Source organism: Chelonoidis abingdonii, chromosome 14, assembly GCF_003597395.2.
Source record: "Chelonoidis abingdonii isolate Lonesome George chromosome 14, CheloAbing_2.0, whole genome shotgun sequence".
Taxonomy (NCBI): domain Eukaryota; kingdom Metazoa; phylum Chordata; order Testudines; family Testudinidae; genus Chelonoidis; species Chelonoidis abingdonii.
Genome location: NC_133782.1, coordinates 21,036,957 through 21,103,980, shown reverse-complemented (window position 1 = coordinate 21,103,980; position 67,024 = coordinate 21,036,957). Strand labels below are relative to the sequence as shown.

Genomic DNA, 67,024 nt, shown 5'->3' with positions numbered 1-67,024 from the left:
AAGTGGATGGGTAGGGTTCTGTGGCCTGCTTTGTGCAGGAGGTCAGACTAGATGATCATGTTTGTCCCTTCTGACCTATGAGTCTATGAGTCTATGAGTAAGCTGCACCTGCAGTCCTGCTGGCAGAGGTGGATGGTCTATCAGATGCACTAAACCCAGTGCATTACATGGGCACCTGGACCAGGCCCTTTTCCTGGCAAGGAATGCCCATTTGAGAGGCTCTGATGGCAATCTTTGTGCATCTTAGCAGAGTAGAGTTTGCAGGTGCTTTGTGCCACTGCAAACTCCCTGAAGGCGGACTTTCCACTAGTGGGATATCCATGCCAGTAGCTGAATCAAGACATACCACATGTCTATGTTGTATTTGTCATGCAATGACAGTATCTGTGGCCATGGCTGTGCAAATACAGAATGGGCTATACCATGTAAAAGCAGGCACCACCAAGGCATGCAAGGGATATGCAAGAACCATGAACTGGATTGGGTTGCCCTAGAGTTCCAGCCAGGAAAAAATGCATTGGGGGCTGAATACAGCTGCTGTGGCTGGAAACCTTCCTGATCACTAGGGTGGGAGTCTCTGTCCTCCTTCAGCAAAGCATCTTTTGTTTCTAATCCTGGGGCTGCCTCATGGGGGCTGCCTCATGGGGGGAGCACTGGCAGAGAGAGCACAGACCGCCGAAGCTCGTGCAGATCGAGTTTATTTTTTCAATCTCCTCACATTTATTGATTTTATTTTATTTTAATTATTTTTCATAGTTTCTCTAAGTGCTCCCTAGGGACCTTTCCCTTGCTTATGGACTTCAGCAAAGCCTGAGCAGAAGGGAAATATTACAAGCCAGGCAGGGATTTTTACCCCTGCAACAGTTTTATGTTGGGTTCCCCCCGATACGCGCTCAAACCCCTCTATCCTCACTCACCATTGTTATTAATGTTTTCCCCTGTCAGTTTCCATTTCCTTGGGGATAGTGTGCGGGGCCCTGGGTGAGGTTGGGAACCAGGAAGAGACTTCTTAGGAAATAGTCATTGGGTAGGAGCACTATAGATCTTAAGAGCGATGCATTGGCCTGCTAAACCCAGGGTTGTGAGTTCAGTCCTTGAGGGGGCTACCTAGGGATCTGGGGCAAAATCAGTATTTGGTCCTACTAGTGAAGGCAGAGGGCTGGACTCAATGATCCTTCAGGGTCCCTTCCAGTTCTATGAGACAGGTATATCGACAGTTTGGTGGACCACTGCACTAGGCACTGAATTAGGACCCATCAACTCACTGCACAGAGGCCACCACAAGCTGTGAGATGGTGTGATGGGATGCATCAGCCCTTCATGGCCCCCTGCTGGAGGCCTTGCAGTCCTGCTACACCCTGCCCCAGAAAAGGAGCAGTGAAGGTGGGGCTTCCCATGGAAGCAGCCAATCAGAGCACAGCAGGCTCAGATAAAAGGAGCTGCAGGTCCTGATTAGGGAAGTCACTGGGTAAGGAAGGGTGTTCTTTGCTGGTAGCAGGAGCTCAAAGGACAGCATATGTTGATCCTGGGAGAGACTAACCCTAAGGTAAAGGGACAGGGTGAGAAGAGGCCTAGGGAAGCAGCAGCAATTAATTAAAGGCAGCAACACCAGGCTGCTTTTTATAGGGTCCCTGGGTGGGACCTAGAGTGGTTGGGGGTGCTGGTGAAGTGGGCCTAACCCCAAGAAGGGGACAAGTGGAGGGCTTGATTTAAAGGGCCCAGAGACCAGGGTCTTCAGCCCCCTGAAGGCAGAGAGTTTACTGAAAGGGTCTATTTTGTTTTGACTGTGTGACTTGGCCAGATGGCAGAGTCACAGGGGTGGTGAAAGGCCTCACATCCTATTTCCAGCTCCCTGATGCAGTTCCTCATTATGCCGTCTGTTTAGGTGAATGTTGGGAATGTTCTTATAAGCAATCAGATTTATGAGCTGGTCCAGTGGTCTTGCAGTGCCCCTTGGTGCTACCATTTGAGAAACCAAATTTGGCTCCTGAATTGTGTGAGGCTCCTGCTTCCTGGGCCTTGGAGAGCTCCATAAGGGACCCACTCAACCTTGGGGGGATATTTGCTCAGTGACACCCCATGCTTGCACAGGACCAACTACTCTGTAAATAAACTTGTGAGAGGCAGTGTGGTGTAGTGGCTAGAGAGAAGATGTGGGAGTCAGCAGACATGTTTTATCCCTGGCTTGGCTTCCACCTCACTGTGCAACCTTGGGCAAGCCACTTAATCTTTGCCTCAGTTTACCTGTCTGCACAATGGTGATAATTGTTTGAGGTTTCATGAATCAATGGGTAAATGCCTTGACATCTTTGGATGAGCCTATCAAAAATCTATCCTTTCAGCTAAAATGTCTGTCCATGTTGTGGCTATCTCCTCCCTTGGCTACTGCAACATCCTCCTTGTTTCCCATCTCACTCACGCTCCACAAAGTAGCGGCCAGAATCACCTGCATTCCCTGCTATTTGGACCAGACCACACCATTCCCTGTGCAAATCCCTTACTCCCAGTGCCCCTTTGCCTAGTGAACCACACATAGGACTCTTGGCTTTGAACAGCTCTGCCCCTTCCTATATCTCTGGTCCTGTTCTTGCTCACCCCCTTCACTCACCAATGGATGCCTCTCTGCTCTAGTCTCTGGATCTCATTTTAGCAGCTTCCATGCTTGCAACCTCCTCCCTCTGCCTCTTTGCCACCCTCCCACCTTCTTCACTCAGATCCTTCTTGAATGCACTTTGTCCACAAGGCCTACAAATGGGACCACCTAGCAATACAGAACCGCCACTTCCTCAGTCTGTGGAACAGCATTGTTCTAAGTTAACACCATCCGCTGGCTCTTGCAGTGCATCTCATCTGATCTTTGAGTCACTCCTGGGGTGCTGGAGGTGCAGGGAGTATTTAACAACAGCCCTTGTCTTGGGCAACAAAGTACAGAACTGTTACTCACCCAAGCCAAGAAAAGGCTCTGTTCCATATTACCCACAATCCCTAGCAGGGCAAAGTTGTAAGTACTTTCTCAGGCAGCTGCACTAAGATGTTTGGGAGTCCCAGGCCATTGGGGCTAGAGGATTTCAGCCACTGTTGGTTACTGAGTTTTAGTGGATCTAACACTAATCCCCAACTCATTCCTTTCTTGGTTTTCTGGCTCTAAATCCCTTGGATTTCCAGCTCGTCTGTTTAGCATTTTGTTGGCGTCTGGGGCAGCTCTTGAAAGCATTCATGAGCCTGCCTGAACTAGCTGCTGCTGATGCCACTTGGAATTTTAATATTCGGGGAGGAGGATGTCAGCAAACAGGCCACATGACTTGGCCATGTGGTAAAGGTGGAGGCCCAGTGGGGAATAGGGTCATTGCTAAGAGCAGATGGCCTCCAAGTGAGGATGTGCTTCACTCTCTTCTACTAGACACCAGGGAATCCTAACTCTTCCAATGTCTGGGCCCCTGGCACCCCCCCCCCCAACTTCTGCGTGCGTGCACACACCGGAGCAACCTTTCCCTTGGGGGGACGGGAGACATGAATCAGTGTTCATGTCACACTCCCCTCAGTAGTTAGTCTGAGCCATGGAAGCTAATGACCCAACCAGCGGACCAAATTTGGTGATTAATCCTGGTCACCAACCACCTGAGGCACATTGTACATATGCTAAGAGAACCTTTTCCCAACCACCAGTCCCCAAACCATTCCATTTATTCTTCTCCTAGCCCATATCCCAGAATCCTTTGTGTTTCATTCCAGAATGGGGCTTTACACACTTTCTGCCAATCCAAAGTGGTGTAATTCAGATTTTTTTAAAAATTAATTTTACCAAAAGATACCTTCTGGGCCTGATCCAAAGTCAGTTGGCTGGAGTTTGTGGATACATAAATGCACATCTGCTTTGTGCATGATCAACTATGTGGGCATGTACCAACTGGGGATTTGTGCACCAGATGCATGTGCAGATTAGGGATTTGTGCCTGCATATGCACTAGTGTATGTGCAAAGTAGGATGGTACCTGAACATTTTCAAATGCACATACACCACTGTTTGAAAAACAGGATCTTGATGCATTTAAGAATGTATATGTTCCTACAGGAATTGCACATTTCCCCTTTGCTATGTATTCAATTTATCTAATTACTGCAGTTGTTTACATAACATTTTCTTTTCAGCCTCAAGGGAAAGTCTACAGGAGATACTTACTCCTCAGTAATTTGCTTTGCTGAAGATATTGTTTGACTGGATTCTTACTCTTGGGCCTCTGAATGGGTCTGAATTCCTTGTACCCAGAAAGGCCACAAATCTGAGATCTAGAGGCATTCCAGCCTGTCTCCTGCTAAGCAGCTGAGACCAACAGTCAGAGTGCAGGGCTGTGGCACCCTCAGAGAATCCTTTCTATAAACTCTGCAGAGAACTTCTCAGCCTCTGGAATCTGGCTTCATGTTATGCATCAGAGTGGTGATTCCTCAGCTGAGAACCAGTGCACTCGAGAACTATGGAGATCTGTAGTGCTCTCTCCCTGTCGCACAGAACCAAACAGGTAGGAGTGAGTTCTGAGGCACACACTCTCTTCTGGTTAGCCCTTGTCTGCTCCTCACAGAAGGCAGTGCCATTGCCCTGCCCTTCTTGTAACAGACTGAGCAGGCTGTTGGGACACTGTCGATGATCATCTTTGGCTAGAACAGGAGGAAGTGAGTCCCCAGAACCACAATCTGCCACTTCCTTTGCTGGGCTCTGGTTAGATTTAAAAAAAAAAAAAAAAAGGCAAGTTTTCAACAGCTGCTTCTGTCCTGGGCAAGTTGCGCTCAGACAGACATAATAGAAACAAGTTTCATCTTGTATGAGGCCAGAAGGGAGCTTAAGGTTGGGTCCTATGAGTCCTAATGATCATTCTACATATCCATACCTCCCTGGGGCAATACCTTTGCCCCAGACACCACAGATGTGGCCCAGCACAATCCAATATACAGGGCTGATTCTCATTTGCACTAGTGGGACGTGGCCCTCTGTGTGAGTGGTGAACAGAGATGCCCCTCTGACACTGCACACTGGCATAGTGGAAATGAGAATAACAAGGCCCCCCTACTTTACAGTACACGAGCAAAACCCCTGTGCACCCACAGACACTGTACATGGACACACATACCCATGGCACATGTGAGCTCTCCCCTGTTTCATGGTGCTATTCTCATAGCCAGCCAGGCTCTGTGGAGCTGATGCCTCCAGATAAAAAACCCATCTCCCACTGGCCTGCACTATGCACACTAAAAAGAAGGGATGCTGGGCAAAGGCTGCAAAAGCTGGTTTCAGTTTCACCACTCCTGCAGAGCCGCCAGCTGATCTCTGATGAATGGGGCAGAGCAAGAATTCCTTTCTGATGGAAAAGAAGTCATCCCTGTCACAGGCTGGGTTTGAGAATCAGCAGGAAGCAGGGCAATGTCCCGCCGACCTCCGTGTTCCATGGTCAGAATGCATGCCACAGATGAGGCACACAGGGATGCGCAAAGCCAGGATCACACCCTCCCAGTCAAATTCCCCTTGCCTGCCTATAGTAATAACAGAAACGCAATGCCACTTTGCAAACCCAAAGCCCCTTCAGGCCGAGGCTCTTGAAGCATTTGCAAATGTCTGTGAACTGAGGCTCACAGCAACCTGATGAGTGTTATTACCCCCTAGAAATGGGAAACTAAGGGTCTGTGTGGTTCAGGGCCAGCAGGGGCGGCTCTAGGTATTTTGCTGCCCCAAGCACGGCAGTCAGGCTGCCTTCGGCGGCTTGCCTCCAGGAGGTCCCCAGTCCCACGGATTCGGCAGCACGCCTGCGGGAGGTCCACAGGACCAGCAGACCCTCTGCAGGCATGCCGCTGAAGGCAACCTGCCTGTTGCCCTCGCGGTGACCGGCAGAGCGCCCCCGCCCCGTGGCTTGCCGCCCCAAGCACGCGCTTGGCATGCTGGTACCTGGAGCCACCCCTTAGGGCCTGATCTCCTCAACTGTGCTTGCATACTTATGTGCCTGATTTGCATACTTAGTTACCCTGATTTGGGTAGCTGGTCACAAGTGTGGAAAGGAGGCCCATGTGCACATAGGATGGATACAGGTTGAGTGCTCACCCTTGTGCAAATGAAATTGGTGGGTGTGCAAACCTGAAGGCCAGGACTGAAAGGTTGGTTTGTGGGGTCTAATGTCAGAAGAGCAACTCCCTGCTGGTTTGCGTTTTAGTCTTCACATGTTTTTCCTTGTATTTGCACAATGGCTCTTTTCAAGATGCCACGAGAGCCTTTAACATCTCTGCCTGCACTCTTCAGCTCCTTCACGAGCCTGCAAGCTGAGCAAAAGCTGGTGCAAGCCTGGGTCTCAAATTGCCAGCATGGATGGACAATGGGAGGAGATGACTTCCTAGAGCCCTTGAGGGCCATATAGAACTCCTAGGTCGTTACACACTGAGCTAGGGTGGGAGGATATTCAGAACCATACAGACTCTGGTGCTCTCAACCTGCCATGCCTCAGATCTGGGAGGATGGAGAGCTAGAGAGAGGGCTATGAAGAAAATTAAGGAGGCAGGAAGCTGAAAAAGATCTGGGGGGAGATTTTTCAAGAGAGGCAACATTTTCTATTACTTCAGTTTCCTGAATCAGTGATTCTGATAGGAGATTATTGATGCAAAGAGAAGCTAGATAAGTGCAAGGTGTGAGACACCCTTCAAGATGTGGCATACTCTGAGAGAAGAGGTGGTTCAGCCAAGCAGAATGTCTGCAGATGACTGAATCCTGAAATGATGATGGAAAATCCATCCTGAATACGGGAGTTCAATTTGTTCAGCAGCCCCATCCGTTAAACAAAGGTTTGTCAGTGTAATTGGCTCATATATCAGTCTCCAGCCTCAACACATGCATGGGAAGGTCAAAAGCCACAGTCTTCTCCTAACTCATGTTACTGGGCACTGGCACGAGACCTTGTAAATCACAACTGGAATCTGAGAGGAGGCTGGGTGGCCTGCTGAATAAATAAACACAGCCCTGCCAGCTGTGCTAGCATTGAAACAATCTGCCTGAGGTCTGAGCTGCAGTGAGTGTGATGTTCTCAGCTCCAGTGGACAGGAGTCTTCACATTGCTTAATCACCTCACTTAGAGCAACCTGGTTCTCCACCTGCTCTGGACTGTTATGTAATGAGCAAACACACAGTCAATATACCAGTGTAATGTCTGTCTCTCTCTTCCCCTCCCCCCATGCCCTGCTGCAATGGGTATTGATGCCTTTAATGTGTGCAGATACAGGGCCTGCACGCACTAAAGAAGTGTACATCCACTTGGGAAGGTGTCCCGTTTAGGTGGGCGAAAAGGGGATGTTCAAAATCCGGGACCAACCCAAAATTTGGCCTCATGGAGCCAGGCCATGATGGCTGGAGGCAGGATCTCAGCAAAAGAACCGCTTGTAGTGTGCATGCAGGAAAGCATCTGATTCCACCACCAAGTTCCTTTCTCCAATACCCACCCTCTCCAGAATTCCTCCAGATGGGAATGGAGTTGTTTTCCCTTTGATCACTCCAAACCTTTATTTATTTTTCAATCCTCCGCGCCTCTGTCAGATTCTTTCACAAGCGTCCAGGAGGGGAGGCTGCCAAAGCACATCCGACTTGGCATTCTGGCTAAAAACAGGAGCCTCTTGCCTAGCAGCTCCAGCCAAAGGCCGTCTACCTGTCTACATGGCCCCACTCCTCTCAGGAGGTGAGCTGGGAGCACCAAGAACAGGCTGCCACACAAAGCGCCTGGCAAAGGCAATGGGCCTGTAGCAAGGTCTGAACATCAGACTCGTGTGATGTTTTCATGCAGCGGGTAAAAGGGTGGGGGAAACAAACAAAATCCCCTGTTCCCTCTCTGGTGTGCCACATTTAATTAGTCAGTGGTGCAGCTGTGCAGCAGATGTTAGCAGGTTATCTGGAAGACAGCACGGATGTGCAATGCTCTGGGCAATGGTTACTAGCGGGGAGGCTGATGTCTTTGAACAAAGGGGAAAGCTTCAGAAGAGGGGACTGAAGAACAGAGCCTTGACTGTTGGCCTGTGTGTGGTGTACTCAAAGCAGGGAATTCACCCAGAAACGTGCAGCCAGTCAACCAGGGCCCTGATTGCACAAGACTTGCTTGCGTTGTTGAGCACTGACTTCTATGAGCAGTCCCTGTAAAGTCAGCATCGTCAACAGAAATACAGGCTACATACTCAGCCACTTCGGGCCATATTTGCTTGCAGTTACTTTGGTGCAAATTGTTACCTTTCATGGGGCTGCCTAAATGCAATTGAGGTCTAACAAGGTTACACTTGCGTAACTGAGGTCAGGATGTGACCCTCTGAATGGGAACCTTCTTTGAGGTGCCTCCTAGGGGACTACCTGTCTCTTCCGTCCCCCACCCCCACCCCACTCTCATTTCTTGCAGTGAACAGGGCTGGGCAAACACTTACAATGGAAAAAGATGTTGGTGGCTCTGGGCTAATTTCAGCCATGGGCCAAGTTCAAGGTGTTTCATCCCACTCCTTTGAGGGAGGCTCCCAGTGTGTGGGGTGGGGGCACCTTAGAGGCAGTGTGATGTAGTGGGTAGCACACTGGACTTGAGACTCGAGATCTGGCTTCTCTTCTTGGATCTGCCGCTAGACTGCTGAGTGACCTTGGACAAGTCACTTCACTTCTCTGTGCCTCAATTTCCCTATCAGTTTAAAAAAAAAAAAGCATAATGCTACTGACCTCCTTTGTGAAGTGCTTTGCAATCTACTGCTCTTTAAGAGCTAGGTATATTTCCCTCACACACACACCTCAAAACCAGCCTACAGAATAGGGGGATAAAAGTACTTGTAATTCAGGGGTCCATGTCAGGACATCTGGTTAAGAGGTGCATTGTAGTCAGGACCTAACCATGTCCCCAAAACTAAACTAAAACCTTGGTCAGTCCTGGGACTTTGCCTGTCATTTGAGTTGTCTGACACTTTAACTCATTCTCAGTTGGTCCCATCTACAGTATGTTTTTAACTGGGTCACAGAACACCCGTGCTACAACCAGGCCCCCTGACTTGGGTACAGTTGCCCCGTGGACAGGGTTTTAGTGTCAGCTGGTAGAAGCTATTTTTGGGTAGCTACAGTGGCAAGTGACACTGCTTTTCAGCAAGGCGGCAAGGTCTTAACCCCCGTTGCATTCCACTTGGTACTTTATAGCTACTAACTTTTTATTAAAGATTGTCACAGGGCATGGTGACCTTCTAACTAGGTTCCACGTCTAGCTTTGCTAGGCTGCTGGCTTCTACCAAGAACTGCAAGCTTATATGACCTCATAGTCCAGAGGGATTGTGGGAGTCGGAGGCTGGCAAGGAATGCTGGGAAGAGGGTCTGTTGTATGTCAGATCCTTTTCCTCAGTATAGAGGGACCTTGGGAGAGTAGAGGTTGTGGGACTTTCCTGTCCCTGGGTAGCTGGTGAAGGAGATGCCTTAAGAGCTGGATGGATGGAGAAGGGAAAGTTTCTGGATTGTGAAACTGCTGATGCGTGGATGGTAGAAAGGGTGGCACTCTGAGACCAAGTGGAGGAACAGCGGCAAATAGAAAAGGAGGGACTTGGAGAACAAGACCAGATGTTTCTTTGCTGGGGGCCAGAGCTGGTATCACAGGGTGAGAGGATACTCCCCTACCCTGCCCTGCCCTGGGTGGAGAGGTAAAAGTGCCTGGGCCCTTGGGAGACATCTGGTGGCCAGCGCAGGATGGACTTTCATTCCCGCTTTATGCCATTGGTCTGTGTTTGAAGTTCTCTTCCTAAAAGAAGAGGCGGCTTAGCAAGAGAGCTGCACTACCTGATGAGCCAGAGGAAACTGAGGCAGCAGCTGAATTCGCACAGGAGAAGGTAAGGTCCCCATTACAGAGAGAAACAGAACTGTTGACAGTTCTCTGCATGTAGCTTCCTCTGCCCTAATGAGGGTCCCGTTTTAATTTACTCTATATGCTATTGTCCTATCCCTTAATCACCCTGCCCCCACCATAAAATAAAACCTCCGCAATGGGGAAAATTTTCAGACCCCTGCAGAACTCCTGCCTAAATCTATGGAGCATGGGCTGGTGCACACCGGCTGGTGATGCATAGAGGCCGTTGGTATTGCCTTCAGCTTTCCTCAACGTACGACTGAGCCAGATCCTTCTCCGCTACTGTACATCAGCTCAGCTCCCTTGAAACCACAGGGCTATGCTGATTTACACCAGCTGAGGATGTAGTCTGCTGCTCTGAGTTTTATCCCAGTGCTCCCTGTTCTAGGCCTCTCTGTGAGAGGCTCGTGCCTCCAAACAGGTTACAGGACACGGAAACAATGAATCCTTTCTTCCCATTATCCGATCAGAAAGCCATTCCGACCGTCTGCATTGCTGGGATTCCAGCCCCTCTCACCCCAGTGACCTCCTCAGCAGCATTGCCCCCGAAGAGAAGTGGATCCTGTCACAGAGGAATCACAAGGGCCCTGGTGCTTTCTGATCTCATTCCACCCTCCAGGACCCCGCTTGGAAAGACAAGCAACAGGCACCTGAGCTGGAGACGCAGCTCCCTTTTATGATGGTGGCCGGCAGGCCTGCATCTGGGAGGGAGGAACGGCTCACTCGGTGGCTAAAGTAAATTTTTGCATTGAGCATGGGTAGCAGCTTCTGCTTGACACTGGGTGCAGAGTGGGTGCTTTGGAGTATCATCTACTTGGTAACGAAAACAGGGTGGTTGCACTGGCTTCTGCCTGGCTCTTACTGCATGGGAGCTGTGTTGGCAGCTGTTTCTGCCAGACATGTGATGGCACATCATCTTGGCTCCAGCTGGACCATGGCTGCAGAGGCATTAGTTTCCATTTGGCTCTGAATGTAAAGGGGCTCTGGCACTGGCTACTCCCAGGAATTGGCTGCTTAATGGCCCAAGTCTTTGTCTGGCATGGATTGCACACTGGTTGTGTTGACACAGGCTTCTCTCTGGCACTGGGCTTAATGCACCAACTTCAACAACCAGCTCTGGGTAAATGCAAGTACAAAATGCACTTGTGACCACACAGATCTGATTTCCTTAACCCCTCATAAGGTTGAAAGGTTCCCATCAGGGCTAATAGGAAGTGATAGCAACCTTGCTATAGTTCTGGAGTAAGTAGAACAGCAGCCATCTTGGGCAGCAATTTTGCCACTTACGGAGAGAGCTAATTCTAACTGTGGAAGTGTCGTGGCCAGGAAAATAGCTTAACACTTAATCAGTAGGCGGTGAGTCATCAGGAGCCACTCATGCACAAGTTCTAAATGGCAGGCTGGAAAGCCCTCGATGATTATTAAACCCACCACCTTGGCACTACCACCACCTTGCCAGCCCTTGCAGTGAATGGAGGTGCCAGCTGGCATGATCCTGCACTGGGAAATAATAGCAATACCAGGCCAAGCTGACACAGCTCACAAGACCAGCAATTGGGTGCCAGAAAAAGAATGAGACCAGGTTAATTCATTAGTAGAAGAGAGAGGGAGGGAAGGAGCCCTCAAAGTTGTATCCAGTGTGAATCTGATTCTCTTTCCATCCTTATCCTCCTCCCTGCACTTTCCCTCTGTACCCTCCATCAGAAAAAAGAATCAAATCAGTGAAGCACTTTGAGTCAGTGTCCCACATCTGACATCAGCCTGAGAGGCGAGTTTCAACATGTGCAATGGGAACAGAGCAAACACATCCCATCTGTTCGCGTCTCTGAATGACTTCCTGTCCCCGCTTCCAACTCCTCATTTATCATCCTGAACGCAGGGAAGGGTTGGATAAGATCACAGCTCGTTTCCCATAGCCTGCTGTAGTGATCTTTCCGGGAAACGCAAAGAGCTCCGGCTGGGTGGGATCAGACCAAGAACTCATTAAATCACTCAAGCTAATGGGTTGAGAGCACTCGCTGCAGGGAGCTCACAGCTAATCTGGTCCCAATGTGTCTCACTGGGATGCCCATAGAAGCACTAGCTGGCTGTGGGGGAGGGGAAGATGTATGCTGGAAGCACTAAGTAGCAAAGGGTTTCAGATCTTGTCCAGTTCCAGCTTCTCCCAGCAGGAGTCACTTTAAGGAGGGTTCTAGGAGCGGGGTGCTGGATTGACTAGAGCAACTCACAGCTGCTCAGCATGGGTCATTGTGCAAAAATGCTGGAGGAGCACTTGTTCTGAAAGGCCTTGCTGCTACGTCTCTCCCACTAGGGGTCACTGTAGCACATGGCATTGGCTCCTCCACCTCTGAGCATCCTTGCATGTGTGATGCTCACACAAGGCACTTGGTTTCCAGCATGAGTAAGGGAATCAGTGGTGGAGGCAGCGGGTGCAGGGATCCGATTCTCCCTATACGCTCCAGGGGGCCAAACAGAATTTTTTTAAAAAAAATTCAATTTAAAAAAAAAAATCCCCAGCTGGGATTTGTCATGGAGAGCTTTCCCAGTGTCATAATAAGGAAAGCAGATTCAGGCTAGTGCAATAAAACCTTGTTGGACTAGAAAAAGGACACTCCCCAGGAAAATAGGTTTAGTAACATGAACTGTATCGGCTGAGTGTGAGGGCTGCGTTGGAACAAAAGGTGTCTTTCATAACCCTTTACATTACAAAGGAGAAAAAAAACATTTTTTTTCTCTTTTCCCCCCACCCCTTTAGGGCAACTGCTTCTGGTACTGAAAACCCACTGAGGAAGGCCAGTCCAGAATCAGTCCAGTGAACTCCACAGGCAATAGTGCCCTGGAAAATGGAGGTGTCTTGAAAATCCATTTGCCGGCAGGCTGAGAAGGTACTTTAGCATTTAAAGGAGCCTGTCCTGTGGAAGCTTATTTGTCTCAGCAATGTCAGCTGCATGCTCTTTGTGCTGTCATAGCTCCTTTAATGCTGGAAGGGGCGGAAGGGGCGCTGGGTGAGGGGGGCAGGGGAAGCAGGCTGACATTCCTTCATGGGACTTGAATTATTGAGCCTAAAAGGGGAATTGTTAGTGGCTTTTACCAAACAAGGACTGCTTGCTGCCTGACCCACTGCCAGAAGAAGGGGAGAGGGGCTATAAAATAACACATTCCAAAAGATTTGGGGCCCAGTCCTGTAATCATTACTCAGATGAAGCTGCCAGTGAAGTCAGTGGGGCAGATTCGTCCCTAAACTGGTGCTAGGGCCAGTGAAGGGACCAAAGGCTTGCACCTCCCCTGTTCAGAGGCTGCTGGGGGCAAGGTCAGCCTTTGTCATGCATTTGAAGAGTCCAGAGTGCTGCTCTAACTTGAGCCCTGGGGGTCAATGGCTTCTAAGGTTCAATATAGCCGTGCAGAATTGCCAGGGGATGGGACTACCCTAGCTAGGCCCATGTTTGCACTAGAACATCCGCTTAGATGGGGCCCTCTGAGGAAGATGGGCTATAGACCCTTTGTGTCCAAGGTGCCCACAGAGGATCTCCTGCATCAGAGGTATTCCGCAGGGGTCTGACATGCGGGTTTAGTTAGCACAATGGGGCTATGGCATGAGGCTGGATTCCCTTAAAAGGGAGCCCTGTCTTGTGACACTTCTGCATGCAGAACTCCCTTTGCCTTCCAGGGGCCTTCCGTGTGTGAAGGGCAACCATTCTCCCACCCACCCCCAAAACAGGTACGTCCTACTGACTTCAGTGAGGTTACCTGTATCTCGGGAAAGAATGGGGCCCCAGGAGAATTGCCTAAAGAAGGTCTGGGAAGGGACTGCAGGATAAGGTCTGTATAGTTTGCTGCAGTGACCCAGACTCATTTCACTTCCCTTCGTTCCTCAGTCATTCTCACCTAGTGCTGGACACCCAAAAATCTCAACATTCAAGAAAGAGCACTAGAATTCAGGCAAAATGTGTGTAACCGTGGCCAGTAAATCAGGGTGGGCAAGTCACGACTAAATTCAAACAGAAATGGCAAATCCTTCGCTCTGAGCTGTGGGCTTTGTCTGTCCTGCTGAAGATAGTGTACAGAGGCCACAAGGCAAGGAGCATTTGGGGACAAGTTTAACTTGGGAAACCTACTTCCATCAGAAATGGGCTGGAGCCTGGGTTTGGAAAATGCCCAAAACTCAGAGGGTTTGAGTTTGGAGGGTTGGTTCAGGCTTATCGTAATTCATCCCCGGGAACAACAAACAGCCTTTATTTCCCTAGATCCCAGCTCGATGAGGGCCAAACTCAGAGCCACTTGCAAACATTCCTTGGCTCTTCCCACTGACATTGGGATCTGGTAAAAGGGAGTCAGAGCCAAACCACCCCTGGGTCTGGGTCGAGTGTTGCAAAACAAATTCCAACCAACCAAGTTTTGTAAAACCAGTTAAACCCTTGGTCTTTGCTCATCCCCAATCCCAAGCTACCGGCATCTTAAATGCTGTTTATGAAGAGTGCAGTGGGCACCAAGTCACCATGCAGGGAGATACTGAAGAGGAGCACTCTCCTACTGGCCCCTTCTCCACTGTGCTCTGTCCACAGCTTCCTCTGCTCCTATCTCTTTGTTGGCGTGGCTCATCTCCTTCTTTGCATCATCCTTCTATCTCCTCTCTGCCACCCTATGTTCTTCATAAAAGCATCTTCTCGTGGATTCTGCTACTAGTGAAGAGCTTTTCCACATAGACCCTGCCAACAGGACTGAGGCGCTCATCCAATCTTGTCTGTCTCACTGTAACAGGGTAGCTGGCCCATTCAGTGAAACTGGGCTTGGTGCACCTGTTCCAGTCCAGGAGCTCCCAGCTGGGCCAATTGAAGGGAACCAGCACCTGGGGAGCTATAAGGGCCCTGGCAAGAGTCAGGGTGTCAGAGCAGACAGACTCTCAGGAGACAGAGCAGGAGATGGGAGCTGCCAGAGTGATAAGGTGGTTCCTGGAAGAGGACTGAAGGCAGGAAAGCAGCAAGGGGTTTCCTGGCTGATGTCCCCAAGCCAGAGAACGGGGACAGAAGAGGGTTGAAGACAGGAGGAGCAGCAGAAAGAGATGCCTTCTGATTCAAAGAGGGAGAGCCAAAGCCAAGGGCCAGAGAGGGCTGACAGAAAGCGGAGCAGTGGAGGGTGGCATCTCCTTGCAAGAGGGCTGGGCCCAGAGGAACCATGAGAGGCTCCCAGCAGAGAGGCTCTGGGAGTTCCCACTGGGAAGAGGCAGATTGCACTCCAGAAGGAAGGGTTTGGGTGGCTGTCCTGATAGAGGGACAAAGAAGGACTGACCAAGAGTCTGGATGTGGTGGAAAATGCCGAAAAGTGGTAGGTGTTATGTAAGTAGCCAAGTTGATATGTAATTTTTTTTTTTTAAGGACTACTTGCACAGGGGTGTTATGAACTATGCTTTAGGACTTTTGCACTATGTTTGGTTAATAAATTATGTTAATGATGATTACATGCATCCATAGAGTCATGGGGGACACAAAAGGAAAATTGAGGTGAGGGTGCCACTTGTAGGGATGCCCTGAGGCTACAAGGGGGCACCTGGGAGGAGGCCACTTGGTTACACTTGCCTTCTCTTCATTTGAGTTCTGGAGACCATCTCTTAAAAAATCATCCTGGCTACATTACAAACATCACCAACTGGACCCAAGGAGATGGGAAGCTTTACAAATCTGTTGTGACAGATGGAAAGTGGAGATGTCACTTAAAGAAGGTGGCTGTGGCCAGAATGTTGCCAAAAAGTGGCATCATTCATAAAACAAGAGGAATGGCCCAGATAGTTCTACAGTGCAGGCTGTAGCCATCGTCCACTTTATCGCCAAGCTGTGACCCACTGAGACTGCAAGCCCTGCCCAGCATGCAGTGTGTGGATCGAAAATGGTGCCTTCTATGCTGGGATCTGTCCTCTCTGCAGCCTGGATCCATAGGTGCCGACTCCATGGGTGCTCTGAGGCTGGAGCATCCACAGAGAAAAATTAGTAGGTGCTGAGCACCCACCGGCAGCTCCCCGTGGCCCGGCCTCACCCCCTGCTCTAGCTCACTTCCACCTCCACCTCCTCTGCGAGCGCACTGCCACATCCTGCTTCTCTCCCCTCCCTCCCTCCAGGGGCGGCTCTAGGGATTTTGTGCCCCAAGCACGGCAGGCAGGCTGCCTCCGGTGGTTTGTCTGCGGAGGGTCCGCTGATCTCATGGCTTCGGAGGACCTCCCGCAGGCGCCTGTGGGAGGTCCTCTGAAGCCATGGGACCAGCGGACCCTCCACAGGCAAACCACTGAAGGCAGCCTGCCTGCCGCCCTTGCAGCGCCGGCAGAGCTCCCCCCGCAGCTTGCCATCCCAAGCACTCGCTTGTCATGCAGGGGCCTGGAGCCGCCCCTGCCTCCCTCCCAGTGCTTGTGCTGTGAAACAGCTGTTTTGTGGGGGAGGAGGGGGAACGTGGCGTGCTGGGGGAAGAGGTGGGGCTGAGTGCAACCCTGCTCAGGACCCTGGATTCATACTCTGGTGGCTAGCCATGCTGATTCTGTGCTGTTCGGGCTTCACAGATATTTTTAGTGAGCCAGCTAGATCAAAGCTAGCTCAGGTATGCCCACATGTGACTTGCCCTTGACCCAAAGAGTCAGCATGAAAGACGATGCAGAGCCCAGGAGTTCCAGGCTCCTAGTCAGACCCAAGACTACACCTGCAGCAATGTGCTGGCTATCAAACTTAGATATAAATTTGTAGTTGTTGCTACCTACCCAAGCCATCTGAAAGAAGAAGACCTTGGGTTATGGCATAAAGCATGAGGCAGAATGACTTTCACTACCCAAACAGAACAATAATGCCTTCCACGTGCACCATGCAGGGAGTTTCTGCTATTACACAGTGGAATTTATACACACTGAGACCTAGTGCGCTTACTGGGCATTAGTGACATGGGTATGACTTCATCAAGGACCAATCAGAAAGCTCCATTTGTGTGCAGGGCTCTGCAGCTATTCTATAATGAGGTTTAGCGGCTCTGTAATAGGATACAGATCAAGTGCACAGTTATTAAAACTTAGTAAATAAGTTTTAACAATCATCTGGCACTTATTTTATATGCAATAGCCATCCTATTAAATAGAAATAAAAGTTGCATTTAAGGCACTTAATTGCACAAGTGTCCTTTGGTTTTTTCTCTCTCATCACATAAAAGGCTCCTTTCGATTGGTGCCGGGTGGAAGAACTCAACTGTGGAATTTTTTTATCCCCTCACATGCATGGGCCATAAGCACATTTGGCATTTTTACCCAGAGAAGAGACATTGCTGGACTGCAAGAATAGGAAGTGGGTTTCGAGGAGACATTGATGTCTTCCTCCTGGCGCTACTACTGGTTTCAAAGCTCAAGTCTCATCAAAACCAGAGGCCTGGCTGAGGATAGGTTGTGAATGTTGCAGCCTGGAGCTTTCAAATGACCTCAGAAGCTTTGGGGAAATGTTGAATGAATTTCCATGCACACGATAGCATGGGATACCATTGGGCATGGTGCAAAGTGGCACTCTGAAGCTTCACACAGGCGCTCTCTGCCAATGCACCTCAGCCTTTACCTGTGATATTCTGGGCTCATTGCAAAATCCTACCAATGCACCTCCATGTCCCCTGCAACTTGCGGCATTTCTGCTGGTTCAGATGTGGGCTCAAAGAAAGAAGAGGCTGCCATTCATTATGAATTTTTATGGCAGTTTTGTGATTTGGACAAAGAGCTATAATTAGACTCCAAGCTCTTTGCACGTCTGCTTAGAGCTATGGGGAGAATGGAAGTTCCATTTCACAAAGGTTTTTAAGATTTCAAAATTTGGTTTTGATGCAATTCGGAATGAAACCTGAACATTTCTAAATTCTCCATAAAAAAATGTTTTTAAATGAAATTTGTTTTGGATAGATCAGAACATTAGTTTTGACAAAATCACAATAGTTCACTGGAGTTTTTAAAATTATAATATAAATACAAAATTCAAAAACTTCAGGACGAAAAGTCATTTCTAAGTGAGAAATCACAGTGTTTTGTTCTGACAAAGTTGGACATTTCCACATTGTAGGAACTTTTTTTTTCCTGTTTTTTTTTTCCCTCTGAAACAAAATTTTGGCAAAATTGACCCAATTTCTCTCAGCGTTTTGATTTCAATGGAGCTGCATTTTCTGACAGAAAATAGTTCCATCTAAGTTTTTCCAACCACCTGGGACTGAGCTCTGGCAAACTACGTGGAGGTTATTCATATTTTTAATAAATGTGTGTGAGTAAGTGTAGTTGGTGAAACATGCTGGAGTAACAGCCCTGTAAACTAAAGTTCTGTGTGCAGCCACAAAGGAGGCAGACACACTGCAAATGTACCTCTTCTGCCCCCTGCTAATGGGTCTCAACCCTCATCTGGAGCAACCAACTCCCAGTGCGAGAAGGTAGATCTGTCTGCATGGCCATCTAGTCTGACCAGCAAGGCTGTTGTTCAGTGAGTAGATTTTGTGATTGTGGATATCTATCACTAAAAATGGAGCTGAAACAGCCACCTCATTTCACACAGTCTGGTGAGCAACCAGTGAATGCTAAATCTGGATATCTGCTGACTTTGTGTGTGGTTGAACCAGCGACGTGGAGATAAAATGTTTTATATCCCATTCCTAATCAAGCTATCAAGTTGCCATAATGGGCTTTATTAAAAATGACTCCATCTCAAAGTTGAGATTTTGCACCTTCTCAGCTGTGCCTAACTGCAGAGTTGTCTTTATTACCGTCAGTGCTTAGATAGCACCATGACAGGCACTTTGAAAAGGCATAAAACTGATTCAGCAAAAGTGGAAGGAACACAGCTTACTTCTCAGATCCTAGAAATGTCGGATGCTGGAAACGCTCAACTTGTATTGGGAAAATTTGTGTGCAGGCAGCCAAGAGGGAATAAATATGCAACTTGACAATGTCCCTTTTTCTAAGTATAACCCCCTGCAATGGGGTTTACAAGCCCCATACTGGGCAAGGTCAGAAGGGAGCAGAGAGTCTTCCCTGCTTACAGGCAATCAGGCTGACCACCCTGCACTACCACCCCGTCGCAGCTGCCAGAACTGCCAACCCTGGAGACATGCACCCACAGCTGGGATCAATAAGGAAAACAAGCCCAGCTATAAAGAGAGGGAGAACAGAGAGGGAAAAGGGAGGCAGAAAGGCTTAGTGTGATAGAGGGGCAACAGGCAGGAGACCCTGAGACATTAACATGGAGACAAAAGGAGATTAAAAGCCCAGGAGCTTAAGGACTGTCGGACTCAATTTAAGTTAAGAGGTTATAGCCTGGTCTAATGGTAGATGAATTGAAGGGGACCAGTTAGTAGAGAGTTGCACCAAGAACAGCTGACACCCCCGGATTGTGTCAGCTCCCCAGGAACTTTGGGCCTGATTTGGTGAGAGAGGAAACATGTCAGTTCTTCCATTGACATCGTAATTATACTGCATATTCTTAACACATAAAAGTCAAGCAAAGGGCATTACATCCCAGTGGCTGGTGAGAACCCATCAGGAAGCTAGTCTCTCTACTCAGTCCAATAGTGTGAACAATATGTGAGGCAGAAGAAAAGTAGATCAGACTAAAGTTATGAAAAGAAGGGCACTGCCTTCCCAGTGGCTGTTTTTCACGCTTGAATAACTTCAGGGCTGTTGTTTTCTGAAATCATCATCCACAGTGGAAAGAGTAAGAGCCTCTGGAACCTGATTGTTTAAATGTAGGTGCTTTTGAAGCTGAAGGAACATGTGAAACTGGATTTTGAACAGTAGTTCTAGGAATAGCTTGGGAAACAACAAAAGATAAGATTCCAGCACCCTCTGCAGGGCAGATGAAGAATCAAACTTTCTTTCTTTGTCAGCCAAACAAAGACTTTTAAGTGTGGCATTAGTTGGCTTGACAGCCCCAAAAGCCTCCTGTTTTTATTGGCAGAAAAATGTGCTAGAGCAGCACCACGGCAGCAGTGCAGCTGCCCCCCACTGTCCCAGCAATGAGCCTCTATCATAACCAGGAGCGACAACTCCTATAGGTGAAGGGAACACACAGGGACATACTGTACAGGATCAGACCAGTGGTCCATCTTGTCCAGGATCATGTCACCAGCAATGGCCAGGGCCAGTTGTGTCAGAGGAAGGGGTGAGAAATTCTGCAGTAAGCATCTATGGGCTAACCCTACCTCCAGAGGAAGTTTCCTTCTAGCTCTCCACAATTAGAGGCGGGCTTATGCCTAAAGTATGGGGATTATATCCCTTCCCAAACTACCCTGGTTTTAATCATTGTTATTCTAACTCTGAATATTCCTTTTATCCATATAAATGGCTGGTCCCTCTTTGATTCATACTAAGCTCTTGTCCTCAATCATATCTTGTGGCAGTGAGTTCCACAAACTAGTCATGTAAACAGGGGCACTAGAACAGTTTTTATAGTGCGGGTGCTGAGAGCCATTGAACAAAACTCTAATCCCTATTTATGATGGAAACCACTTCAATCAGGGGGTGCAGCTGTACACCCAGCACCCCTAGTTCCAGCACCCTTGCATGCAAAAGTATTTTCTTTCATCGGCTTTAGATTTGTCTGTCTCCTTTCAATTTCATTCAATGTCCCCTTGTTCTTGTACTATGAAAGAAGTTGAAGAGATATCTCCCTTCTCTATACCATTCATTATTTCACCGATGTACGATGCTCAGGGCCGCCCCTAGATGGGTGCGGGGCCCGGGGCAGAAGTGACAGATTCATCTTCTAAGACTGACCAATCGCACTGGTCATTGGGCCCCCTGAAGCATGGGCCCCAGAGTGGTCATCCCAATTTGCCTAACCCAAGGGACAGCTCTGACGATGCTGATCCATGCAGTGGTCCCTGCAGTTGTCCTCATCCCAACAATCTCTGCATTCCATCACTACCTTTTGGTGGTTCTTGCCCTTTTTCTATCCACACCCAGCACCTGTGCCCATTTCAGTGCGGCCAGACCTATGATGCTGTAGGCCCTGCCAAGAAACTTCATCTCCCTTCAGCAATTCTCAGCTCTTTCCAATGCTATAGTCCCTGAACCCCCTCTCTCTGCTGCAACCGTCTCTGAATCTACCCCTCCGCGTCCCCTGTATGCTGGGGCAGTCTTCACCCCGTCCTGCAACTTTATGATGAGTCTCATGCTATTTGAGGACCTTTTAAAGCCCTTGTTGCTGGAATCAAGAGAATGCATGAAAATAACAGCTTTGCCTTTTTTTTTTTTTAAAGAAAGTTTCTAATGTGCAATGCTGCAGAAAAAGGCCAGAAGATGTGAAGCAAGTGCACCCGGAGTGCTCAGAAACCAGAAGGCAAATAGAAAGAACCTGTCATTTATTATTTTTATAAAACTTGTGATTTCTCAGCAAAATCCACAACATGGGGAGGGGGACTGGCTCATGATTTTTGAGCACTTAAGGCTTGTGATTCCTAACCCCCAGGGTTATCCGGGGGGAGCACCAGTGAGAGCCGCAGCAGCCTGTTGAGGGTGAGGTTTGGCTTTAGCTCCAATTGTTAACACTGGGTAGTTTGAACTTTTAGCCCGGGTCTGGCTGCGGTATCAAGAGCAGCCCCTGCCGGCTCAGTTTCACCCAGGACTCAACAGGCACCTGGCTCCACCATAGCTCAGTGGGGCACCCCTGCCTGGGGCAAAGAGCCCCGCGCTGCCATGGGCAGCACCGGCGTGGGGACGTGGCTAGATCCTCCTTGGACAGGAATCCCCAGCAGGCCTGGTCCTGGAGGCAGCAGGGAAAGCTCCGGCCATTGCTCCCCACGAGTTTAACTTTTTCCTGTTACTACCCCTTTAAACCGGTCTCCCTTCATTGGAGTGGCTGGGCATCCAACCAATCAGCGAAATACACATCCCCGCCAGGGTCCCGCCCCTCTCCCGAAGTGACCCTGTTGGTGTGAACCACGCTGCCTCACCAGGGAGGGGGAATACGCCTCAGCGCTGCTCCTGCTCCCACCCACCTCCCAGGGCGCGTTGTGCTTGTTCCCCGTTCGGAAGGGACGAGACGGGTCAATTCACCAGCGCCCGTTGCTGTTTGACTCCCTCCGCGTCCCTTCCACGCCCCCCTCCCTGCGGAGCCAGGTGGTACGGGCCGGCGCCCTGGGCGGAAGCAGACACGTTTCTGCTTCCCTTGGTGAGGCGGCCAGGGGCAGAATGGCGGCCCCGGGTAAGGAGCAGCCCCCCCCCTTCCTGGGGTAGCGGCGGGGGCGCACTGCCCTTCTCCCCCTGTAGGGCGAGATGGTTCCGCCTGTCGGGGGCGCTCCCCTCCCACCCAGGTGGGACCCGGGCCGCACAGTCTGGGGAGGAGCGTTCCCGGGCCGGTACGCGGCAGCCCCGCCCGGGGGGCGCCAAGGGCTGTGCGGCCGCCTCCCCGCCCAGTTCCGTGTGCCCCGTCCCTAGCGGGCGTGTACGATCCCCAGCCCTAGGGGGGCTGGTCTGCCCGGTGCACGGGGCGTGTACGATCCCCAGCCCTAGGGGGGCTGGTCTGCCCGGTGCACGGGGCGTGTACGATCCCCAGCCCTAGGGGGGCTGGTCTGCCCGGTGCACGGGGCGTGTACGATCCCCAGCCCTAGGGGGGCTGGTCTGCACGGGGCGCGTGTCCCTAGCGGGCGTGTACGATCCCCAGCCCTAGGGGGCCGGTGTGGGGGGGGTGCTTCTGGGATCCGTTGATTCCTAGCCCGGGGAGTTTTTGTGGCCTTCCTTCACGTTGCCGGGGACTGCCTGACCCAGACACGAAGGATTCCGGGTGTAGGTTGTGTCATTGTGTTGGAAGAGGGAGGCTGGCTTCGCAGGTTCCCTACAGATGGTCTGGCTCGGGCCTTGCCACTTCTCCTCTGGAAGTGCATTTCATGGCCGGATCCCTTCTTTAATCCCTCCCTGCTTTAATTCCTACGCTTCCCCTGCACTTTGTGACCTGCGCTGTCTCGGAGGAGCACGGCAGTCACACTGGCTCGTAGATTGAAATGGGGCTTTAAGGTATTTGGGGCTTGATCCATTGATGGTTTTGAAAATTAGGTCAAAAGCCCGTTAGCCTGACCTGGCTCTCTTTCTCTGTGCTTATGTTCTCTATTTTCATGCAGTTGTCCCACCCCTTGTCATTCTTTTTTCCCTTGCCTTTTCGCATAGGGCTGCCAGAATTTAACAATTACGTTAGCACTGTCTGTCTCTAGTAGTGCTATTGATGATTTTCCCATCTGGTAGTGGAAAATAAAGGTCAGCAGAGCACAATTGTGCAATTGAGATGCAATCCCACACTGAAATCTTTCCTGCACTTAGTTTCCCCAGCTGCTCTCTGACCAGCTTTCCACCCGACCCCCCTTGGGAGCCCTTTCAGTTATGTAGGAACCAAGTCAAATCTTTCGCTCCGTAAACTGCTCGCAAGGGACTCCTGAGCAGTCCTGCAGCTTAAATAATATCTTTCACTTGTCTATAATATTCTTGCAAAGCTTTATGTCACCACTTCTGACTTGAACAGTTTTACTGGTCACTATTCAGAACTGTCAGAATTATTCAGGGACTTCTGTCAGTTGCCTCTTGCGATCTGAGAGCATCGCCTCTGCAGTGCTCTCAGCCTGTGCTATCCAGAAGAATGAGAGACCAAAAGTGGCCTTCAGACTAAGTTCTGCTCAGTTCTGTGGAGTTGATGCGCCAGAATAGGTATTCCCATTTGAAGTGTTTTCAAATTGGGTGGACCACAGTAACTGCTAGTCCAGCAATGCTAACTATTCACTAAAGCCAAACATAACTTCTGTTAATGAAACAAAATGCACTCTGTTCAATGGCATCTTTCTTTTTTCAGGTTCATTCTTCATCTTGGCTTTATCGTTTGTGGCCAGCATCCAAGCTCTGACACCTACCCATTATCTCACAAGGCGTGATGTGGAGAGACTGAAAGCTTCCTTGGACCGCCCATTCAATGATTTAGAAGCTGCTTTTTACTCCATCGTAGGACTCAGCAAGCTGGGAGTGCAAGTGTCTGATGAACAAGTGAGGAGATGCTGCAATAAATTGTATAGTCATAAAAAAGTCACCTCTCACCCTTTTTTATCTTGAGATCTTTTTCATATGTTGCTAAATCCTAGGTTTTGAGACCGGGTGGAAGCATTTCTGCATATCAGTAACTTGGTTAGGTACCTCCTGCTGCACTAAGTATTTCCAAAAGCAGTAACATTAGAATGGTGCCTGAAATAACTTACTAATATTGATTATTGGTCGTCTTTCAAGCTAAGGATCTGAGTTTTCTTGGCATTTCTTGAACTATTGTGTTGTAATGTAGAAAAAAATATAATACAGGAAGTGCAGCATTTTGTTGATATGTGATCAGTAACACTGATTGTGAATTTTACCCGTCCCGTACTGTAGTACTATGCTGCATTTTTTATTTGGGAAAACTCACAACTACATTTTCCTCTCCAGTAGGTCATGCTTAATAACAACCCGGATATTAACAGATTCTGGTTAATAGTAACACTTGCAGTGAATCAGTCCCATGCCATTTACTTTCTTGTTAATGGGGTTTGGGTATTGGCAATAGGCATGCAGGCACACAAGGATCTCACAGGAGGTAAGGGGCTGCAGGCTGTGAGGGGAGCGTGTGGCAGGGCAGTAATTGGGAGAAGAGCTGCAGCTTGAATGCTGATGCTGCGTGGTACCTCTCACTGTGCTCTCCACACTCTTCCCTGACTGCAGCTTCCTGGCAGGGCACAAAGTGCTGGGACGTGCTGAGTCCCAGCCCCCGGAGAGCATAGGGAGAGGTGCCATGTGCCTTCAGGGGCCCCCAGCGCTCCTACTCCCCATAGAAAGCCTGGGCATCCAGGCTGCAGCCCACCTTCTGTCCTGCCCCCAGGCAATTTTGCGGGGCTGTAGCCAGGAGAGGCACGTCGCAGCACTTTCTTCCCTCGCAAACCTGCCTTCTGCTTATTGGCAACTGCTGGATAATAGCAACATTTTGCTGACAACTGAGGCATTGCTAATAAGCAGAATCTAGTGTAGTTACTTACTACTCATAAAATGTCAGTACTGACAAGACCACTCATTTTACTACATTAGCTTGCAATTGTATTAGCATACTTTTCAGCTCCCTTTTGTCATTGAGTATCGACTATAGGGAATGGGTTTTGTCATGCTGATTTACTCAAAACGTCTCACTTTCATTGAAATCCGATGACCACTTTGCAGTTGTGTTAAGTTGGAATTTGCAGTGTGCGCCTGTCCGTTTCTAGTAGCTTTGTTTTAGCTGGTATAGTGGAAAAACTCCCACATAATTTTCTCCTGTTATTCTTGGCTATAATATAAATATATTTCTAGGGCATGCATCCCCAGCATATCCTAAGCTCCTAGCATCTTTACACTCTTTTCCTACTATGAGTAATTCATCTTTAGTGTTTCCATGTTTTAAACGAGTGTAAATATCACATCACCCTACTCAGATGTCACCTAGTTAAGCTATACATAGTTAGCTGTTTCAGTCCTTTCTCATAAATAGTTCCTCTAGCCCAGTGTTTCTCAAACTTTTGTAGTGGTGACCCCTTTCACACAGCAAGCCTCTGAGTACGACACCCCCCCGGCCCCCGGTATAAATTAAAAACACTTTTTTAGAAATTTAACACCATTATAAATGCTGGATGCAAAGCAGTGTTTGGAGTGGAGGCTGACAGCTCGTGGCCCCCATGTAATAACCTCGTGACCTCCTGAGGTGTCCCAACCCCCAGTTTGAGAACCCCTGCTCTAGCCCATTAGTGATAGTGTTACTGTTCTTTGAACTCTTGCCGTTTTGTCAGCAGTAGCATAGCTTTTGCTTCTACGCTGGCAATATGTGTTCAGTATGTGTGTTTTTCTTCTTTTTTCTAGATCTTATACTTTTCCATGGTTAAGAATAATAAGATAAGAATGGCCATACTGGATCACAGCAATGGTTCATCTAGCCCAGGGGTTCTCAACCTTTTTCTTCTTGAGCCCACCCTCCCAGCATGCCATAAAAACTCCACAGCCCACCTGTGCCACAACTGTTTTTTTCTGCATATAAAAACCAGGTTTGGGGGTAGCAAGCCAGGCAGTTGCTCAGGAGCCCTATGAAGTTGCTCAGGCTTTGGCTTCAGCCCTGGGTGACAGAGCTTGGAGCCCTGGACTTTAGCCCAGGTGGTGGGGCTTTGGTTTTCTGCCCTGGGCCCCATCAAGTCTAATGCCAGCCCTGCTTGGAGGCCCCCCTGAAACCTGCTTGTTGCCCCCCAGGGGGCCTCAGACCCCTGGTTGAGAACTACTGGTCTAGGCCAGTATACGGTCTTGCAACAGTGGCTGATTGCAGACGCTTCAGAGGCAATGAGAACAGGACAGTTGTTGAATGAGCCAACCCAAATTGTCCAGTCCCAGCTTCTGACAGATTTAGGGACACCCAGAACATGGGGTTGCATCCCTGACCATCTTGGCTAATAGCTATTAATGGACATGTCCTCCATGAACTTACCTAAACTTTTTTTAACCAGTTGTACAAGTATTAACAAAATGCTAGCCAAATTCATAATATTTTAATACCCAAAAATACTGCATCTTGTTTAACTTCATCCAGTAGAATAAATGTATCCAGACTCTGTGGTACAGATTTGCTCTCCACTTATTCAAGGAGCAGCTATTCGTATAATATCTACAAATGGTTGAAAACTCTGTCCTATTTTAACACAAGTTATGTGCCTTATTGTAATGATCTGACTTCTGCTTATCCCTTTAGTCTGTCAATGAAAAACTTGTCATAGGGTGCAGAGAAAAATTCATATTGCTTAACTTCAAGTTTGTATTTGTTGAGCTGATTTTCCTCCTATTTATTTTTGGAAGTCTGGATTATCATCTGCTAACCATTTCATGTTTTTAAATCAATAAAATCACTATTCACATGGATTTCCTCCATCCTTGAAGAGGCGGCTCTGTCTGCTAAATACATTTTACGTCCAATATGGTTAGTAAAATTGGACACAGTTTTAATTCAGTGTTCATTTGCATTGTAGACAACATGAAAGTGATTTGATCCCTGTGCTTTCTAGAGTGTGTTATCTTACTTTGGGCTTTTGGTCAATACAGGAATGATGTGAATTGCATGCAGTTGTTTCCTTTGCAAAGAGTATTTAAGGTGGTCTTAGAGTGTCACTGAACTCCATGTTTAGTGGCAACAGGCATGACTCAAATCATAAATTGACTTGTCTTTCTGCACAGGCTGCATGTAGCTTCATCAAATCTAACGTGGATCCCAACAGTGTCGATTCCCTTTTCTATGCCGCACAAGCCAGTCAGGCTCTGCCTGGATGTGAGGTGAGTTCAAGCCGCTAAATTATAGTCATTTCAACATTTGCTTTTGTTCTTGGCCAAAACTATTACTTCATCTTATGTTAGCATGCTGTAAAGTGGTTGTGTTTTATCTTATGATTTACAAAGTACTTTGAGATCCTCTAGGACAATGGTTCTCAAACTAGGGCTGCCGCTTGTTCAGGGAAAGCCCCTGGCGGGATGGGCCAGTTTGTTTACCTGCCACGTCTGCAGGTTCGGCTGATCGCGGCTCCCACTGGCCGCGATTTACCGCTCCAGGCTAATGGGGGTTGCAGGAAGGGCGGCTAGCACATCCCTCAGCCCATCCCTCCAGGGGCTTTCCCTGAACAAACAGCAGCCCTAGTTTGAGAACCACTGCTTTAGGATAAAGACTATGATATAAAATCACCTTTTCCTAGAGAATCCCAAGGCATTTAATAAACCATACATATAAAATATGACAAAAACATAGCCACCTTGCAGCATACTAACAGTAGGGGGAAGTAGAAGTTGATATATAAACAAGTATTTTGATCCTGAACAATTTTGAACATTTGGACAAAAATTTACCTTCTTCACCTCACCTTGAGTTTTAATAAGGCAGAAAGCAATCCGGGGGTTTTTTGTACTTCAGCACTATCAGCATTTTCAGGCAGGGGCACAGCTTTGAGGCCCTTGTAATTTGTACATACAAAAACTGCATTAAAATAACATTGACTGCTTGATTTTGAAACCTGAAGTTAGAAAATGACAGATTTAGAGTGATGCGTGCAACCTTAATTCTGCCCACTTGTGTGTCCATCCTGTGTACTGAATGCAGCAGTGGACCCTGCGGAAAAGCAGTATGTGGTCGTATAATTAAAGACTGTCACAACGCACGTGCTTGCATAAGACCACTTGATTGCTAAGTTATATATGTATCTTGTTACAAAACGTTCCTTAATATGTTCAAAATTCACGTACAACCCAAACTTGAGTATACAGCTACCTTGATTGCTATACAGCCCTCCCTCACTATCCAGTTACTCTGTATCCTTATGCCACGTGGCAACACTGGTGGTTATCCTGCAGATATCCCTTCTGCCCCTGGACAGTCACCCCCTTTTATCAACACAAATTCCCCTCCATATCATTCCTGGTGTCAGAGGATCTCAGGGTTGTGAAGGTTGCCACCTCACCTTCCACCCCTAATGCCTTGACTAAGCAAACTGCATGCATGAACAGATAGCTGATATGGTATCTGAGGCAGAGCCAGCCTCTTTTGGGGTGGGAGGTGGTCCTCATGTTGTTCGGGCCCCTCCCGGTGAATTATTGTATAGCCAGAAAAGAAGGAGCCACTATCTTTTTGGTAGGACTCACTGAAACTGATCGTATTGTACTTTATTAGCTCTTAGGGACAAGGACCATATTTTTGTTCTGTGTACAGCATCTGTCACAATGGGGTCTGGTCTTTGACTGAGGCGCCTGGGTGCCACTGCAATACAAATAAGGTTTTTTGTTTTTGTTTTTTTTATTATTTAACCTAAAAGATAACAAATGACAGAGGACCTTTTTCCCCTACGAGATTCTGCCCATTCTTAGGTCAAATGTTGAGCACCCTTTCATTCTTAAGGACAGATTCATTTAAACATGGTCTTACATTTTCCGTGTCCTGTCTTAGGTTGCTATTTCAAATGAGACCGGAGAGCTGCTTCTTGCAGCTGTCAGTGAGGATTCCTCAGTCAACCAGATCTTCCACGCTGTCGGAGCTCTGAGTGGCTTTGGGCTTCCTCTAGCATCCCAGGAAGCACTTAGTGCCCTCACTTCTCGTCTTAGCAAGGAAGAGAATGTCCTGGCGTAAGTTTTGCAAAATATAAAATAATTCAATCAGCTACATATTCATCCTTTGTAAAGATGGTTTTCTTTGAAGTGACGGGCACTTGCATATGTATGGTTTTCTTGTAATGCAGATTTAGTGAATTAGACACTGCGTTTCCAGCGGTGACTTCTATCCACTCCAATGTTTACTGCTTAGGAGAATAAAATGCTTGTAAATAAGCAGGTGAAAATATGCTCTCTTCCCTTAATTGTTCACCTTCAGGTTTTGCAAACCAGTTTTTAAGAACAATGATCTTAGAAGAAACTGACGGGTTTTTTTAGAAAGTAAAAGTTCATTTGTTTTGATTTCTGGAGAATCTGGCTTGTGTTCTGCCTCAATCCATTGCTCAGAGATCAAGAGTGATCTAATTTGGGGGTAGGGGGGAGAATCCTTTGTCTGGTGGCACAAGCATTGTGATGTTTAGCATCCTTAGAATTTGTTAATAGCTTTATTCAAGTTGATAAGCTTGGAAAGAGAATGGAGCTGTTCGGAAGAAGAGAGGAAGCTTTATAAGTGCTAAGACCCTCAACTCCCACTGAAAGACGACGGGAGCTGAGCCCGTCAGCAGATTGTAGTATTGGGCCCCTTGATAGTTCAGACCTCTGAAGTTACCTGTACTGGTTGGCAGTCATTTGTTTTATCTCATAAGGTATGCTTTGCAAGCGCAATTTCTCTGTTTTGAACATCCAGCTGAGGCTCTGAATAAGAAGCTCTGTCCTGCCAGTATTGTAACTTCAGTGCAATTTGTTTGTTTGTGACACTCATATGTCAATCAGCTTTTTAGTTTCGTATTAGGTAGGAGATGTACTCAAGAAAACCATATCCTATATGTAATAAGCACTTACTTTTGCCAGTGAACAGACTTGTAGATCATGAACAGAATGGACATTTACTATTAAACATCCTGTCAGAATAGTACATTTGATTGAGAGTCTTGACCTAATTGTTGTATACTTTGCTTGTAATTACATCCCTTCCTTTTCCCACACCCAACTCTAAGCAATTCTCTGCTCATTTTGAAAAATATGCTAAGTAATTTTGTGTAGTACAGATAAGCAGTAGCAAGAAACTAGTGACCTGAACATCCATCTTTAAAAAAGGGAAGAGAGGGTTGTGAAAACTATTACACCTTGAGAGTGATCCATTTGTAACACCGTAATTTACTTTGAATAATCTAGGGCCCAGACTTTTGAACGTAAGTTCCTAATATCAGCCCCTAAATCCATATTTAGGGACTTATAGGGGTGTTCTCCTTTTCACAAGTGTTGGGCAGGCACAACTGCTGTCAAAGTCAATGGGACTTCTGGATTCTCATCGTCTCTGAAAATCCTTAAGCACTAAAATGCAAAAAATTCGACTCATGGTTTTATCGGTAATGCAAGTGCAGTATTTTTTTTACATATACATGCATTTTCCTTAACCCAATAGTGTCCCTTTACTTGACATAGCTGAAATTAAATATTCAGTTTCTTGTGTACCTCTTCAGGTTTCTGTTGCCCCCTGAGAACCCCCCACCTCCACAAATTGACTGACAGAATGTACTAACTGCCTCTGTTTTCCATTTCAGTTGTAATTCAAACTGTGTAATTGCTTTGGTTTTAATGATGATATGCTTTTAAACTGATAAAATCGCACACTACTTGCTCATCCCTGCTTTGATTTTCATTGTTCCAGAATCATTCAGGCGTTACAGATGGCATCCTACTTGTCCCAGCAGGCAGACCTGAGTGGCATTGTGGAGGAGATAGAGGTAGTAACTTGGCAATTTGAGAGTAAAGCAAGACGGTCGTTAGAAATCCGCAACTCTGAAAGATTGTTTTAGAATGCAGCATTGGCTAACTCCCTCCCTTCTCTGCAGTGTTGGAATTTGTTCAAAAACTCCTTTCAAAGCAGAATTCTTCCTTGTGAATAAAATTGAACAAGTATGTGGACTCTAGATCTAACAAAGGTGATCTTAAATTCACATTAAACCCAGAAAATTACTAGCGGCGGTTCAAGCCAATTAATGCCTTTATTTACTACTACTGGTTTTTTTTTTTCCCCAAAAACAATGATACTAGAGTATTTTCACAGAATCTTAATGTAGGACTGGAACGGATCTTAAGACATCATCTAGTCCAGCTCACTTTGTTGAGGCAGGACCAAGTATATTAGACCATCCCTGACAGGTATTTCTCTAACTTTTCTTCAAAAACCTCCAATGTCAGGGACTCCCCAGCCTGCTTTGGACACCTTTTCCACTGCTTACCTATCCCTATAATAAGAGAGTTTTTTCTGGTATCTAACCTAAATCTCCCTTGCTGCAGATTTAGCCTGTTTCTTCTTGTGCTACCTTCAGTGGACATGGAGAACAAATTGATCATTCTGCTGTTTCTCACTGCCCTTAACATATTTGAAGACTGTTTTCAAGCCCCCACTCAGTCTTCTTTCCTCGACTAAACATGCCCCCTTTTTTAACCTTTCCTCATAGATTAGGCTTTCTAAACGTTTGATCACATTTGTTGCTCTCCTCTACACACTCTCCAATTTGTCCACCTCTTTCTTATAGTATGGTGCCCAGAATTGGACGCAGTGCTCCAGCTGAGGCTCACCAATGCCAAATAACACTGTAGAAATACCTCCCATGTCTTACATACCACACTCTTGTTAATACAACCCAGAATATTAGCCTTTTTTGCAACTGCGTGACGTTGGCTCATATTCAATTTTTGATTCACTATAACCCCAGATCCTTTTCAGCAGTACTACCACCTAGCCAGTTACTCCTTATTTTGTAGTTGTGCACTTGATTTTTCTTTCCTAAGTGTAATATTTTGCACTTGTCTTTATTTAATTTCATCTTGTTGATTTCAGGCCAATTCTCTAGTTTGTCAACGTTGTTTTGAATTCTAGTCCTGTCCTCCAAAGTGCTTGCAACTTCTCACAGCATAGTGTCATGTGCAGATTTTATAAGTGTACTCTCCACTCCCATCATCCAAGTCACTAATAAAAAGCTGACACGACACCCCCCCCCGTAAAACCCCATTTTGAGTATGGTCTTTCAACCAGTTGTGACTTACCTTATAGCTATTTAATCTAGACAATAGTTCCCTAGTGTGCTTATGAGAATGTCATGTGGGACTGTGTCAAAAACCTTACTAAAATCAAGGTATGTCCTGTCTACTGCTTCTCTCTCTCCCTCATCCACCAGGCCAGTAACCCTGTCAAAGAAAGAAATTAGGTTGCTTTGGCATGATTTATTCTTGACAAATCCTTGTTGGCTATTACTTATAACCCTATTATCCTCTTGGTGCATACAAATTGATTGCTTAATAATTTGTTCCAGTATCTTTTCAGGCATCAAAGTTAGTCTGACTGATCTGTAATTCTTCGGGTCCTCTTTGTTCCCCCTTTTAAAGAGAGGAACTATGTTTGTCTTTCTCCAGTCCCTGGGGACCTCACCTGTCCACCATGAGTTCTCAAAGATAATTGCAATCATTCCAAGATTGTTTCAGCTACTTTCTTAAGTTCCCAATGATGGGTTTCATCAGGCCCTGCCAACTTGAATACATCTAACTTATCAAAATATTCTTTAACCTCGTTTTTCCTATTTTGGCTTGTGTTCCTTCCCGTTTATTGTTAATAGTAATTACATTGAGCCACAGTTTACCTTTTAGTGAAGAGTGATGCAAAATAGGCATTAAATGACTACTTGATGTTGTCCATTATTAGCTCTCCTTCCCTGCTAAGTAGAGGACCCACACTTCCCTTTGTCTTTCTTTTGTTCCTAATGTATTTAAAGAACCTCTTCTTGCCTTTTATATCTTAGCCTTTCTAATTTTGTCCCTAGATGTTTGTGCTGTTCTTTTATGTTCACCCTTAGCAATTTGTTCATGTTTCAGTTTTTTTGTAGGAATCCTTTTAATATTCAGGTTATTAAAGAGCTCCTAATGGAGCCATATTGACTTCTTACCATTCCTATCTTTTCTTCTCACTGAGATAGTTTGCTGTTGTGCCTTTTAATATTGTCTCTTTGAGAAACAGTCAGCTCTCCTTTCCATTAGATTTTCTTCCCAGGGCACCTTACCTACCAGTTCTGAGTTTAAAGTCTACTTTGGCCTTGTTCTGCTGCTCTCACTCCTTCCTTTTCTTAGAATCTTTTTGAAATCTCATTGCATGATCGCTTTCACCCAGAATACCTTCGACCTTCAGATTTGCAACCAGTTCCTCCCAGGTAGTTACAATCATGTGTAAAACGACTGTCCCTCTAGTTACTTCCTCTGCCTTCAGAAACGAAAAGTTCTCCTCAGTACATTCCAAGAACTTACTGGACATTTTTTATTTTGCCCTACTAGTTTTCCAACAGATGTCTGGGTAGTTAAAGTCCCTCATTAGTACCAGGCCTTGTGTTTTGGATATTTTCATAGCTATAAAGGTTGTTCAGATTACAGTAGAGAAAATTCTCATAGTGATCCCAGTACAAATACTCCATGAACATACGCCCAATAGATGGAATTAATCCGAGTAGTTCTGCTGTCAGTGGTACATGTGTTTACCTTTCATACAATTTTTCTCACTTGTTGCCGCCAGGACCTTGTTGCCCGCTTGGATGACCTAGGTGGGGTATATCTGCAGTTTGAAGAAGGACTTGAGACTACTGCATTATTTGTTGCTGCTACATACAGTCTGTCAGACCATGTGGGTACAGAGCCAGCGATGAAGGAGGTATGTACCAGATCCTATGATCCAGAGGGTGTAATAGCTGGTAAAAAACGCTTGTGAAAGAACATTAATTTTTGTATCTGGAGATCATTAAAAGGTGTAAGCAGCATGTCTATCTGAGAGCAGGAATTGACCCATAGCAAGGATTTGTAGGTTTTAAAGTTTTACACTGTTTTGTTTTTGAGTGCAGTTATGTAACAAAAAAAAAAAAAAATCTACATTTGTAAGTTGCACTTTCACAGTAGAGATTGTATGAGGTGAATTGAAAAAAACTATCATTTTTACAGTGCAAATATTTGTAATAAAAAATAATTTAAAGTGAGCACTGTTCATTTTGTATTCTGTATTGTAACTGAAGTCAATATATTTGAAAAATGTAGAATAACATACAAAAATATTTAATACATTTCAATTGGGTTTCTGTTGCTTAACAGTGCGATTAACCGCAATTAATTTTTTTTGAGTTAATCGTGTGAATTAACTGCAATTAATCGACAGCCCTAATAGAAATCATTATTGCGAGCCCTCTACAGGATCATTTACTTAGTGTCTTTCAGGGTAAAGTTCACTGAACCTCAGTGTACCGTTATAACCTGTTTTATGTAAGGACCTGAAAAAAGAAGCTATGCTGAGCCACTTGGTGCATCATTCAGGTAGTAGCAGCAATGGAGGGGGTTGAGAATGAAGCCTGTGTACGGAATCTGAGTTCATTCTTGGCCCTTTTCCATGCTGCTGCCACGTAGACTTGATGCTGGAGTAATTTGGATGTCGCTTTTGACACAGAGGTTCTGGTGAACACAGTTGCACATTTCATGCTGTCAGAGTCCCAAGACAGAAAAAAATAAATTGGTCCAATTAGAGAAAATTGTTTAGCGTTGATTCTAAATCAGACTGTCAGGAGCTCTTTTTTGTTGGATGACTTTTTAACTGAATGGGGAAAATACCTCCTTTTCAGAAAGCTGCCCAACTTATTTTAAAGTTTAGTGGGTTTATAATATTTAAAACAACTCCCCTTACAGTTTTCATGGTGTTAAACCAGTGTATCTGTTGATGATTAAGTCCCCGATCCTGCAAGATTCTCTGTTCTGTTGAAGAGCTCTTCGTGAGGCTGACACATAATAGAGGATCTGATGCTGCCATCTGGGTGCCTTCAGTTGGGGTGTCTAGCCTATTGACCATCAGTAGATGCAAACACAGGGAAAAATGAGACATCAGTGGAAACTAAGCAACCTAGAAGAACTTTAAATGTGTTTGAGAAAACTAAAAGGAGATTGTTTAGGAGGTGACTGTGGTGGGTGGTTTTGGTCTGGTTTTGTAATGATAAACGAACTGTATCTGTTCCTCAGATATTGGACGGACTCTCTGGGATGAGAGCTTTTAATACAGGCCTCTTATTGGCTTTGAGTACCATGCCATTTTCGTACCTGAAGTTGGCCCCAGTGCCTGTGCTTACATCAAGGGATAGTCTTATAGTTTGAAACAAACAGGAATTCTAAAGATTCTGTATTAATTTGGGCTTCATCCTCCTGTCTTGTGCTGGGAACTCTAGACCCAAGAGCAAGAATCCTAAGGTTCAACCCAGTCAAAATACAGGTAACTAACCTTCCATTGTTACAGGGCTGACCTAATAATCGTTCAAACAAAATGAATTTACAATACAAGAAACATAAATCTTGCAGCTGTTTGGGTACTGTATTTGTGTTTGAATCAGACTATTTCGCCAGTCATATCTGCAGAGAGATCTAAGGTAAAATCACAGGAGTATTAGTCAAGGCTTTTATTCCTGCACAAGAATGTTTTTAGCACTTTGTTAGGCTAGGCCCTTCTCAAATGTTGGGGGAAGCAGCCCTCCCTCTCCTTCCTTCCTTCGCCACCCTCCATGTTTGGTTAACACATGATTGGTTCCTCTTTGTTTCAGGATCAGATAATCCAGTTGATGAATGCAATTTTTAGCAAGAAGAACTTTGAGACACTCTCTGAGGCCTTCAGCGTGGCTTGTGCTGCAGGTTCTTTATCCCAGAACCGCTACCACTTGCCCGTCATTGTTGTTCCTGATGGGCCAGCAGCCGTGTCTCATCATCAACCCATACTCAGGGTGAGCTCCTAGATCTGAATTTGTCCATAATCTTGGCTCAATCTGCAGTGTTGCAGGGATGGGATGGCTTAGTGCATTGGATAGCGCCTTTCACTTCTGGCACCAGGGCTCAAGTGCATACTTACTTCACCTAGGCATTGAATGTGGATTTAGAAATTGAGTCTTATGGACCCCCATGTACTGGGGACTAAGCAGAGACAGTCCCACAAAAAGCACCACAATGTTCAGCATTATTGCTTTTATTAGGAGAATTAATAATGTTTCTCATCACAATATGAAGGCATCATAAGGAACTAGATAGACTGAGGACGCTGTGTTTCAAACTTGATATGTTTGGCAGTCAAATCATGGGGAATAGTAGTAGAGGGCAGGGGATTCCTACAAAGTGAGTTGTCTTTGGATGCTTCTCAGTCTTCCAAGAATTAGCTCCCTTGTTGGGTAGCCTTCCCAGAAATGTGCATCTCACTCTTACTAATCACTTTTTTTCTTTTTCTAGCTGCAAGTGACCAATGTCATGTCACAGCCACTGACTCAAGCTGCTGTGAAGCTAGACCATGCCAAGTCTGTGTCTACCAAAGCCACTGTCCTTCACCAGATGCCGTTTGTCGTTTCAGAGTAAGGAACAAACCTGTTTCTACTGTTTGACATAAAGCAACAACCTCTGTTATAAAAACAGTGGATTATTCCCCCTCTTCTCTGCCTCTCATGAGAAAGAAATGCCTGTTGAATGATGGAATACTCAAGGCACCATAGTATCAGAGGGGTAACCGTGTTAGTCTGGATCTGTAAAAGCAGCAAAGAGTCTTGTGGCACCTTGTAGACTAACAGACGTTTTGGAGCACGAGCTTTCGTGGGTGAATACCCACTTCGTCGGCATGCATCCGACCAAGTGGGTATTCACCCACGAAAGCTCATGCTCCGAAACGTCCGTTAGTCTATAAGGTTCCACAAGACTCTTTGCTGCTTTCAAGGCACCATAGTGATTTATTGGTGAGCGTAGTGACTTTGAGTGCTCTTTAGTAATGATACTGAATCGTTGCCACATATAATTTCCCTGCTGATACAATTCTCCCCACCCAAAAATATTTCTGACTGCTGGGAGGGAACATATGGTGTTTTTCCTCTTTCCCTAACCCCTTGGATGGATGAAGAATGATTTTGACAGGGCTGATCTGTATGCTTAGGGCTGTCTTACTTATTTTGGATAGTGTGGTATATGCTTATCATAACGATATTTGTTCTGACATCAGACTTGCACCTGAGATGTGGATTTTACGAGCCACATATGGTGCCCTAAACAATCACGTTTGGAGTTACTGCCATAATCTGTCAGTTCAGACTGATCCAGCAAGAGTTTGCAAGGGTGAGATGAAGTTGCCCCACCTTCAAAAGAAATTATCATTCCTGCCCTCCATTTTACTGTGTAAATCCACTCTGCTATAAACTTATTGTTCTTCTGCTCATGACTGTTAACCATTGCAGTTGCTGTAGATAGAGAGCATCTCATAAGTCTTTCTCTACCAGAAAAAATGCTGTAATAAAACTATGATGTAGTGTACCTAGAAAATATCAGACTTAAAAGTAGAAGATATTTTTATTTTTGGAAGGGTTCAAGTCTCTTTTTAACCAGAAATGCTGAATTCATGCTAATATTTTTCAATTTGTATATGCTGCTTCTCTCAGATACTTGTAAGCTGTAGTAGAGGAAAATCTAGAATACCCTACACTTTGGAGTCTTTCATTTCTGTATAGTTGCACAAGTTTCCAACTTGTTAGTTTCCTATATGGATATTGTAGAGCATGTGTTTTTCTGTTCTTTATATCTCTGCTCTTGTTGTCACAGAGACATCTTTGAGCTGAACTTCATGAATGCCAGACCTGCCAGTGGATATTATGATTTCTCCATCAGCGTCGCTGGTGACAGTCGATTAATTGCAAACAAAGTGGAGGTGGGTGTGTTTTGATTCCTGTCTAATTGTAAGGGTTTGTTCAATGGAATTGCTTTAATGTGTCCCATATGAAGATCTGGCCCATTGTACTGAATGTTCGCTATCACAATCTTCTGCAAAGCAGCAGACTTTGATGTAGCCTAAGGGGTTGAGCATGGGGCTGGGAGTCAGGAGACTAGGGGGACGGAGGGCTGTGAATTCCTAGCTCTGACCTTGGGGCAAGTCGCTTCACCTGTTTCAGTTTCCCTATATGTAAAATGGCCATAAAGTGCCTGGAAATCTACTGATGAAAAGTACCGAATGCTTAGGCTGTGTTATTATTGTTATGACTACCTCGGGATCAGAAGCTAGATCTGGAGGGAATCAATTAATTTTACTGATGATTAATCACTTGGGTAATATGTGTACATCAAATACAGAACAAAGATTAGTAACACTGGCGATGTAAAGCAACTGTTTGCATAACATTCATTAGTATGAAGTGATGGAAGAACTCACTAGAAATATTGGTTCTCCAAGCTATTCAGAATTTGAGTCCATAAACTTCAGGATGTGGTTAAAGAGCCATGTTACGCAGTTCCTTATATAACATGAAAATTAATCAGTTGATTTTTAATGTCTTTGTACATACTCTACAGTCAAACTTATGTTCCTTCCATCTTGAAAATAGGTAGACATTGATTTTCGTGTCAGAGCAAGACTGAGAGTGTCAAGTTGTGGGTGCAAATTAAAAAGCGCTTGTTCAAACACACCTTTGCTAGTACAACAGTCGCCCACTGCTTGTTAGTCGAATAAATGTTTGGGATTCTACTTTTTCCCCAGATTTGCCACAGGGAGAACATTTCATTCACAAAGTCACTGCAATGGTGACAGTTAGGAACAATCATCACTCTCCTCAAGTGATGTGTATTCTGGGGAGTTAACTTTTTGCCCTCAGTTGCCGCTAATGAAAAAACGGCATTTAAAATCTTACAGTTCAGTCAGCACAGAATGGGGGGAGGAAGACACTTATTTACAAGTGCTGGCCTCTGCCATGCTTATCAAATTGGCGTTGTAATTGCAGTAATAATTGCACTTAGTGTGTCAGGAAGGGATTGATGGTCTTGCTTAAACTCTCTCGAGGCATGTGGCGCCAGGGGGAATGCATTAATGCCCATGGCTTTGTGTGATCATCTCCTAATAATAAGACTCATTGTTAGTGGGGAGGGCTGCGGAGGAGCTGTGTGTTCGGATGCTGTCATTACCATTAATTGTCCCTAATGCATAGTAGTTTTTTACTGTAATGAGCTAAACTGCAGGGTTATTACTCCATGTGGAAAGACTGCATTTCCTGGCATTAAAATATTTGTGAGATGGGCTTGTGTGTAATAGTCAGTAAAGGGAACTTCATGGAATAGCACTGAGGTGCTCTCAGTTGCCTTTGAAACTGGAAGTGGATCAGATTTCACTTCCCTTGTTCCTGTCCTAGAACTAATGAAGTTCTGTTCTCTGGCTAGTTTGGGGCAGGATCCATTAATAAGAAGAGATCTTATCGGTAACATCTGTCTTGAAATCTCTAATTCTCAGTTGTAAAGGGACAAAGTCAAGATTGGCAGGGCCAAAATCTAACTTACCTCTTTTTTCACTTTGAACATTGCAAATAAAGTTCTTTGTGTAAGAGAAATCCTGTATGGCAGGGTCTGAAACTCAGAGAAACCCTACAGTAACAAACCATAGTACATGATGGGAAAACATCTTGGCAATGAATTGATTTTAACTCTCTAAGGAATGCTGTTTATAAGGGCAAAATTATAACAGGGTTCAAAAAAGAATTATATAAGTTCATGGAGGATAGGTCCATCAACGGCTATTAGCCAACATGGTCAGGGTTACAACTCCACACTCTGAGTGTCCGTAGCCTGTGACTGCCAGAAGCTAGGACTGGACGACGGGATGGATCACTCAGTGATTGCCTGTTCTGTTCATTCCCTCTGAAGCCCTTTGTATTGGCCGTTGTTGGAAGACAGGATACTGGGCTAGGTGGACCCAGTGTGGCCATTCTTATGTGAGGAGAACAAATGTGCCGATTAAAAGCTATACTCTGCAGCAACTATCTATGATTGGAAGGAAGCTGGAAGTAAATCCCACGTGATTTGATTGATTACTTGGATTGTCAACTCTTGAGGCAGAGGCTGTCCTATTTGTACAGCAGTGTCCTGGTCCATGACTGGGACACCTTGGGACCTCTGCAATACAAATAATAACTTGACTCTAATCATAAAGGAGAATTAGCTAAATTGAAGTAGAGGCCAGTAGCATTTGTGAGTCGTTTGGTTTTGCCTGGTGGTAAGAGATTGTGCAGAAAGTCTAAGTCAAGAAAAACATAGCAGGTTACTGTCCGACTTGTTAGCTAGATAGTAATAGGAACTGAGAAAAGTAGAAATGTATTTTAAAAACTGCGAGCAGAGCACCATACGTAGTTTCCATTAATTTTAAAAAACATATAGCGGGATCTAGTTGCTTGAACCATCTTCCTACGCTGCTCTCTATGAGCTAAGATGTGAAAAAATTATCTAAAAAGGGTCAGGTACCTGACCATAATGGACAAGCTGTACTTTACTGATCTCAGTGTGAGGTCTGGATTGTTGGCATATGGATGCGGGGGTTGGTATTGGAGTATTTTCTAAATGAATGATCTGTCTCCACCCCACCCCCAAATTCTGACAAAAGGGGTACTTCAGGCTTGTTCTTGATTATCTCTTAGGCATCTGGGAGTAAGGGGGCTTTCTAGATTTCTAAAGGAAAATGTTGGCATGAACTTTGTGTGTGGGGGTGTACTGTTAATTTCCTTCTTATGCTTGGCTGCAGTTGAAAGTAAAGGTCTCCACAGAAGTTGGCATTACAAATGTGGATCTTTCTACTGTGGATAAGGATCAAAGCATTGCACCAAAAACCACAAGGTAAGGCAATAGCGTGTGAGAGGCACTGGCAAATGGCAATATTGAGCCAAGGCCGCTGTTCAGTACTTCCTGATCTGCTGCTATGGAAGCTCAAGTAGTCTTTTGTATCTAAATGGCATCAGAAGTGTATCTGTCCCTTCTCCGTTCAACTCACAAATCCTTGAGAGCTCATTGGGGAAAAGTGGCTTTTTTTTTTTAACTGAAGAAAGTGCTGACAGAAGCTAGACAAGCCCTGTAGCCCTCAGTTACTTCTATACAGCTGCTTCATATTGGCAGTGCTCAAGTTAGCAGATATAAGTAGTTAAAATAATTGCTTACCTCCTTATGCTATTGGCAGATTTCATCTAAGATGAATGTGTGGTGTAAGGTCATGCTACTGCAAATAGAACTGGGTGAAGCTTGTCAGCTGAAACTTTATTTTCAGGGAAAAACATAGATTCAGCAAAATTGTGTTTTGCCAAATTGTTTCAGCCAAAAAATTCTGAAAGTTACAAAAACATGTTTTGAGATTTTCAAAACAAAATGTTTGAGTTGGGGGTGGTAAATTTTCATTTTGAATTTTTCTTCAATTTAATTTTTTTTAAAATGCAAATGAAACATTTGGTTTCTGGTCAAACAAATAATTTCATTCAACCCAAACCAAATTTTTTTGACTTTTCACTTTACTGGAAATTTAGTTTTCAGGATTTTTTTTGAACTGCCAGCAAATCAAGAAATCCTTTATTTGCCCAGCTCTAACTATAAATCAGTTTTTGTGAGGTTCCTTTAAATCCAATATTTTCCCCTTAATATACGCAAATAGCTTGCAGAAATAAATCATATTAAATCATTTTTTTCCCCCTCAGTTTTGTGGGAGAGAGTGGTGGAACAGAGAGGCATTTTAATTCTCTGAACTGATGTTCTGTTTTATCAAGTAATCTACAGTAAGTCCCCCATGAGTAAATCATGACACTGTTAGCCAGACTTACATGTCAGTTACTCCAAATCCTCTGTTGGAAAACCATCTCTAATCTTGTTTTATTCCCCCACCTCCTCCTCAGGGTAGCTTATCCAGCCAAAGCTAAAGGATCATTCACAGCTGACAGCCATCAGAATTTTGCCTTGTCCTTCCAGCTGGTGGATGTGAACAGTGGAGCTGAGCTCATCCCTCACCAGGTCAGGATGAATTTATGTAGTTATCCTATCATCTGGATGCTGCCTTTTGAGGCATTTTAGGCTGCACTTGCTGTTTGAAAAGCTTTCTTAGGCTTTGAAAACCATCCTATTGTCTTTGTTTGAAATGAATTCTGATGGGAAAATTGTAGATAAATACTTTGTGCACCCAAAAAGGAGGGAGAAAAGATTGGATCTGAACAGAGTGAATCCAGTTCACTTACTTTTTTTGTTACATTTTAAATAAGCCTCTACTAAGCTTTACTTCATGGCTTATTTAGAGAAACAAATACAGAGTGGAGGAAGCATCATCCTGTGCTGTAGAAGTGCATTTCTACCTTGGATACAGAATGTTCCCTGAAACTCCTATGCCTGAGGTTGCATTTGATGTAGCAACCTCGTGGTCCTTAGACCAGGCACGTGATGATAGTAATACATTGCAAGTTGAGCTCATTGCAGCCACAGCAGGAAATGCCCAGCACTCAAGAGACTTTGTGGACTGCGCTGTATTAGTGTGGCTACTGTGGGAAGGATTGTGCTCAAGTGATTCAGTAAGGTATCCAGTAGTCAGTACTCCTGAATTCTATTTCTAGCTCTGCCACTGAGTCACTAACTGTAGGTAAATCACTTACCACCATGTGCCTCAGTTTCCCTATCTCTAAAATATGAATACTTGCCTGCCTCATTGTGTCAAAATCAAGATTTCTTCCTGTGATGAAAATCTCTCCATAAATATAAAGCCATTATCACTTTCCTTCTCAGACATTTGTCCGTCTTCACAACCCAAAGACTGGGCAGGAGGTGGTGTTTGTCGCAGAACCAGACAGCAAGAACGTGTACAAGTTTGAACTGGACACTGCTGAGAGAAAGACAGAGTTTGATTCTGCCTCTGGTACCTACACCCTTTACTTGATAATTGGAGATGCCACTCTGGAAAATCCAATCCTGTGGAATGTGGTATGTTGCCGACTGTGCAGTGACATGGTTGTGGGATCACTGACAGTGTAGTGAGAAGCAATAATAGAAGCCTAGAAGAATAAAGGACAAACACTGTAGTTCTGTGTGGCTGATCTTGCTTCCTTTTATGGCATATGTAGACTTTGTTTAAAAAAAAAAAAATTGAATCAGTGCAAAAGCAAGACTAGAATGACTTTTCAGCTGTGTATGTCATGGATGAGCAGCCATGGAACAGGCTCTCTGAGATCTGTCCTGTACTGACTGGGCATAGGCTCAGAAACAAGCTGGCCCTGGAAGTAGCTTGTGTGTACCAGCTGGGATTTGAACATATTCAGCTGTATAGTGCTAAATGGAGGGCATTCCCTTCTCTATTCAGAAAAGGAAATGTCAGTTTAAAATGCAATTCAGTAGGTCTGTGTGGTGAGTTGTTCATTGTAGTGTGGCTGAATTGCTTAGTCATCTTTAATGCCTTCATTATGTTGGGGAATCTGTCTCTGTGAGGGAAGGAGGGTGTAATAGCCTTTATAGGTCATACACCAGGGTCATGGCTTTGTAATTTTGTTCAATTCCATTTCAGGCTGATGTCGTTATCAAATTCCCAGAGGAAGAGGCTCCATCCACAGTCCAGTCAAAGAAGCTTTTCATTCCCAAGCCAGAAATCCAGGTACAGCTCAAAAGATGGGAATGGTTTCTATTTTTGATAGAATATTTCACTTTTACTCTTATCAGTGACAGTCTTAAAAAGTAGCCTTCCATACAAGAGCATCTTCACCATGTTAGTGATGCCCATCAGAGGAAAACAAAAATAACTTCTCGGTGGATAGAGAGTTTGGGGTTGCATTACCTATCAGTAGGCAGAAATAAACTTTGCATCCCAGTGCAAAATATTGTGCCATCATTGAGGAGATCCATATCTGAGCAATGGGAACACACTCTGTCTCATTAGAGATCATGCTTTCTATGCTTCATCAAATGGAGACCAAAGAAAGCTTCCAGCTGCTAAAGATCTCTCACCCTACCTCTCCCTCCATGTCAGCTCATGGAGTAGCATCCATGATGTATGCTGAGTAGCCAGAGATTCCTTGTTTTACAGTCTACAAGGAAAAATTGACATTGCAAGAAAGCAAGTGATTACATTTGGGAGAGGGAGACACTCTCACAAGAAAGACGTGGACTGGGCCTTTGATACTTAAAGGAGCCGCCCCAATCAAAATTAGCGTGTGGGACCTGTGGCTGGGACAGAAACTAGTCCACCTGTTGAGGTGAAACTATTCTTGTGAAGTGCTTCTAAAGGGACTTCTCTCTATAGCACCTGTTCAGGGAACCTGAGAAGAGGCCTCCTACAGTGGTGTCCAACACATTCACAGCCTTGATTCTCTCCCCACTGTTTTTGCTCTTCATTCTGGTAAGTTGAATAGATTCCATATAGAATTTCTCTTCTGCCCTACAACCCAAAACTAGCACAGTAAACAACTACAGCCACACCTCTTACCCACACTCTGGTTAGGAGTACTTAAGCCAGTCTTGCTGTGATACAGAGGGAAGAACAGTGTCTTCCTAGAGGTCCCTTTCAACTCAGATAACTCTCTGGTTCTGTTTCATTCTGCGCTGGACTTCCAGCAAATCATCTTAAGGCACTGAACAGGTTAAAGAAAATGTAATAAAGCCCCTTAGCCTTGGTAGAGGTGCAGTTTTGATTCCCAGACATCAAATGAGAGGCTATCAGGTGACTAGAAGAATCCTTGCCTCACTCATCAGCATTACTTATTGGCTGATACAGCTTCTCTCCAGTCCTTAGAAAGAGCCTGATGTTAACAAGGCAGGGCATTATGGAAATGGAACGTTACAAGCAAATTAATGGAGCTACTCAGGGCTCAATCTAGGTGCAAAGGGTTGGACTAGCTTCAGTTCTAACTCCATGTCCCTAAATTGTTTTGTTGAATTTATGCTCCAGTTAGAAAACTAAGAGCACTGATTAGGATGAGGCATTGTACAGTATAAGCTTCTCCTACACGGCTCTGCTGACATTCTCAGTTCTGACTTCAGTTGCCCCTGCTGTTCCAGTCTTAGATTCTTCCAGAGCAAAGGCAGTCATACCAAACTGCATAGCAGTTTTTTGTGATGTCAATTCACATGCTAAAGGACTTGGCTGAGAGACCACCAGATTAGGTCCACATGTGGGAATCAATGAGCATTTGAGTTCATATTGACAGAGCTGAAATGTACAGCATCAGCCAAGCACCTGTCATCAACTAAACACCACTTCAGAATTTGCTTGCTATACTTCAAAATCTCTCTGCTCATCAAGTTAAATTATACATGGTTTGGTGGGATAAACATATGGCTTCTCTTTGAACCCTCATCCTTACCTCATTGTGTTCCAAATGCAACCTCTCCTCTTCTGAAGGCTTGGGGGCAATCGGACAGAGCTGTGTCCAGTGGCCTGGGGAATCCATAGTGCACTTGTTGATGACTTAGCCAGCACTCTCTCATTGATGCTTCTCCTTTTCATCTTCTCTTCTACTCCCTTCAAACTGATATTATTACATGGTCATTCATAACCTTTTATTTCTTCTAGAACTGTAGCTAGTTTCATCCTGGGTTCAGTAACAGAGCATTATGTTCAGTTACCAGTTTTATTCATATGAATTCGAGATAAATCAGATTTTTCTGAGGGAGGGATAGGTTTGGAGGCTTTGTTTAGCAAAATACTTATGTGAAATCCTGCAGACTCCAAGGTAGCTGGAATTTAACTCTTAAAAAGAGATACTAACTGACTGCTTTCATGAAAGCAGTCAAACAGACTTGTTATTGCAACTAGGAGCAGTGTCTTCTGCCTTAAAAGCTTGGCAGAAGTAGATGGGATCTTGGGTTGGCCACTGTTTAAGGGCTTGTCTACACAGGGAAGCTATTGTGAAATAAACTCAGGTGTGAATTGAAGCTAAACCACACAAAGACAGTGTTAGTGCAGTGTGGGGAGCTGTTGTGGAGTTGCTGTTCTGCAGTAGCTCTCCCACAGTAACTACTCCAGGCTGTTTCCTCATGTGGACAAGCAGTAACAAACAAGTTGGTTTTGCAGTCTTGGTCATCATTTTAATTGATTGAGGAATTTGAAGCGACTCCAATTTGAAAGGCATGTTGAAGAACTTTGTGGTTAACTGATGACAAATCAAAGCTAATGTCTAATAAATCCATTGTGATTGGGGTTTTATTTTTTCTTTCAGTGGATAAAAATTGGTGCCAACATCTCCAATTTCAGCTTTGCTCCCAGCACCATTATCTTTCACCTGGGTCATGCTGGTAAGTGCCAGAGGCTCTTTGCTTTGTATGACCTCCTTCCCACATGGACTTTACAGATGTACTCTGATGATAAATGGACTCACAACCTATTAACTGTAATGACTTAATAGCATAACATTTCTCTCTCGTTTTCCTCTTCCTTTCAGCCTTTCAGAATTGTTAATATGGTGATAAACAAACCTGTTTTGTCCATCAGCTTATAACAGCTGTCATTATACTAGGCTCCTGTTTCACACCACTTCCCTACACTTAATAGCACTCTTCATATCAAAGGTCACTATTTTTATTCTGTATTCTCCCTTTGATAGATGGGGGATTTTTTTGTGGTAGTGGAGTGGGGATGAAGGCCTGTGAGGTCTCCCTATACTCCTTGAGTCTATTTATACACATGCGCGCACACTGTAGACCGACTTGTCCTCGTCAGGAATGGATGGGACCTAGTTTTCTCTGAGAGCTCTGAGTTCTCATTGGTTTTTTGGTCCCTCACAGAACCCTGGAAGATCCTTCTCCTCTAAAACTCACAAACCTCCATATTGCATCCATCAATCTTCTCACCAGTGCTGCTCTTTCATCAACGACAATGGCACAAGGCCCTTGTTCCCATGGAACTGACTGCAGAGTCTCTCTGGTTCTCCTGGGCCAAGGAGCTAGAGAGAGACTGGAATCCAAGGCTGAGGGGTGGCAGCACAATGTGTTATTTCTAAATCATCTAATGTCATGAACAGTTTTAACCAGGGTCTTGCTTTGAAATGAGACTTTCTGTCTTGTCTCTTCGTAGCCATGTTGGGACTAATGTATGTCTATTGGACTCAACTTAACATGTTCCAGACTCTGAAGTACCTGGCCATCTTGGGTAGTGTCACATTCCTGGCAGGCAACAGAATGTTGGCTCAGAAAGCAGTAAAGAGGTAAGAGGAAGGGAGGTGGATGTAACTGTAAGCTCTGGTTTCCAAAAAGCCGGGGGAAGGAAGGCGGCCATGTGGACAGGATTTGACATCAGTAAACGATCCAGTGCTGAATACCAAGTTACTAGTTTCCAGTTCTTGTCCTATTTAGAGGCAGGCAGCTCTGCCATGTTCCACTGGCCATTTTCAGAACAAACACCTAATGGAGTGCTAAATAGCAAGTTGTCTAGCTGCTTGCAGTGGGGGTGGCTGTCACTGGAGAATTATCAGCTGTGGGGTTTTGAGAAGAGTAGATTATAAAGCAGCGCAGTGAATTGATCAAATACTTTGAATTTTGAGAGAGGGAATGTGGACTTTTCCTTGAGCATTGACAGAACATGGGTTTTCCTGAAGTCACAGGCCAAGACTTTGCAACTTGGGGGCCTAAATTAAGGCACCTAAATGAATGGACTGTTTCTCAGAAGTGCAGAACAGCCAGCAGCAAGCATGGCGGATAATAGAGTTATAAGGAATAGCCAGCATGGATTTGTCAGGAACAAATCATTCCAAACCGACCTAATTTCCTTCTTGGACAGGGTTACTAGCCTGGTGAAAAGGGGGAGCAGTAGACTCGATACATCTTGATTTTAAGTATTGCTGTTGACACAGTCCCACATGACATTCTCATAAGCAAACTAGGGAAGTGTGGTGCAGATGAAATATAAGGTGGGTGCAAAACTGACTGAGAGACTACTCAGAGTCGTTATCAAAGGTTCTTTGTCAAACTGGGAAGCTGCATCTAGTGGGGCCCCACAGGGTGGATCTCTCTCCTGTCTGGTACTATTCAATATTTTCATTAATGGCTTGGATAATGGAGTAGACGGTATGTGTAGAAAATTTGTGAATGACACCAAGCCGCAAGCACTTAGGAGGACAGGATTAGAATTCAAAATGACCTTGACAAATCAGAGAATTGATCTGAAATCAATAAGATGAAATTCAGTAAAGACAAGTGAAGAACACTTCATTTGGGAAGGAAAAATCAGATATACAACTACAAAATGAGGAATAACTGGCTAAGCGGTAGTACTGCTGAAAAGGATCAGGGAGTTATAGTGGATCACAAATTGAAGATGACCCAATGATGTAATGCAGTTGCAAAAAAAGGGCTAATATCATTCTGGGTTGTATTAACAGGAGTGTCATATGTGAGACACAGGAGGTATTTGTACAGCTCTGTTCAGCATTGGTGAGGCCTCAGCTGGAGAACTGTGTCCACTTTTGGGCGCCACGCTTCTATGATTCTATGGATTTCACTGAAGCCGCTGGTGGCTTAGCATTTTTGAGAGCCAGCCCGCTCATTTAGATGCCTAAATGCAGACTTGGGAGCCTAATTTGAGGTATCCAGGTTTGAAAGTCCAGGCCATAAGGCTTTCCTTGGAAGAACTGTACTTACAACAAAGCACATGCTCTGAAGAGAGTCTTCACTCCATGGTGTATCAAACATGTACAGTAACTGTCCTTGTAAGGGTGCTCTGAAATTCCAACCTTCCACAGCTCCACGTACTGGGTAAATGCTTTGGTGGTAAAGGGGATGTTGCTTTGACTTCCTATACTGGTATAGGGTTGATTCAGTTCCCTTAAAGCCACTGGAAAGACTCCTGTTGGATTGGCCTTTAAAAGACATCAGCCATGAGACTACAGTTCTAACTTGCTGTGCATGTGGAATTTCCCTCCCTTCCCCACTATTATAAAGATGAGACTCCTCAAGGATGTTGGGAATGTGAGCATGTAACCAGCTACTTTCCTGATGCCCTATGCAAGAGCTTCCCTAGCCTTCACAATTGCTGTCAGCATTCCCTATGGCTTACCCATCAGCACAAACCTTCCTAGTGGAAGCAAACCTTTATAAGAACATAAATCTAAAGCTTAGCTAGCTGCCATCGCCCCATAGATGTATCCTTGGCCCTCTAATCAGAGTATCCATAGATCCTTCTCATACATACCTCGCTACTGGAAAGTCATCTTTCAAACACACACGCACTTAGGCTGCCTTCAGGTTGTTGCTCCTTGACCCCAGCATCACTCCAGAGTGAGTCTCAGCCATTTTCTTCCTCAGAGCCTCAAGTCCCCTCAGTTGCCACACTTAACTGCTGTCACTTTGAGTCTAATTTAAAGATTCAGGCTTTGATCCCTGTCTTGCAAGTGCAATGCCTGGCCACTGGGCTTACCCCTTGACACGTTTTTAGTCAACTTGTTTTCTTCTCTTACCTTGCTCTTGTTGGTCCCCTGGAAGGAGTTTGCACATGCATGTTCACACATTTTTTTACAAAGCAATCTGAACTATAAAACTCAAGAGAAAAATAGTATTTTCAGTAACTTTATTCTGATTTATTACCTTTAAAATTAAGCAGTATTCAGATACTGCAGCTGGGCAAAGATAATCAGCTAGATCAACAGAACTCAATCCCTTCTCAGAGCAGCATTTTCCAGCCATGCTTGGGATGCTCCGTGTGGTATTTCCCCTCTCCTTTGCATAGAGTTCTCTAGCAGGAGTTCTTTTCTGATGGAGCTGTGTTTTGTCATTCATTCCTGTATTTCAATTGTTAGTAAATCTGAAGTTTGCTTCTTGCTAAGACGATAAATAGAAATGGTAAAAGTAAAACCAGAAATTGTTGCTGTCCGTATTAAGAAATCTGGAGAATCAGGCAAAGGAGATTCGTTGAAGCTTATCTCTGACTGGTTCAGCTCTCCCAGGGCTTCTGTTAGCAGATAAATGGGGGATGGCTTACTCCCTACCTCTCTGAACAGCCTCTCCATATTGAACCATACAGTTTCATTGGTTGTGGCACGTAAGAATTTTTACCAAAATGCCAACTTTAAAATAGAACTTCCACCTAACTGTGGAGGTGGCCCATCCTTCAGGTTCTCATATGAGAATAAGCTGCTAAGAGGCATATTTTGTTGGCTTCCTGTCAACCCAGTGTAACCCTTGTTGCTAGCCTATGTCAGCAATGGCTACCTGACACAGACTGTGAGTCAAAGCCTCTCTCCTGGTGTGGGCAGCACAGGAGAGGTAGCAGCAGTAATGCTTGGCCCACCCATGGCTTTATTGAAGGTACTGGAAGCCCTGGTTTTGCTTTTTGCTTTTTCTTTCATCGGCTCCAGTTCCTGGAGCCAGGCTGCTCTCCTCCTCGCTGTCCTCTGAATCTTTTCCCTCTCTCCTTTTGGCAGGATTGCTGCAGAACAGAGCAGTAGGTTGGCAAAGTATAGAACGCTGCGGTAAAAGGGGGTTGCTCTTCCTAGAAGTAAGGGCTCTTCTGGAATTTGCCTTTCCCGGGCATTCTGGCTACTTCATTTCATTCTCATTGCTCGCTCCTCGGCCAAAAGAAATCTTAGCTGAAGCCACTTTCCAACCTGTCACGTATGGCTTTGAATCTGGGCTGGGGCTGTATTATTTTTAATTATAGCTGTCTTTAGATGTTGCTCTGGTACCTACGTGCATTAAGAGAAAACGACTTCTGTGTGAAGCCTTCCCTCTCCCAAGTTTATGTGACACATACAAAACACACGTGCATCATTTTTGTTGTGAGCCTAAGGATTCTAGACAACAATGAAACAAAAGCTAAATTAATCACAGAAACCCAGTGTGCGGGAGGGGATTTTCATGCCGGTCAGTGAATGGAGATTATGGTCTAGAGGTGAGCATAGTGAAAGTGGTCACTGTACAAACTTGCCCTGACCTGCACTGCACTGTTTCTGCTATTTCATTCCTGGGCATCTTTACCAGAGACTGTGGGTACGTCTACACCACCTGCCAGATCGATCTATCGGGGATCGATTTATCGCGTGTAGTGTAGACGTGATAAATCGATCCCCAGTCGCTCTCCCGTCGACTGCTGAACTCCAGCTTGGCGAGAGGAGGAAACAAAGTCGATGGGGGAGCGGCGGCCGTCAATCCCACGCCACAAGGATGCAAAGTAAGTGATTCTAAGTCGATCTAAGATACGTCAACTTCAGCGACGCTATTCTCGTAGCTGAAGTTGCGTGTCTTAAATCGTTTCCCACCCCTCCCACCCCCCAGTGTAGACCAGGCCTGTGAGTCAGACTGAACTGGGTGTGACTTTCTGGAGTGGGTAATCAGATATCCAATAGAAGCAAGGCCAAACTGCCCACCTCTTTTGACTTGTGACCCAAGCTGTGATTTATCCAAGTATCAAATCAGACTAGATTTGATGGCTCCCACTGTGGCATCATAGAGTTTAAGGCCAGGAGGGACTGCTGCATCATCTAGTCTGACTGCCTGTATATCACAGGCCACCAATACCTCCCAGCACCCATATGCTAAACCCAACAACCCAAATTAAGCCAAAGTGTTACAGCCCACAAGAGACTAGACTGTTATGTGCCACAGGCAGAACCAAGGTGCACCAGTGTTCATGGCCTGTGTAATGGCAGGGAAATAATTAAATAAGATATAGTCAGATAATCTTGCAAGTGACTTGCCCTTCACGCTGCAGAGAGAGGTGAAAAAAAGTCAAATTCCTTCCTGACCCCACACTGCAAGACCTGGAGTATGTGAGCCAAAACCAGCCGGCCAGCCAGGCACCTCAAGAGAGAATGCTCCATGCCACCTCAGAGCCGTGGCCCCCATGTCTGATGTCCCCTCTTCAGCCATGGCCATCCTTGATGCTTCAGAGGAAGGAAATGCATTTAAAAACAAAAACAAACTAAATTCCCAAAACACTATGGGAAGAAAATCCCTTCCTGGCTTCCTGCATCAGCAGTCAGTCCTTTCCGAATATGAAATCATTTTCAGATCTCCCCAATCACTTTCCCAGTATAAAGCCTTCATTTCTGCTGTTAGTTTGGAGTGGGGAAGGTTCCCATTTACCATGCAATAGTCCTGTGGGGGTCAGACTACCCAGCATGCCGCCTGTCTTTCTGCATGTCTCTCTTGTTTCAGTCCATGTGTGATATCCTTCATTTTGCCTACACTGTGCATTCTTTCAGAGTTGAGAGAGAATCAGACTGTAATACCATGCATCTGATATAATTGAAACCGTTGCAGAATACACTGATGAAAGATCTCTCAAGCTTCTGTTTGATTGTTTTGTAATATATCTACAATTATACCTACCCAGTGCTCTAGCACACAACTAGGATCCAGGATTCAAATTTTCAAAGAGGGGACTAAATTTTATGTACAAAAATACAGGCACAGGTAACTGTATCCTTAAAACATAGCACTGTTACTTGTGAGTACAAAGTCCTGTTTACGTGTTTGTAATTGCCCAATCTGTATCAAGTGTGCTTTGTGTTATATGTGCACGAGTATATTTAGTGTCCACAACATTGAAGATTTGGCCTCATGTCCCTTTTCAGACTCTTTCAAGACACCCCTATAACCACCTCTCAACTCTCTCATGAAAAAGCTGACATAACTAGAGAGGAATTGAACTTGATATCCATATGTGAGCTTAGTGTCACTGTGCTCTGGCTGATGAATGTTTGTAACGTTAAATTCTCAGTGCCCCAGTGTGGAGTAGGTAAGGAATGGCATTGTGTGTCACTTGAACACTTCTCCCTTAGCCAGAGCTAAATGCTGTCAGCTGCGGGCAGTTGTCTTTGCCAGCCCCTCAAAACCACAGCCAGGGTTGCTCTGATACTCCAAGAATGCATCAGTTTGCACTTCCCTGTAACAGAGTTCAGTGTACATGCACGCTCTGAACTCTGCAAAGTGTTGGGGCCTGACTCAAGAGTGCTGAGCACCCAGAGCTCTAGCTGAAGTCAATGGATCCTGCAGGTGTCTTGTCCCTTCCCAGGACATGGGTTTGTCATGTATGTGTTAGATTTCTCTTGGCTTAGGTTTTAATTTGGAGAAGACATTTTAAGTCTTCCTTTTAAGATCCAAACCCACTCATTCGAATTGCATAAACCAGCAGTTTCTTGATAAGTTTAAGAATTAGACTAAGCATGTTGAAAACTTTGCACTCAGCCACCATTTTTTAATTCAGTTTTTGTTTTGCAAGGCTGGTCACCTCTGCCATTTGCCAGAAATCCACCTTTGCATTTTCTGGACATTTCATTGCTCCTTCTGTTTGCGCCCCCTTGTTGTGTTATGATATGGCTTATTACATCTTTGCCATGTAAAAAGAAATCCCGTGTCTTCCTTCAAAAGAGCATTGGGCACTTAATGAGCAAGGAATTTCAACCTTGCATTGAAAATGTTAATTTTGTTCGGATTTCTCTTTCCTTTCAGGACACATTAGTACCAGAAAAATGGATGAAATAGGAGGGAAAAAACTCAGATCTGCACAGAAAAGTGGCCAAGAAACAGTCCAGAGGCCAGAAGTTGGAAGGCAGAAAAGAATTTTTTTTTATGAAGTCAAGAGAATTGTGGTTATACTTTTTTATTTTTTTTGAATGTTTTCCCTCACTTTTTTTTAGTGCTGTTTGAGGAATTTTGGAATTAAGCCAGCAAAGGCCATGGCTTTTCTTCCCTCCCTCTTCACCCCCCCCCAAGTGTTTAAATTCTGACAGTGCAAATTTTGTAATTCTGACATTTCCCCCCCTTGTGGAATAAAGAGGATGATGAGAGGAAAGAAGGGTTCATTGTTTTATTCCAAGCTGCTTCAGAGGCTGTGATGTAACGTTGGATTCCATGTGAGAGTGAAACACGTTTTCACTGGCTTTGCTTAGCCCATAATTTCTTTATTCTAGGCAAGGCATACTGTTGTGTGATGCTTCTCTTTTCTTGATGCTGCTCCTGCAGTGTGCCTGGCATTTGCTTACAGGTCCTTCCTTGGCCTCGCCCCATTCTATTCCAGAGTAAAGAAGTTTGTGCAGCAGGATTTTCTACTCTTGTGCTGTCTTGAATGATGGTTGCAGAGGATACACCTGAGAAGTCCACATCTGCATTTCTCCTGCTGCCTGCACTGGAAGGCTGTGTAGACGGTTAATGTTAGATTCCCTGATCCTAGAACCAAAAGAGTCAAGAGCCAATTCTATGCCTAAACTGAGGGAGAAACTGTCCGTGGTGCTGAAATATGAAGACTAATGTGCATTCTCCCTTTTACTCTCAGTTGTTAACTATTTTAATAGGTCCCATGCAGCATCAATTAAACTCCAGTGAGAAATGTTCAGCCTAAAGCTCTGCCATCAGAGAAGTTTTTTTAGCCTTGCTTTGTTTCCGTTCCAGTACTGGGTACAGACCTTGCCACTTCAAGGGTGATTTCTTTGGGGGGGGGGTGTGTGTGTGTGTGTGTGTGTGTGACATAGGGATGTCTGATGGCTTTGTTTTGAAGTCTAAAGGACTGGTTAAACACTAAGGCACGCTGGCTTTATATTCCTGGGCCATTGGAGCCTGGGTGTACTGGAAGGCCAAAGGTTAGAAACTTTTAAATACTAGAGTGATGCCCTAGCAATCCACTTATCCCATAGTGACTTATCACTGTGATCTTTTAGCTCCATTATCTCAACCTCATTTTTGTGAAAACATGGAATTGGAAAACTGTTTTGGGTGGAGTTTTACCCCCGTTCTTCCTCTTCAATCAACAAGTCCTAGCATAGGAATAAACAACCCATTTTTTTTGAGACCCTCCTTTTCTCTGTTTTGAAAATATATGTTTGTTTATGTTAGTATTTTGCCTGGATTCTTCAGTTTCCCTTCTTGCAGCTGTCGCCATCGCTGCAACTGTAGAGCCAGGGGTCCAGGAGTCACCCAGCTAGCACAGGGCAGGATGGCTCAAGGAAGCTTGGAGAAACACTCTGTAGAAACACTTCAGCTGACTTACATGGAGCTACACCAAGGATCAGGGTGGTCCTCGGGCTACATTTTTAGATAGGGCATATAAATTTGCATCCACCATCAGTTACATCTGTAACTGGGAGCAGATGATTGATCGGCTTTAGCTTCCTACCTCCTTGATTGCACACAGAATTTAGCTGTCTGCCATTAATGCCCACAGTGGAATGTGGCTACTATTAGTTGGAAAGGAAAAATTGTTCCCACGAAACTAGAGGCCAAGTTGAAGTCCGTTTCAGATATTTAGCCCTTAGTGTCCACAATGTGTGATACAAACATTCGCTTTCAGGCATGTAGGCTGGACCCCATTTTCATGTCTGTGTCACCTCATGAACTGTGCTGAGCAGAGGGCCATGAAGAAAAGCAGAGAAAAGATTCTCCAACCCAAGTTTGACCTAGGCAAAGGTCTAATATAACAAGAGACATCCACAAAGACCTCATTTCCACTCATGTGTGCGCAAAATTATACCTGTGCCTGGAGTTGGCAAGTGCAGATACGGCCATTTGCTCTTTTCATAGTCTACCACAACTGTTAGATTTAGCCTCTGCAAAACCAGTTGGCAAACATTGGGTCCTTAATGTGCGTTGGACAGAAAATGTAGCTCATGACCAAGAAATGGGCACATCTCAAGAGACAAGGAGGAATCTTGACCTGTTGTTGGACAGGTTTATTCAGAACAACTTTTATTTCTGCTGCAATGATGGAAAAGCAAAACCTACCCAAAATTATTTACATGTCATCTGAAGGCGTAACTGTTACATGTGCAGTACTAGGAGCGTCATGATGCCAGAGTAGGAGCAGAATAATGTTCTTCCTCTGCCTTTCAGACACGAGAGAGGGGTTTTGTGGCACTGGGGGAACATACTAAAATAGAGGAGTTATACAGACATCACCTTGAATGTGGGAAATAATGTTGCAGTGGAGTTAGGAGAAGACTTAATAATACTCCATCACGAAAGTTAAAATATATTGACCAGTATAATCTGAAATTTCCCTCTGATTGTGTCCAGGAGTCTCATTTACACCAACCCCAGGCTGGACTTGCTGATGAGTTCAACCCTGCTGCAAGAGTTCTGGACAGGACAAAATAGCCATGTCTGAGGCCAGTGATATTTCCAATACATTGTGTATGTTTTCTAAAGAAGAAATAAATCGTTCATTAGTGTGCAATCATGTAATGCTTGATCTGATCTCCATTGGATGTATATCCATAAGGGGAAGGAGTCAATTCAATGTATAGACTAAATCTACATGGATACTAAAAGGTAGTTTTTAGTAGCCTGCATGTTTATTGAGTAAACAGACTTTCAGACAGAGCAGTAACTCAGCAGATTTCTTTCAGTAGCACTTGATTCAAAAATTTTCTGTTGAGATTGTAGATAATCAAATCTCTGCCCTGGGCTAGGTGTGCACAGGATTGAGTAGCCCTATACAGGGTACTGACCAGTAGCAGATAACAGTGAGAGATCTGTTTGGTCAAGTACACCTGAAGGGAAGTACGGAGGAATTAAAGGACTGATTCAAATTAACCAGGGCATTATAACTTTTAAAACAATCTTATTCCTTTATGAAATGTCTCTAGGTTCCGAGAAGGATATGCATGAATTACAGCTATTCATGTCCAGGATCTTGTCTTTGCTGCTGTGGGTGGTTTACTCTGCAGCCGGGTCCATGATCTCTGAATGACTCCTTTGGGGAAGGAAAAAAAAGAAAATTATGAGGCAGCTGTTTGTGAGTAAAGACATAACAGGTGGGTGTTACATCAACCACAGGCTTGCCAGAGCTGTCATCGCTTGGCTGCAAGAGTCAGACGTAAGTAAGTCAGGCGAAGGAATCGAGGGGAAGCCAGTTGGGTAAGGAGGGTGCCCAAGTTTGCTGTAGCTCTCTGTTCATGGAAGCATTTATTTTTGAAACAGTTCTTTTAAACAGTACCAGTCTTCATGGCCACCATTTTCAAACTCAAGTTAAGCTCTAAATCCATGTTTAAGTACATAAGAACTCACCACTCATTCACTTCAGTGGGCACTGTCTGTGCTGAGATGGAAGCTTAATCATCTATCTGCACAGTAACACTTGGCTTAAGCCTTTCTTTTCCCACTACAGAGCACTGCAAAAGCAGGACGTTGCACAAAGCTCAGCAGCTAGGGATTGATACTCACCAGAGCACGGTGGGGAGAAGGGAGAGAGATTTACAGTGTCATGAGGTTGGCCAGGGTGTTGGTAAAGTCCTCGACATGGTCAGTGTTGGCATCCTGAGGCCTGAATAAGAGGAGAGAGCTGGGTAGGGTGTGACATAATTCTGTGTGGAAAACAACTCACTATTGGGATTGCTCTCAGAAAACAGAGTTGGAGGAAGAGACAAGTTGATGAGGTACAGGACTAGTATCAGCCATGCTGTGGAGGGGAGGCTCCATCCAAGTTTCCCCCAATGCAGCTGTGCCATGCTTACCGTTGGAAAGAAAGATGCAGGCTTTGATGCACAGTAGAAGCTTTATTCTGACCAGGAATGTACTAGAGGAATGTTACCTACCGCCATCTTTTCACCAATTTAGGTCAGATAGGAATAAGGACCTATTCCAGCTCCCATTGAAGTGTACAGCAAAACTCCTACTGACTGAAAGGGGGTTAAGATTTTAGGGCCCTACATTTCAAGGTAAAGCTTTCTACCTACCTTTGATTCTGCAATATGGCTCCCAAGAAATTCTTTAATACCATCTGCTGGCGGTAACGGCTGTCCATCAAGATGCTCTCAGACTGGCGCCTGGTCAAAAATTCATGCTCCCCTTCCTCTGGACTGCGTTCGCTGTGTTGGTTATGCAAAGAACAAGAATGGGCTGCTAGAATGGCTCTCTGCAAACGGGCTTTACAAACAGTTTCTCCATCACTTGGTGGAAGGATAGAGAATCTGCTGCACTTGCAGGGGTGGCTTAGCTATTGCCTCATGAATCAGGTTGTTGCAGGATCTTACTTCTGATCTGCAAATCATTTGCCCATCCATCGCTAAGATGAAATAACTGAACTCATTGCACATGTTCTCTTGATTAGGAATGGGGTTGGTTAAATGGGAGACCAATGATGGGCTGCAGTTGACAAGTATCTTCTGTCTTGTTTAGCAACACTAGTATATGTGATCAAAGCTGAGGGAGCTGCAATGTGGATTTTGATTCCCCCCCACCCCACACACACACTTTGGGGCAAGGTGAAGCCAAGTTTCTTTCTTTCCATGAATGATAGCAGTTAATGCTTCCCGCAAAGGTTCTAACCGGTCCCAGAGTGGTGGAGATTAAGAATAACCCTGAAGCTAATAGGTTGGGAAGGAAAGGATTAAATACAATGCCCAAAGAAAACTGATTGTCAGGATCTTTAAGAAATATGGAGATGTAGGGTTTTCTTAGACCACAGAGGAATAGGCTTTTTCTTGTACTGGTGAAACAGTGTGAAATTCATGTGACTAGGAGAGATGATTCCATCAGGCTGGACACAAAGTTCTTTACTTTAGCTATGTGCATGGAAGAAAATGCCTGGTGTGACACACAAAGCCCCAACCCAGTAACAACAGAAGAACAGGAAAAGTCGTCTTACCCCAGCCGTTTGCCTATAATGGTTTGTAAGATCTTTCGGGCAGAGATCTGCCCCAGGACTTTCCGGTAGTGGTCAGTGAATATGGCATCAGCATGACGCTGCATCCTAAAGATAAGAGATGGACGTTGGATGCATAAAACACCTGGATAATGCACTCTTTTGGTAAGAAATCAACTTTAAATATGCCAAAAAACATTCACATGTGATAGTGCTGAGAGAAGAGCTGATTAAGGGGCAAACAACCATCCCAGAATCTCAGTGTCTGACAGTTTTTATTCTCCACCAGAAAAGCAATTGCTTTTTAAAGTCCTGACATGGAAACAGCAGGAAAAATCTACTAACCAATCAGGAACTGCTGGGGAAAAGTGGCTTCACATTTAAAAAAAACGTTGTAAAGGCCCAAAAGTTCATGAGTAAGGGGGTAGGGAGATGGCTGGGCAGGGAAGGGGGGGTTGTGGCTAGGATGTTCCTATGCCCTGGCTATTCCCCAGCAGCACTATGGAACCGTTAGGAGTGAATGCAGCTGGGAAGTGAGTTTCAGAGAAGCCCTCAAAGAGGTCTAATGTTCACTGGGATCTGGGTCCCAGAACTCCCAGGAGAGAGGAAGTGTAAGCCCCCCACTCAGTCCCCACATCCTGGCTCTGCACAAGGACAGGGGTGAATCTACCAACCCAACCCTATTGCTCTTGCCTGCCTCAGTTCCCCCACCTGCTTCAACAGGACTGACTGTCCTTCCCTGCCTGATGGGGGTGCTGTGAGGATGCGTTCGTGAATGTTTTTGAGGTGAACAGATGCTACCACAATTCCCGGAGATGCCTGCATGAAATAGGGCAGGAAAGGAGTATTGATCTTGTGCCTCATTTTGCTATCTGTCAATAACTGTCTCTTTGGAAAGGTTGGAAGAGCTAACCCCTTCCCCAGGTGACTGACGCAGGTGTAGGGAGACAGCCTTATACCAGTGGAGAGAATACACAGCCTGCTGACTACATGTCTGGCTATGAGCACAGACTTCATCTGCTACAGCAGGGTTTTATCCAGTCAGCACCAGGCAGAGGAGACCTTTTAAGGAAGTTACTGGCACTTTCAGATATGTCAATGGCATCGTGACACTCCGCTCCCTGAATTAGCTCTGGACCCATGGGGCAGTGAGCTGGGAGGGGGCTCTGTGTCGCTGGCGATGTCTTGTCAGCGGGAACGCGCTACTGTGCTGTTGCTCATATCAGTTCAGTAAAGATGCTATAGGACTTCTGGCAAGAGTTGGGGGCATAATTCCAAGCATCTTGATCAAATTCCTGTGTGAGTAATTACACAGTACCTACCTACCCTTCCCTCTATGGCTTCAATTGGACTTAAAATTCTTCTGTTCCTGACCTAGGTAGCCACAGAGCGTGGCTGTTTTCAATTCGATTGCTGTGTGTTAAACCACTAAAGAAATCAGTGAAGGTGGCTGGAAAATGGTTTGACTTTTTGGCAAAATATCAAAACCTGAAAAACCTTGGCCAAAACCACCCCCTCCCGGGGAGGGGGAATATATATCCCTGCCTATTTCTGTGGAAATGGTGCTGCGGTGCCTTGCGGGAGTTGTCATTTAGGTGTATTATGCCCCCTTTCTTTTCTATGGGCAGGTCTTGGTGGCGGAGCTAAATCTCCCATAATGCACCACAATCTCATTTCTTGCTGAGTCACTACAGTGCATCATGGAAGATGTATGTAGTCCAGTAGAGAATGAGACCAAGAGGCAGCCCTACTGCAACTCCCAGGAGACACCTTCGCTGCCTTTCCAAATTGAAACTTTTTCATTTTCAGGTGAAAGCTTTTCAATTTTCAAATGTTTGGGTTTAATATCTTCTATAGAAAGCAGTCAATTTTTGTAAAAAAAAAAAAAAAAAAAAAAAAAAAAAAAAAACTTTAATCAAAAACCCAATTTTCCATCGAAAAACATTTTGGCTGGAAAAACTTCAACTAGCCCTAGAACTCAATCCTCACTTGTAATTTCTGCAAAATATCCATAAGTGCTCTCAAATCCTCTTGCTGCTTCCCTCATGGGCTGCAGCGTAGCAAGAACTTAACTGAGACTCCCTTTGTGTGTTGGGGTTCGAAAGTGAGGCACCTACCTTTTTTCAGCCGGGTTAGCTAGAAAACCCTCCTCTTCCTGCTGCTGCTCCTCCACAGAGAGATTGTTGCTCTGCACTGGACTGCCGTCCTGTAGCTGAAAGCTCACCGTCTTGCTAGAGATGGGCAGTGGATTGTACCTGTAAGAATAAGCCAGCAGCTCTGAGCACAACCAAGCTGCAATCCACACCATCTCCTCCACCACCATCATAGCCTTCTCCACTGGGCCAACCACCAGCAGTCCTTAAGTAGCACTTGCTGGGTTCAACTCTGTATGGCTTGTCCTCTCTCTTATTCTTCCTTTCCCTGTCTCATGGAGACAGCACACAGGTGGTCTTTGTACTGCTGTTCTCCAGATCTGGAAGCTGCCTAGATGCTACTTATACCAATATGCTAGGCACCTTTTGAGATTAGAAACACAGATGTCCCAGGCACAAAGCAGCAGAGAGGTCCCCCTCTCCAAAATGCCAACATACCCGGGCAAAACATAACCAACTGCGTTCTCACTGTACCAGCTCTTGAAAGCAAAGCCTGAAGTTTTGTAGCTCTACTGATTTGTGAATTTACAAAAATAAGAAAATTTCAACAGGTGGCAGAGAGATACTTAAATGAATTACAGGGAGGCCTTAGTACATAACCCTTCAATTCATATAATACCAAAGCTCCTACACCTCTCACTTCTATGCAAGTGGACAATAATACAGAAGAAGCAAAGACAGTTAACCTGTACTTACAACTTTTTAATTAAAGGCAGGGCTGGCTGTACCATCTATATTATTATGGTTGCTGAACACTTCCCATTATAAGACCCTGTTTTCAATTGTTTATAATTTTGCCAGAATTCAACCATTTAGGCTGAAATTTTCCATGCCAGGCTGAATTGTTCTGAAAAATTTAACCAAAATAGCTCAGCTATTTTCAAGGAGGAGGCTAGGGCAAAATGTGTTGTTTTCCCCCTGTTAAAAAAATTGTGAGACCTTTTCTTTAAAATGTCCTAGCACCCCTGTACTTTGGAGTAGGGACTCAAAATTTGGCAAGGGGGCAGCCTTTGTATCAGGGATGTGTCTTTTGCCCTCCCCCAAAAATCCACTTCAAAGTTGGCCAAGTTATAAGCATTTGAAAAACAGGGGTTTGTAAATGATCAGAGACATCTTTGATTTCAGCAGCTAAAATCTCCAAAGATTGTCCTCACTAAGCATGCTCCAGCCCCTCACTGCTCCTGTGTGTGACCAGACTGCCCATGTGCCATCCCTGCGGAGTGACTGAGGTCTACTTTGTAAAATTGTTGGTTTAACTACATCAGTTAGAGGTATGAAAAATCGACACTCCTGAGTGGATAGTTAAGCTGATGTAAGTCCCCGTGTAGGCAGTGCCAGGTCAATGGAAGAGCTCTTCATCAGCCTAGCTACCACCTTTCGGGGAGATGGATTGCCTACAGCCATGGGAGAATCTCCCCCTCAGTGTTGGAAGTGTCTGCACTGAAGCACTGCAGCAGAGCAGCTGCAATCATGCAACTGTGCCCTGTAGTATTTTAAATGTAGGCGAGCATTGAGCCTGTTTCAGTCTAGGGCTAGGGGGGCTCAAAAGGACCTTCTCTTTCCAGTAATGGCTGCTCCCAAGTGCTGTGGGCTGGAGTGCGGCAAGGCACTGGGACTGAGAGCAGGAAGTCCATTTCTCATGTGCTTTCAGTGATCCCCTGCTGGCATCCAGCCAGCACAGAGGAAGAAGCTGTCCAATTCCAATGCAGAAGGGACAAAAGCCAGACAAGGAGTGGGGGAAGGAGTAGATTGGGACAGGGAGCAGTGGGGACAAGTGGACTAGCTAGACAAGGAGACTGAGACTGGATTGGGGAAGACTGGCACTGGCTTCTGACTGGGACTAGGAACCAGTGTGGGGGCACAATAGGGGTAGGAGAGATGGCCCTGACAAGGAGTTGGGTGTGGAGGAGAACTTGGACTGGCTGGGCAAAGGAACTGGGTGGGAGGAGTGGAAGAGGCTGCAAGTTGGGGGGAAGGGGAACAGGAATCAGGACTTGGACAGCAAGCCCATAGGAGGAAGCTAACATGGAAAAAATAGTATGTGAGCCCTTAATGAATACGCACAGTGGGGCCAAGAATCCGGCCACCCAAATTCTGGCACTTCCTAACTTTTCAGTGCTTGACTTTGCAACCTTAATGATGTCAGGCATGAGAGAGAGATGTTGCCTCATGACTTGGGAGACTGCTAATGAACTCTAGGGACAGTCGACTCTAGGTCACCAGTTCAAATCCCGCATGGCATGGTTGCAACAAAAAACAATTACTATCTAATGGTAGTTTGACTCATATGTAGGAGCTTGTGATTCTAGGCATTGTCCTCCGGCTCTATCTGTATTTTTATCCTGCACCCAGCCCTGTGGTATCTGAGCACCATGCAAGCAAATGTCTAGTGCTACCATTGGTTCCTCAGTGGAGCCTGAACTCTGCTATTGCCAGTAGAGGAGGGGTCTCTAGATCGACCTGAGGTCTGTTGCTGTGGCAGTGAGTGGGTAACCTTCTTGTGCAGTCGTTCATGTACCTGTTCTGTGAGTAAAAAGAGGACTTGGGCTCCAGGGCTGCTGCCATCACTAGCCCTGAACTTACATATTTTACTTTAAAACTGTTTAGGCCGTTTGACCCTGGCTGTCCCTTGTTTCGACTGCATCCAGTTTTCTCCTCAGGGGCCTTATATTTACACTTCACATTGTCAGATACAATGACAGCAAACCATTATGGTCCATTATACCACCTCCTGACTGCACGCCCATCAACAAAGAGTGGGCATGGAGTGAATACTGGACTCAACATTGTGCCATGCGTCTTCAGTGAGCCAAGGACCCAGATGAATCAGAAAGCTGTGGGTCCCATAATAGCAATGTGAACAGCTGCTCATGGAGACATTGCAGGTTCCGCTTTCTCATCCCAGCCAGAGGAATGAGGAGGAGGAAAAGCTTGTTCTCACTGAAGCGTAAAGTAATGTTTAAACACGACAACGTGGCACAACCTGCGGGGTCGGCACAGGAGACTTTCAGCCCCAGCATAGCAGGGGGTGCTGCAGGTGACTTGTACTGCCAGAGCCGAGTGTGGGAGGCACTCCAGATGGAAATAGCAGGAGGAGGTGTGGTCTGGACTGAGGTGAGCTGACAGGGCTACAGGCAAGGGGCAGAGATCAGGACAGAAATAGCATGGGGTGCCGCGGGTCAGGAGGGAGGTGAACTGTCAGAGTTGCGTGGGGGCCCTGGAGCCTTGGACTGAAATAGCAGAGGATGTTGTTAGTCAAGATTAAGTACTGCCACAGCTTGTGGTGGTGGGGAGGCTGAAAACGCAGAGGACTTTGCCAGTCAGCATGGAATGTGCTGTCAGAGCTGGGGGGGAACTTGCAAAATGCTGCCTGCAGTGTCATGAGTCTGGTATGAAAATCCACCAAATGCCCAGGCCAGAAAATAGGAGTGAAGTCAGAGCGTTGGGGGGAAATCTTTGGGCAGGCAGGAAGTTAAAGGGGCTTGAAGCCTACCTGAGAGCTGGATAGAGAGGAGAAGAGATGGAGCACATGACTAAATGGAGGAACAGGAGGAAGATGGCCCTGTGCAGCATTCTTCACCCTTCTGGAGTGACCTGAAATCAAGAGAAATCCAAATCAGTGATGGTGACAGACAGTGACTCCTGACCTCACATGCAGCAGTTGGGGGCTCTGAGCACACCACTGGCAATGAGTTGGAAGAAAGCTTCTGGAATGGGCAGGGGAGCTGTCAGCTACAACTTCATTTTCTCAGTCAGACTCAAGTCGCTGAATCCCTGTGTCATTGGCATCAATGAGACAGAAATCACCCTGTGCAGCCTATATTTCTAATACCCGATATGTACTTACCCTTGCAAGACAGCAGCCTCAGCATATCCGTGTCTTGGCATTGCACGGTGTTTATCATATAAATACCTGATTAACAGCCACTATCTCAGCAAAGAAGCCCCTTCCAATGCCTGTGTCTGCCTGGAACACTGTTCCAGCAAGTTGACTCCCTGCATTTGGTGACTGATGGCCAGACTCTAGAGCCCATTTCCAGGGAATGCTGATGGTGATACAAACGCCGGCCTTGAATCCGTAACCCCCTGCCTGTGAGCTGGGATCAGAACATACTCCCCTCTCGCCAGGCCTTTCTGCTCTCACCCACCACTACTGGAGCACGTTTCACCCAGAGGAGGCAGAGACCAGAAGCAAGGAGTGTGGGATTGTCCTAATTAGAACTGCTTGAACTACTTTGTTAGGAGCTGAGCTCTGTTTTTCAGGCTAGTGAACCCAATCCTCATTTCCCTCTGAATGGATTTGCTCTTTGTAAATATTTGCCTGATAACTTTCACCCTCTGAGGACCCGTTTGGATTACGGGAGCACCCCCAGCTGATACTGGGGCTCCTTTGCTTCAAGCCCTATACAAACACCGAGAGAGAGAGTCTCTGCCCGGAAGAGCTTACAGATGAATAGACAAGATAGGTAAAGAGTGGGAGGGGATAAAGGAGGCCCTGGTAAGCAGAGTGATTCACCTAAGGTCACAGGCAGAATTAGGAAAGTGTCCTGGGTTCTAGAGCATTGGCCTAGCTTCTGCCAACACACTACTCGTTTCGTGCAGTTGGTCAGCTTAGTTGTATAGTATGTGGTTCTCCTCCCATAATGGAAGGCTGCAACATGTGACATGGGACAGCAAGTAACATGTTTCTGGAGCGATAACAGTCCATGTGGACAAGCGGGATCCAGTGGATATAGTGTGTTTTAGATTTTTAGAAAACCTTTTGACAAGGTCCCTCACCAAAGGCTCTTAAGCAAAGTAACCAGTCATAGGATAAGATGGGAGGTTCTCTCATGGATTGGTAATTGGTTCAAAGGTAGGAAGCAAAGGATAGAAATAAATGATCAGTTTTCAGAATGGAGAGAGGTAAATAGTGGTATCCCCCAGGGATCTGTACTGGACCAGTCCTATTCAACATATTCATAAACAATCTGGAAAAGGGGTAAACAGTGAGGTGGCAAAATTTGCAGATGATACAAAACTACTCAAGATAGTTAAGTTCCAGGCAGACTGCAAAAAGCTACAAAAGGATCTCTCAAAACAGGGTAACAAAATGGCAGATGAAATTCAATGTTGATAAATACAAAGTAATGCACCTTGGAAAACATAATCCCAATTATACATATAAAATGATGGGGTCTAAATTAGCTGTTACCACTCAAGAAAGAGATCCTGGAGTCACTGTGGATAGTTCTCTGAAAACATCCAGTCAATGTGCAGCAGCAATAAAAAAGCAAACAATATTGGGAAATCATTAAGAAAGGGACAGATAATAAGACAGAAAATATCACATTGGCCCTATGTAAATCCGTGGTACGCCCACATTTTGAATACTGGGTGCAGATGTGGTCGCCCCATCTCAAAAAAGATATATCGGAATTGGAAAAGGTTCAGAAAAGAGCAACAAAAACGATTAGGGGTATGGAACAGCTGCTGTATGAGGAGAGATTAATAAGACTGGGACTTTTCAGCTTGGAAAAGAGATGACCAAGGGGGGATATGATAGAGCTCTATAAAATCATGACTGGTGTGGAGAAAGTAAATAAGGAAGTGTTATTTACTCCTTCTCATACCACAAGAACTAGGGGCCACCAAATGGAATTAATAGGCAACAGGTTTCAAACAAACAAAAGGAAGTATTTTTTTCACACAACACACAGTCAACCTGTGGAACTCCTTGCCAGAGAATGTTGTGAAGGGCCAAGACCGAATTCTGTCCTTTCATTTGTGGAAATTAGAGCTGGAAGAAAATTTCCATTAAATCTTTTTTTCCAATGGAAAGTACCTTTGTGATCAAAATAAAAATGTTTGCAAAATGTTATCATTTGGATGGAAATTTATCAACAACCATATTCAAAATTGGAAAAATGCTTAATTTTGGGGGGGGAAAAAACAGGTGTCAGTCACAGGTTAGGTAGAGCTGGGTTGTGGCATTGGTGGGACTGGTGGGAATTCTTTGGAGGAAGTTGATTAGTTTAGTTACAATGTTGGGTTATTTTATTTGATTTATTTTATTTTATTTGAGGTAATTGACAGGTCTGTTTATTCACTTGTCTGTGTGTTCAGTCTGTTGCCCGGGGCTCTGGAATACCAGACAGTAGCTATTTTATTGCAGTTTAGTAAAAAATCCAAATACATATTTATTTCTAGAGCTGTGAATTTAGACAACTGCTGGCAAAGTGCAAAAGAAGCCACGGGTCCTGACTTCACAAAGGTTTCAGGCTCACTGGGATAGATCTCATATGAAGGGTATTTGTCAAAGACATAGGAGAGCCTGGAGTGATTGTCAGCAAGAAAATTACAGGTAAGGAGCTGTTGTCAGTGAAAAGGGATCTGAAGAAGAACAAGAAGGGTGCATAGCACATAGGGAGGGGGAAGTTGTTCCAAGCAGAGGAATGAAAGAAGGTGCAGAGCTGTATGTAGAAAGAGA

At 45.3% G+C, this 67,024-nt stretch overlaps 2 protein-coding genes across 3 annotated transcripts; one reads left to right on the top strand and one right to left on the bottom strand.

Annotated features, from left to right (window-relative positions):
- Window positions 1-21,838: 21,838 nt before the first annotated feature.
- RPN2 (ribophorin II) lies at window positions 21,839-53,620 on the top strand. Of its 2 annotated transcripts, XM_032767325.2 has the most exons (18): window positions 21,839-22,054; window positions 23,687-23,874; window positions 27,091-27,186; window positions 28,841-29,016; window positions 30,713-30,788; window positions 33,608-33,742; window positions 35,658-35,834; window positions 36,331-36,449; window positions 37,678-37,783; window positions 40,631-40,722; window positions 41,763-41,877; window positions 42,637-42,831; window positions 43,409-43,495; window positions 44,141-44,236; window positions 46,056-46,131; window positions 46,910-47,039; window positions 50,250-50,323; window positions 53,278-53,325. In XM_032767325.2, exons 1-17 carry the CDS (start codon window positions 22,042-22,044, stop codon window positions 50,299-50,301), a joined length of 1,929 nt encoding a protein of 642 aa, XP_032623216.1. In that variant the 5' UTR covers window positions 21,839-22,041; the 3' UTR covers window positions 50,302-50,323; window positions 53,278-53,325. The 2 variants fall into 2 exon arrangements, with proteins under 2 accessions (XP_032623216.1, XP_032623217.1); XM_032767326.2 differs by lacking the exon at window positions 50,250-50,323 and having other exon boundaries at window positions 21,870-22,054; window positions 53,278-53,620.
- A 2,081-nt stretch (window positions 53,621-55,701) lies between these two features.
- On the bottom strand, window positions 55,702-64,144 carry GHRH (growth hormone releasing hormone). The gene is made up of 6 exons (XM_032767347.2): window positions 64,049-64,144; window positions 60,520-60,657; window positions 58,406-58,510; window positions 57,495-57,626; window positions 56,983-57,082; window positions 55,702-56,512 (listed from the first exon to the last, which is right to left on the bottom strand). Exons 1-5 carry the CDS (start codon window positions 64,126-64,128, stop codon window positions 57,013-57,015), a joined length of 525 nt encoding a protein of 174 aa, XP_032623238.1. The 5' UTR covers window positions 64,129-64,144; the 3' UTR covers window positions 55,702-56,512; window positions 56,983-57,012.
- Between the last annotated feature and the right edge of the window lie 2,880 nt (window positions 64,145-67,024).

Coding starts and splice junctions, on each gene's coding strand:
- RPN2 (XM_032767325.2), top strand. Junction 42,832..43,408: donor ATCCAATCCTGTGGAATGTG/GTATGTTGCCGA, acceptor ATTCCATTTCAG/GCTGATGTCGTTATCAAATT. Junction 44,237..46,055: donor TGTTTTTGCTCTTCATTCTG/GTAAGTTGAATA, acceptor TTTTTCTTTCAG/TGGATAAAAATTGGTGCCAA.
- GHRH (XM_032767347.2), bottom strand. CDS start 64,128: ATGCTGCACAGGGCCATCTTCCTCCTGTTCCTCCATTTAGTCATGTGC. Junction 58,511..60,519: donor GCTAACCCGGCTGAAAAAAG/GTAGGTGCCTCA, acceptor TCTTATCTTTAG/GATGCAGCGTCATGCTGATG. Junction 57,083..57,494: donor GCCATATTGCAGAATCAAAG/GTAGGTAGAAAG, acceptor CCTCTTATTCAG/GCCTCAGGATGCCAACACTG.